The sequence below is a fragment of the Lasioglossum baleicum genome, unplaced genomic scaffold (assembly GCF_051020765.1).
Source record: "Lasioglossum baleicum unplaced genomic scaffold, iyLasBale1 scaffold0037, whole genome shotgun sequence".
Classification (NCBI taxonomy): Eukaryota; Metazoa; Arthropoda; class Insecta; order Hymenoptera; family Halictidae; genus Lasioglossum; species Lasioglossum baleicum.
This window is the reverse complement of record NW_027469097.1, coordinates 584,969-657,057: the sequence shown is the minus strand read 5'-3', so window position 1 is coordinate 657,057 and position 72,089 is coordinate 584,969.

The window sequence follows — 72,089 nt, the reverse complement described above, 5'->3', positions numbered from 1 at the left end:
TTTACTCGTGTTCCTCATTTGACTCTGCTAATAACGTGATATGTGAAGCTACTGACGCAGCCGTTTGAATCTCAAAGCGGGAGGTAACGTTCTCGAAGGCTTGACAATCCATCTCCTAATTCATACATGAAATGACGGTGCCGTCGCTAAACTGTGTACTAATTTACTTCTCCGAACACGAAGTTATGCTCTCGACACATGGCGTTAGATTCACGAACGGTAAGGCCTTCGGTAAAAAGTTTGACCATATATCAATATGTTACGTTCCACATCGGTTTAACTGTATACCTTAATATCTATAGCCTGAAATATGGTATCTAATGCCAATGATGTAGGGCTGGTTTACTCTAGGAATACATTGTATGGTTCTAGGAATCACAGGTTGGGTGAAGCTATTGACTTAGCCGTTCGATTTCCAATGGAGGTTATAATGTTCTCGAACGGTTTTACCCACAGTGTTTTAATTCATGCATGAAATTAAGGTGCTTGTCACTAAAATGTATACTAATTTGTATCTCTGAGTACGAAATAATGTTCTACATACATCGGGTTGAGATCACGGAGGATATGTCTCCGTAAATCGTTTCATTTAATAGCAATTGGTAACGTTCTCAAACGGTTTGACACTTTACGCCTATATTAAAACTGTGAATTAAGATATCTATTGCCAATACTATTCAGCGGATTTACTCCCGGAATATATGGTTTGAATTTCGGAATCACAGTATGGGTGAAGGTATTGACTTTGCCAATCGACTACCAAAGAAGGTTCTGTCGTTCTCTAACGGATTGACACTCCATCTTCCATATAGTACATGAAATTGTGATTCCTGTCACTAAACTTTACAAAAATTTGATTCTCTGTACGCGAAGATGTGCTCTAGATACAGCGGCTTAATTTCTCGGATGGTAAGGCCTTCGGTAAGGGATTTTTCTGCAAACCAGCTGGTAACGTTCTCAAGCGGTTTCACTCCCCACTATAATATTCAGTCCGTCAATTAAGGTGTCTAGGGCCAAAACCGTTCCGCGGATTTGCTCCCGGAGTACCCGGTTTGACACTCTGAATCATGGGATAAGTGAAGAAATTGGCATAATCATTCGATTCACTAGGAAGGTGGTAACGCCCTGCAATCCTTCGACACACGATCTTCTTATTCATCCATGATATTAAGGTGCCCGTCACCAAAACGTGTAATAGTTTGCTTCTGCGAAAACGAAGTTATACTCTCGATACAGCTGTTCTTCTTCTCGGGAGGCAAGGCCTTCTGTCAAAGGTGTGTCTCTGTACCAATAAGTATCGTTCAACAACGGATTGATGCTCTACATTAATAATGTAGCCGAGAATAAACGTGTTCAGTGCCAATTTCGTACAGCATATTTACTCACGGGATATCTGGTTGACCTGATAGAACCACAGGATCGCTGATGCTAATGACTTAGAAGATCGACCCTCAAAGAAGCTGGTATGGTGATCGAACGGTTTGGTCCATGATCCCCTTATTCTCGCATGCAATTATCTTGCCTGTTACTAAGATACATACTAATTTGTCTTTCTGATCACGTAGTTATACTTTCGACACAGCGGGTTAGATTCGCGAAAAGTAAGGCCCTCGGTGTAATGTTTGACTCTCTACCAATAGGCAACCTTTTACAACGGTTTGAATCCGTACTTTGCCAGCAATATTGCCAATACTGTACAGGGCAACTACTCCCGGAATGCGTGGTTTGACTCTCCAAATCGCGGGATAGGTGAAGCTACTAACATAAGTGTGCGATTCTCTCCGAAGGTGGTAACGTTCTGGATAGGTTCTCCACTAAATCTGCTTCATTAATGATATTAAGGTGCCCGTCACAACAATGTAGACTGATTTGTATCTCCGAACATGAAGTTATACTCTCGATACAGCGGGTTAGTTTTTCGGAGTGTAACTCATTCTGTAAGAAGTTTGAACCTACACCTATGGGTAATGATCTACAACGGCATCACGGCCTGCTTCAATTTTCAATCCGTGAATTGAGGTATCTATTCCCAATTCTGTACAGTGCATTTACTCCCGGAATAACTGGTATCACTTTCGGAATATCAGGATATGTGAAGCTATTGACTCAGTCGTTCGACTATCATATAAGGATGTAACGATCTCGAACGGTTAGACACGCAGTCTCCTAATTCATATTTGAAAATAATGTATGCTTCTTCCATAATGTCTACTCAATTGTATGAGTGAGCACTAAGCATGAAGCTCGCAACAGCTGAAATTATTCTAGGTTTTTCTAGGTGTAGCGTTTCATGTGTTGTACATAAGGCCGAAATTTATGTACTATTCTCGGGTATTGTAATGAACTTGTTACTATTTTTCGTGGGCATAAATGTTTGGTAATCTACCCAGAATATAGCCGTGCTTCATTTCGATTTACATACATTTTCTTCTTTGCCGTATCGTACGGGTTGATTATTTCTACAAACTAATCCTATACTGGTGGTTTTACATAGTGTTCGCAATTGCTCGTTGTCCATTGTTATGTGTGCGGATGTTCGTATTAGCGCATATACGTGGTTGAAAATTGGGACCATGAATATTTCTCCTTATTTCGTGGTTACAGCGTAGTATTTTGCAACTTTCCATGGTTCTCTTTCTAATATTGGAGTTTTAATTAGGTATATCAAAGTGTCTTCTTTCGTTGCTAGAACTAATTCGCTAATTTCGATTATTGACTGAAATGATTGGGTATGGATGGTTCTATGAATTGATTATGGAAAGTTGTTTATTTCTCCATTGTACTTACAAATGTATCTATAGGTATGAATAGGTATGTCTATTATACCCTTTTCGTATTATGAACACAAGGTAAAAGTCATCGATTCTATTAACTAGGTCTGACAATATTATATGTATAAATAATAATGTATCAATTAAATGATGCTTATTTTCTATTTGTCCTATCCTAGTATCTCCCTGATTAATTCTATCTAATAAGTGTTGTGATGCTTCATCATGAATGAAACTTATGATCAATGATGCTTGGTTTTGTATTATTTGAGAGAATGTATTCGGTTTGTCATAGAGTTTGTCAAGATTTTCATTCACAAGTTTGAGGTCAGTTCCGTCCAATGATCCAAATAATGATTTAGATACTCTTCCTGTGACGTAGTCAGAGGTAAGTCCACTTTTAGGTCTAAGGTGTAGCAATATTCGTAGTTAGTCTAACTGTCGTTGGGGACTATTAACTTTTGTCATTATAGTTTGACAGTCTGAAGTTTCATAGCTTGTTTGTTGATGTTTGTAGTATTCTTTTAGGTTGCTTTGATGGTGTATATTTGTTCCATAGTGTCTGGTAATTCTTTTATAATAAATATTAGTGTAATTTTTGTTTCTGTGTGATATGAGTACACAGTTTTAAGTTCTTCCTTTATTATTTGGCTGTTGTCTACCTCTTGAATTATTAGGTCATTCCCTTTGATTAGTTCGATCTGGAGTAATATGGTTTGATTCTATACCCGTGTACTGTAACTTGTTTGTCATATATAAATATAACATAATTAGGGGTTATAACTTCAAATATCTCGTATGGTCCTAACCATTCCTGACTAGTTTATTAGCTTTACCATGAATATGCAAAATTACTAAGACTCCTTTCTTGTATATACTTTTGAGTTTCATATTACTATCTTGTGAAGCTTTGTATTTCGTTTCATTTTTTTCAGTTACAGTTTTTGCGTGTTCTATGTATTCTAGATATCTCTGTGTCCAAAGATCTGCCAAAATGTCTTTAGCTAAATTAGGGGTAATTGCTATAGTGGAAGGCAGATTGGCTCGTCTTCCAAACGTTAATTCAAAATGTGAGTAACCTGTTCCTGCATGAATCGTGGTGATGTAAGCTAGGCAATCGTTTTCTAGTTTTTCATTCCAATCATTTTGTTGTTGACCAATATTGGATCTCAGCATGTCCATTATCATTGAATGAGCTCTATCGAGACTACCATTTGACTGTGGGTGAGATCTGGTGGTTTTTATATGCTTTATGTTAAACAAGTTTTCAAATTCTGTAATTTATTTATATATGAAGTTCTGTCCATTGTCGGATAGTATGTTTTTTGGGGAGGAAAATAAGTATATGCAATGATCTACGAGGGAGTTGATTATTGATGGAGCTTGTTGGTCCCTTAATGGTATCAGTATTAGGCATTCTGTTAAACAATCTTGTATTTAGAATATAAACTGGTTTCCTGATTTATTTCTTGGTAATGGTCCAATTATGACGAGACCCATTTTGTCGTTTTCGGGCGTATTCGTGTTGATTGCCCTTGTTACTTTGATGGTCTGACAGGTTTTGCAGCTTCTTATGTATTCCGTTACATCATTTTCTAAGTTTTTCCAATAATATTTGCTTTTGATTAGTTCAATCGTGCGGTTTTCTCCTATATATTCTAATAGGTCGACGGATTGCTTTAGGATTTGCATGATTTCTTCTCGATTAAGTTCCTTTATACTTTCTGTTGCAAATTATAGATTCTTACCTTCATAATCATTCATTAAGATTCTAAATATTAGTTGCATATTGATCAACTCCAGTCCCTTGATGTCTTGACTGCCGAATTTTATATTCCACTGGCCTTGATGCAGACCCACCAGTGCATGTAATTTGAGTAACCAATCTTTTTCGTTAGATGGTCCTAGGAGGTCGTAAGGTACTTGGGTCCAATGTGGTTTGTTAGCTTCCAGTTAGATTGGGGTATTCTTGCTTGGTGATGCCATCCAATCTTCATACGCTTCGAGCAATTCATCATCATCATCTATGTTCGTCATGGTTGATGGACTTCCTTGTTCGTCTGGTAGGGAATCCTCTATTTCATATGGGTTTATTATTGGCATTTTGATGTTTACCTTTTCGTCTTTCACTACTCGCGCTGGAAATATTCGTCATAGTCCGTTTACTACTACGTTATCTTTTCCTTTCTTATATTCGATCTCAGAGTCATATCCTTCTATCCTCAATCTCCATGTCATTAGTCTCGATTAAGGATCCTTGATATTATGTAACCACTTCAATGCCTGATGATCCGTTTGTATTATGAAGTGCCTTCCGAATAAGTATTGATGTAACCATCTGATCGCCCAAACTATATCCTATAGCTCCTTTTCCGTGGTAGTATAATTTCTTTCTGCGGAATTCGGGGTACGTGAGATGAAATTGTATGTATGTCCGTCCTGTGAGAGAACAGTTCCGAACCCTTCGTTGGTGGCATCCATAGTCAGGCCAAATGTCTTGTTAAAACCCGGGTATTGTTGCATAGGTTGCTCGCATAGTTTATTTTTCAAAGTGCTAAATGCTGATTATTGTTCTTCTCTCCAATGAAAGGGAGATTCCTTTTGGGTCAAGATTGTTAGGTGTTACGCGATTTTGTCGAAGCTTTTAGTGAATTCACAATAGTATTTTACGTAGTATAGTATTATTTTAAGTTTTTTACTGATTCTCTCTTTCTGGGATTTGGTTTAATTCCATCTTTAGTGATAATATGTCCTATGTATTCGAGTTCGGGTTTCAGGAATTCACATTTACCTGGCTGTACCTTCAGTTCAACTTACGTCATTCTGTTAAATACTAATGCTAGGTTGCGATTCTGTTTCTCTACAGTATTTCCAAATATTACTATATCGCCTGAATATACAAAACAGTACATGTCAATCATTCCTCGTAATGCGTTGTCCATCATTCTTTGGAATTTGTCTGGCAAATTCTTTAGACCGAAAGACATTCTTTTGTAGTGAAAATATCCGTCCAGTCGTGCTGAAGGCAGTGTACTTTTCGTGGTTATTGTTCATAGGTGTTTGATGGAAGCCTCAAGATAGGTCCAACGCACTGGAGAATATGGCGTTTCCTAGGTGGGCATATATGTCATCGGCTTGCGGAAGTGGATATGCATCCTGATCGGTGATTTCATTTAACTTCCGAAAGTCAATCACTATTCTCCATTTTTGTTTGCCAGACGCAGTTTTCTGGGCACTACCTATAATGGTGCATTATGAGGTGAATCTGTATCTTCTATTATAACTTTGTCGAACATTTCTCTAATTTGGCTTTGGATCTCTCGTTTGTTGCATTTCGGAGATTTGTATGTTTTAATATTGACGGGTCTGTCTGTTTTTGCCAATATGTTGTGTTCGGTTAGTGTCGCACAGGGTAAAGGTTCATTGTCAGTTGAAAAGATGATATGAAAAAAGCATATAATTTTCTTAATCGGATCTCCTAAACCTTCTTCTATGTGATCGAGTATAACCTTGCTCAATTTTTCTGTGATTTTGGCATTATCTGTCTCTATTTCGCTGTGATTCTCAATTTGAATATCATGTTCACCATTATTAACACTATATCGACCGCCCATGATTGAAGCTGCAACTCACTAAGTACCGGCTTAGTGGCGTCCGCATTTACTCCCAGTACCGGCTAATTGTTCGCTACCTGTTGTGCTGTGCTTTTACCTTCTGTTTCAGAGGAATGTAATTATATTGATGTTTATACTTTAATTTGCTTTTATTTTATATAATAAATGGGCTTATAAACTAACAATCTTAAAATAAATTCAAGTTAATAGTAATTTAATTTTTTAATAATTCTGTAGAGTGCGTTATTTCTCTTAACAGTTACCCTTGTGTATCGGAATATTACAAAATTTACATAGCAAATATGTGCAACTTCGTATCCCTTTCGATGCACATACTCTCCATTGCTTTTAGGGTGCACTCCTTTTGCAACTAGTCACTATTCTTTTTGTCAAGAGCAACAACAATCCACTGTATGAAAACCGTCGATAGCAATTTCCGATTAATAGGCTACCGGACGATAATCGTTGGCAATCAGAAAGCCGAGTTATAGGCTAGCCGTCGATAAGCGCTGGCAATCAAAAAGCCGATTAATAGGCCAGCGGTCGATAAGGTGTTAAAGAAACAAACACGAACTGGTCCATCGTCGAGCATAACTACGTGGGTAACTGATCATCTGCTGGGGACTCTCTGGGTGGTCGGATTCGTCTGTAATTAAAAGACATCGTTATTAAGTTGGAGTAGCTTGTTACTGATTGTGTATTGATATTTTTCTTGAAAGGGCAATCCTATTATTCCGTCATTTATCAATGTGAAGTTGTCCTCTACTATTAGTAATTCGTGTGATAACAGTCTATCTTTTACCGATGTGTAGCTAGAGATTTTGTATTTCGTGGAACCTAATTGCATTATTTTATCGTGTTTTAATTTTATCGGGTTTCTGACCAATCCTCTTTTGATGAGATTGGCTCCTGCTCCGGTGTCAATGAGAAATCATCCTCGTCGGTGGGTTCCCGGGAATCGTGTTTCAGTGCATCGTAGCTCGCCTGGATTGTAGTGTAATCATCTAATCCCAGGTTGTTCACTCTTGACGGAATATTTCGTGTCTGGTCTCCATGAAAATTTGTGTTCTTTAATAGGTAGCACTATGACGCCTGACGTCATATTTTTGGCAATGTTCACGGCGTATCGGGTTTGTTATTAGTCTATTAGTCTCGGTGTATGCTTTGGGTCTCGGATTTCCTCTGTATGCTGGGTTTGGTCTTATCATGGGTCTTGATGATGATGGAAGTCTAGGTACATTCTGGTTTCCTTTTGATTCTTTAAGCAATGTTTCTGTGTTTCGTCCTTCTGGTTCGGCTTCAATGATTGATCCGGGATTGAAAGGAAGTACTATCTGGGCTATTTCCACACGCAGGTTGCAAATGAAGTGTCTCATAGCCTCATGTGTCTCCACCTCCAATGCTATGTTCATAGCAGTCGGGTTATAATGCGTATCTTGAATGGCGTACTCCAGTTCTCTTAGACTCTGACGAAAGCGATTTTCATAAGACAGCACGCTTTCGGTCTGTCCTTGCTTCGTCTGTTGCATCCTACACCGGCATGCGCTTATGGTGGTTGGTGTCGAAAGTTGTGATCATAATGCTTCGTATAAATCTTCGTAGGTATTTATCTGACAAAAACTGATGGCCTTCTTTGCTTGACCGAGTATTCTTTCTGCTATTATTCGTGCACTGTGTTTCTCATTGGTTGGTGTTCTGTAGGTAGGGCGGATGGGAATGGTTCGCTTGCTTCATACCCAGTTATGGCGGTCGATGCTGTTTCGTCGTCCGTGAGACTTGGTTCAGTCCGGAGTATGCTGTCCCGCGCGATGATCCCCATAGTGCTAGCGATTCCCAGTAATTCCGGTTGTTGGGCTTGGAACTCGGTTCTCTGCAAGTTCCCTGAAGGTGCTTCCATGGTTCGGTTTTCTGGCTCCGTTGAGAAAGTTTTTTCGTTGCACCTCAAGTCGATTTGCTGGTGTGACATATCCTATCCCGCAGGATAAAATATGTACCAATTTTGTCACGGTAGTATTAAAATAAGTATTAAAGGTATGTATTAAAATAAAATATAAACGGACGGGTCTTCAACCTTTGTGGAAAGGACCCCTTACTATAAGAAACTAGGTTTCTTATATTAATACATATTCCGTAAAATAAGTGTAATGCGGATATTGAATAGTTTCAAATATTTAACGTAAGTTTTCAGGATAGGTATACGAATGCAGAAACGTTCTGTTTGAGGTATGATGTAGATCTGCTATATTCGTTTGTGCTCGGTTTTGTATTATAATTTTCTGGCTGAGTAGGCGGTTTCTAGTCATGTGTTGTCTGGTTTTGGCTGATTTTGCTGCGGTTGCTCTCTGGGCGATGCGTCTGGTGATGCGTTGGATGGATTTTGGCTGGCGTCACAACGTCATCTTCTTAAGCTTATTGTTATTTTACATGATTGTCTGTGTGCGCACCTTCGCTTCCTGATCGACACGGCTGGAGTGATCTTGTAGTTGCGTACCGTAGATCGAAGCCTCACTTGTGGATGGTCTTCGTTAATTTCTTTAAACTTGACTGTGTACCGTAGTCAGTTTTTCCTAGTTTTCCATTCACTAAATACATACTGTAATTTACGGTCATGATATTTTGGATTTTTTTTTCAAAATTTCGAATTTTTCTGTTTAAAAACTGTACTCCTTTGGAATGTTGCCTTCGACTTAGAAGGGTGTATGATTATGACAATATTATGATAAATTCTTGGTTATTTTGTCCGATCGTCAGTATGCGTACCTACACTGACGGAGCAACACGTCTAGGCAGGTCTTGTGTTGCGTTCGATAGATCTGAGCCACACTACAGTATCATCTTAGTTTATTCCTTTAACCGTTATATTGTACCGTTCGAATTTCTACGCAGTTTTTTATTTATTTCAACATGCCATTATTTACTGTTTTGATGTGTTTCTATTTCTTCCAAAACTCCAATTGATAGTTTCAGAAATTATATTTCTTAGTAAAAGTGTATCTGGAAATAGTTCAGAGTACATTTATGACAATATTTTGTTAAATGTATTGTTATTTCATGCGGATGGCTGTATACGTTTCTACGCTGTCGGTGTGACACGACTGCAGAGGTCATGCAGTAGCGTTCGGCAGAACGGAGCGGCACTAATGGCTGGTCTTCGTTATCTTCTTTAACCATAATTTTATAGCGTATGCAATTTACTTCAATTATTCCATTTTTTTTTATACATACTGAAATGTAGTGTTATGACATTTTCGATTTTTTTTCATAATTTTCAAGTACTATTTAAAGAAATTGTATTTCCTAGTAAATGTGTCTTTGGAATTAGTTGAGTGTACGTTTATGACAATATTTTGTTACACTTATTCCTATCTTATATGATTGTCTGTATACGTATGTACGCTGTCGGTGTGAAACGACTGAAGAGATCATGTAGTAGCTTTCAGCAGAACGGAGCGGCACTACTGGATGGTCTTCTTTAATTTCTGTTACCTTAATTATGAACCGAATGCATTTTTTCCCAGTTTTCCATTTATTTATACACACTGTTATTTCTTGTTACGATATTACGCATCTCTTACGCAATTTTCAATTCTCAATTTAAAAAATTGTATTGCTTCGATAAAGTGTCTCTGGAATTAGTTGTGTGTACGCCTGTGACAATATTTTGATAAATTATTTGTTATTTTATATGATTGCCTCTATACGTACCTACGCCGCCGGAGCGACACTGCTCGAGTCGTCTTGTAGCTGCGTACTGCAGATCGGACCGGTGCTACTGGATTGTCGTCGTTTATTTCTATAACCTTGATTTTGTACCGAATGCATTTTTCCCCAGTGTTCCCTTTACTTATACATACCGTAGTTTACTATTTTGATACTTCCGATTTTCTTCATAATATCCAACTTTTAATTTCAATAATTCAATTAATTAGGAAAGGTGTCTTTGGAATTACATGCTTGTACTATGATGGCAATATTTTGTTGACTTTGTTGTTGTATTACATGATTGTCTGAACACGTACCTAAGCTTCCGGAGCGACACGACTGGAGTGGTCTTGTAGTTGCGTACGGCAGATCGGAGCCGCATACTGTATTGTTCTTGATTAAATTCTTTAACCATTATATTGTACAGTAAGCATTATTTCGCAGCTTTCTATTAAGTTCCACGTACTGTAATTGAGTGTATATGATATTTTCGATTTTCTGAATAATATCAAGTTTCTAATTTTTAAAAAATGTATCTTTTAGGATACGTGCCTTTAGAATTAGAAGAATGTGCTTACCTTCAAGAAGCCGCATACTGTATGGTCGTGGTCTATTTCTATTATCATAATATTCTACCGTATGCATTTTTCCCAAGTTTGCCATTCATTTATACATACTGTAATTTACTGTTAAGGTTTTTCCATATTGTTCATAATTATCAATTTTTAGTTTTAAAAAATTGTATTTCTTATTAAAAGTGTCTTCTTAATTAGTCTAGTGTACGTTTATGACAATATTATGACAAATTTATTGTTATTTTATATGATTGTCTGTACACATACCCACGCTGCCTGAAGGACACGACTTGCGAGGCCCTGCATTGGCGTACGGCGTGGTGGATAGGCACTACAGGATAGTCATCGTTAATTTCATTAACCGGAATTTTATGCTGTGAGCATTTTTCCCGCGTTTTCTGCTTATTAATACAAGCTCTAATTTACGACAATGATGTTTCCGATTTCTTCAAAACTTTCAATTTTTATGATCAAAAATTAAATTCTTTAGCAACATTGTCTTTTGAATTAGTTGAGTGTGGCAGCGTGGACAACCAAATGCAGCTAAACACGACAGAGAAACACGCAGAATCGGTAATCTTTTCAGGTGCTGCCTGCTTTACACAGAAAGGAGAGAAAGGTTTTTGATCGAAAAATGGCCTTTTGCGGTATCTGGGTGAAAGAACAAGTCGACATAGGCACAAACGGTAGCACCAGAACACCCAGAAACGGTGATATCTTCCTAAGCTGCCAAATTTACATAAAAATCATATTTTTGGTTGACAAGTCGACTTTTGCGGTAGCAACGTGAACAGTTAGATTGATGTAAACAAGACGGTAACGCCGAATCACAAGAATTGGGGACTCAGTCTAGAGCAGCCAACTTCACAGAAAAAAAATGTTTGTCCGGAAAATGAACATTTGCGGAATCATCGCGAACATGTTGATCGAGAAGAGCACGACGGAATTCGCCGAAAACCCCGCAATGGGATATTTTTACTCCAGCAGCCAAATTCCAAGAAAAAGAGGAATATTTTTCTGCGTAAAATGGCCTTTTGCGACCTCAGCGTCAGCAATTAGATCGAAATGATTTCGACGGTAGACCCAAAACACCCACAATAGGATATCTTTTACCGAGCTGCCTACTTTCCTAAAAAAAAAAGTAAGAATTTTTGTTTGAAAAATGGTCGTTTGCGGAAGCATCGTGATCAATTACATCGCGAAAACCACGAGGGCATCGCTGAAATACCCAGAATCGGTAATTTCTACGAGCTGCCCAATATACATATAAAAAAATATTAATTTTTGGTCGATAAGTGGTCTTTTGCGGTATTAGCGTGAACAACCTAATCAACTGGAACTCGACGATAACGCCGAAACATCCAGAATATGTAATTCTTCCACAGCTGCCAATTTTCCAGTGGTGGCATCACGGTGAACAATTAAATCTAAATAAGCGGGACGCTTACGTCCAAACATTCAGAACCGCTTATTTCTTCTCGGGCTGTCATATTTCCAAAAAAAGGCCAAATTATGTTTCTTTGAATAATAGTCTTTTCTGATGAGCAATTGGATCGAGAAAAAAACGAAAGTAATACCGAAACATACAGAATTAGTTAATTTTCCTCCAGCTGCCAATTTTACAGATATAAAGTTTGTTTGATAAAAGGAATTTTGCGGTATGATCGAAAGCAATTAGATCCATATAAACACGAGGGAAGCTCCAAAGGACTCAGAATCGGAAATTTTCTCTCAATCTGCCAAATTTCCAAAGAAAGCTAAACTTTTTTGTTCGCAAAATCGACTTTTGCAATATGAGCTTGAACAATTAGATCGAGATAAACACGGCGAAAACGCTGTAACACAGAGAATCGGCAATTTCCTTCGAGCTGCCAACCATAGAAAATAATAAAGTAATATCTTTCGTTTGAAATATGGACATTTTCGGTATCAGAGTGAGTAATTGAATCGTGATAAAGAAGACAGTAACGCCGAAGCACCAGGAATGGGTCATTCTTTCTCGAGGTGCCAACATTAAGAACGAAAGCAAAAAAGATTGTTGGTCGAATAATTGACATCTACGGTATCAGCGTGAACAATTACATCGAGGAAAACGCGACGTCAACGCGGAAGAATAGCTGACTTTTTCACGAGCTGCCAACTTTACCTACACGCAAATAGAAATTTTTGTTAAAAAAATGGACATTTGTGTTATCAGCGTCAACAATTACATCCAGATATGCAGGACGGTAACGCCTAAAGACCCAGAATCAGAGATACTTACTAAGAGATGCCAACTTTACATGCGCAAAAAATAAAAATTTTTGTTTGAATAAGGGACGTTTGCGGTAGCTGGGAGAGCATACAGATCGAGGAAAACACAACAGTAATGCCGAAATACCAAGAATCGGCAATTCCTTCTCGATATACTAACTGTACAACAAAAAGGAAATATTTTTGTTTGAAAGGTGGACTTCTATGGTTTCAGCGCGAATAAACAGATCGATAAAATCACGACAGTAATGCCGAGACACACAGAATCGGTGATATCTTCTCCAGGTGCCAACATTGCAAAGAATGATAAAAAAATTTTGTTCGAAATGTGGCCGTTTCGGGTAGCAGCGTGAAGAAACAAATCGAGATATACAGTACGATATCGCTGAAACACGCACAATCGATTATTCCTTCTCAAGCTGCCGATATTACAAAGCAAAACAAATTTTTTTGTATAAAAATTGACTTCTGCTCTAGTAACGAGAATAAACAGGTCGAGATAAAATCCACTGTAGCGACAAAACGCACAGAATCGGTGATTTTTTCTCGGGCTGCCAGCTTTAGGTAAGGAAGGAAGAAAAATTCTGTCGGAAGAATGTACGTTTGATGTATCACCAAGTAGAACTAGATACATGTATGCAAGACGGTAACGCCAAAGCATCAAGAATCGGTGATGTCTTCTCGAGCCGACAACTTCTCAAAATAAAGGATTTTCTTGGCTGAAGAATGGACTTCTGTGGAGGCAGCGTGAACAAGTAAACAGAGATCAACACGACGGTAACGCCAAAACACCCAGAATCGGTGATTTTTTCTTAAGCTGCCTCCTTTACACCGAAAAGGGACATATATTTTTGGTTGAATAATATACATTTGCTGCTTCAGCGTGACCAACTGGGTCGAGAGAAACTCGATTGTTGCGCCGAAATACAAAATCGGTGATTTAATCGATAATGGCTGATTTTCCAAAAAAGGAAACAAATTTTTGTTTGAAGAATCGCCATTCTTCGTATGTACGGTAACAGTTAGATCGAAATAAGGACGAGGGTGACGCAGAAACACGCTGAAACGGTTATTTTTCCTCGAACTGCCAACTTTACACACACACACAAACAAAAAATAAAAATTTGTGTCTGAGGAATGGACTTTTGCGGTATCAACGTGAACGATTGTATCGAGGTTGACACAACGGTTACCCCAAAGCAAGCAGAATCGGTAATTTTTACTCGAGATGCCTGTTATCTAAAAAGAATATATATTTTTGATGGAAAAATGGACTATTGTGGTAGCAGCGTGAACAATCAGATGGAGTTAAACACGACGTTAACGCCGGAAAACACAGAGTCGGTGACTTCTTCTCGAGTTGTCAACTGAACACAGTAAACGCAAATAAATCTTCTTCTTCGATAAATGGTCTTCTGCGTTATCTACGTGAACAATTAGATAGGGATACACATGACAGTTACGCCTAAACACGCTGAAACGTTGATTTTTTCTCGATCTGCCAACTTTTAAGAACAAATACGTATATCCTTGTTTGATAAATGGAATTTTGCTGTATCACCGAGTATAATTAGATCGCGATAAACACGACGGTAACACCGAGATATTTGGAATCTCATATTTTTGCCCCAAGCCTCCAACCTTCGAAAAGTAACGAAAAAAATTTTGTTTGAGGTTTGGCATTGTGCGGTATCTGCGTGAACAGTCAGATTGAGATATACACGACGTTAACACCGAATCACACAGAATCAGTCACTTTCTCACAAGCTGCCTAATTTACTTATAAACAAAATTTCTTTGGGGTGGAAAGTGTCCATTTGCGATAGCAACGTGAAAAATTAGATCGATATAAACAAGACAGTAATGCCAATACACTCAGAATCGGTTATTCTTTCGAATCACCCAGGATAGATTATTTTTTCTCGAGTTGCCAAATATACGAGAAAATATATCTGGTTGAGAAATCGACCTTTGAGGTAGTTGCGTGAAGAAACATATCAAGATAAACACAACGGTAACGCCGAAAAATCCGGTATCGGTTATTCTTTCTCGAGGTGCCAACATTTTAAGTAGGAAAAATTTTTGTTGAAAAAATGGACTTTTGGAGTATCAGCATGAAAAGCTGCGTAGGGAAACACAGGACGGTAACTCCGAATCACCCAGAATCGGTGTTTTTTCCCGATATGCCAACTTTCCAAAAAAGAAAATAAATTGTGATTGACAAATCGCCTTTCGCGATATTACCGTGGACAGTTAGATCTATATAATCACGACGGTAGCGCCGAAACACCCGGAATCAGTGATACTTTGTCGAGGCGCCAAATTGAAATGAAAATTTTTTTTATAGAACCATGATCTTTCGCGGTATCAGCTTGAACAACTACATCGAAATAAAGACGACGGCACCGCCGAAACCCACAGAATCGGTGATTTTTCCTCGAGGTGCGAAGCTTAAAGAGCAAAGCATTTTTGCTCAAAAATTGGATTCTTGCCGTAGCAGCTTGTCCAGTTAGTTTCGGTTGCGCCGAAACACCTATAATCGGTGATCTTCTCACGAGCCACCATCTTTAAAATAAAATGTTCTTGCTCGGAAAATGATCTTTGGCGGTATCCGCGTGAACAATTAGATAGAGATGCACGCAACGGTACCGCCGAATCATCCAGAACCGGTGATTCTTTTTCACGCTGCCGTCTTTACATAATGAAAAAAGAAATGTTTATTTGGAAAAAGATATTTTGCGGTATCAACTTGAGCAATTAGGTCGAGATAAACAGGACAGTAACGCCGAAACACCGAGAATCCGTCATTCCGTCGGGAGATGCCAACATTACAAATAAATATTTTTGGTTGAAAAATGGACTTATTGTGCGGCAGCGTGATCCAACAGATCTGATCTAAACACGACGGCAGCGCTGAAACACCAGAATCGGTGATGTTTTCTCCAGCTGCCAACTATAGAAAAAAAGACATTTTCTGTTCGAATAACGGCCTTTTGCGGTATCTGCCTAAACAACTAGGACGAGATATACACACTGGTTGGGCGGACAGAACCAAAATTGGTGATTTTTTCTCGTGGGGCGAACTTCATAAAAAAGATTTCGTTGAAAGAAATGGATTACTGCGTTACCAGGGTTAACAATTACGTGGGAACAAACACGACGGTAACGTGGAAACAGTCAGATTGGTGGCTTTTTCTCGAACTGCCTACTTCGCAACAAACAGAAAAACATTTTTGCTTGATGAATGTACTCTTCTGGTATCAGCGTGATCACCCAGATCGAAATAATCACGACAGTAGCTCTGAAAGTCACCAAACCGGTGATTTTTTCTGGAGCTGCCAAACTGTCGGAAAAAAATTTTTCGTTTATGAAACAGATTCTTGATGCGTCAGCATGAACAATTAGGTCGCAATTATCACGAAGCAAACGCCGAGACATCCAGAGTGGCGGATTTATCACGTGCTGCCAACTTCACAAACAGCAGGAAAATAATATTTGGAAAAATGGACTCTTGCGGTATCTGCATGAACAATTACAGAGAGATAAACACAAGGGTTACTCCGAAACACCCAGAATCGGTGATTTTTCCTCGGGCGGCCAGCTTTAGGTAAACAAAGAAAATAAATTTTGTTTCCAAATGGACTTTTGCCGTATCATCGTGGGCATTAGGTCGATATAAACACGACGGTAGTGCAAAAACACCCTGAATCGGTGATTTTTTTGCGAGCTGCCAATTCAACAAAAAACTGTTTTCGGTCTTAGAAACGGTCTTTTGCGGTATCTGCGTAAACAACTAGATCGAGATAAGCATGGCAGTATAGGCGAAACAAGCAGAATCGTTATTTTTCTTTCGAGCTACCAACTATACAAGAAAAAAAAAATATATCTTTGTTTGTCGAAAGGTCTTTTTCTGTTCGGGAATACTACCTCGTGCTGCCAACTTAAAAAAAAAAATAAATATTTTTGGTTGAAAAATGAACTTTTGCACGATCGAAACGCCGAGACAAGCACACTCCAGAATTCTTTTCGAGCTGACAACTTTCCAAAAAAGATGGAAATAATCTTTGTTTCAGAGAGGGTCGTTTGTGGTATCAGCGTGTACAGCTAGATCGAGAAAAACACGCCCGTATCGCCAGAATACCCAGAATAGGTGATGTTTCCTCGAGCTTCTAACTCTACCAAGAAAAAAAAACATTTTTGATCGAAATATAACCTTTTGTGGTCTCTGCGTGAAGAAACAGATCGATATAAAGACTACGTTTGCGGCGAAACACACGGAATGGGTGATTTTTTCTCGAGCTTCCAAATTTACACACAAAGAAATAATAATAATGATTTCAAAAATGGAGTTTTTCGGTTTCAGCCTGAACGCGCGGATCGTCAAATCACGTCAGCATCGCCGAAACACGCAGAATCACTGATTTTCTCTCGTGCTGCCAACTTTGCACACACAAAAAATAATAACTCTTAATCAATCTTGACCAAACAGACAATCACACAAAGTTACAACAAATTTAAGATGATATTGTCTTAAACGTACACTCAGCTAATTTCAATGATACCTTTACTGAAAGGTACAATTTTTTAAATTAGAAAAATAAAATGTTGTGAAAAATTGGAAATATCAGAACAATAAATTACAATATGTAAAAACAAATGGAAAGCTGGAAAAATGCATACGTTATAATATCAAGGTTATAGAAATTAAGGAACACTAACCAGTAGTGTGCGCAGCGATGTACCGTACGCCATTACAACGACGCTCCGTTCGTATAGCTCCCCTGCGCGATGCACATACGGTGACGAAAAGAGTGGAGTCGCTCCGTTGTACCGTGCGTAACTGGAAGTCAACTCCAGTTGCGAACCACCGGGGACGTAGGTAGGAACGTGTACAGAAGATAATATACAATAACAACAAGTTTAACGAAATCTTTCTGGAAAGATATAGTCATCCAAAAGATATAGTAATTCCAAGGACGATTTACTATAAACGTACAATTTTCTAAATTAAAAATTGGAAATTTTGTAAAAAAACTGAAAATATCACAAGAATAAATTACAGTACGTAGAAATAAATAGGAAAATAGGAAAAATCATTACGATCCAATGATAAGGTCAACGAAATTAAGAAAGACAATCCAGTAGTGCTGCTCCGATGTACCGTACGCAGCTACATCTCCACTCCCGACGCGTCGCTGCGTTGCGCCGGTGCACATACAGTGACGAACAGAGTCAAATCGCTCCATATACTGTACGCAATTTCAAGATCACTATGGTTGTGTCGCTTCGGCAGCGTAGGTAGGTACACATACAATCATATAACATAGAAACGAATTAAACAATATATTGTCATATACGCACGCTCAACTAATACTAGAGACACTTTTCTTGAGAAATACAATTTTTTTAATTTAGAGATTGATAATTCTGAAAAATCTCGAAAATGTCATAACAGTAAATAGCACCTTAATTTCGAGTATGAATAAGAAGATCGAGGGTCGATCCGTTCCAGAACGTTACCACCGTCTTTGAGTGTCGCACAGCTTAGTCATTAGCTTCACCTATCGTGTGATTCCGAGTGTCAAACCAGGTATTCCGGGTTAAATCCGCTGAACAGTATTGACAATGGACACCGTTATTCACGGTTTAAATATTAAGGTTAAGCGTCAAACCGCTTGACTGCATTACCAATTGATACAAAGTCGACGGTTTAACCGAGGACCGTACCCTCTGAAAACCTAACACGTTGTTTCGAGAGTATAACATTGGGTTGGGAGAAACAAACGAGTATTCATTGTAATGAGTGGCACCTTAGTTACAGTGTGAATAGGAAGTAAGGGAGTCAAAGCGTTTCAGATCGTTACGATCTTTTTTGATAGGCGCATATCATAGTCAATAGGATCATCTACCCTGCGATTCCGAGAGACAAACCAGGTATTCCGTGTGGAAATCCGCGAAACAGTACTGGAAAGAGAAACTTTACTACACGCTACTAATAATAAAGTTGGGAGTCAAACCGTTGAATGACGTTGCCAATTTATACAAAGTCAATTTCTTTACCGAATGCCTTAACCTCCCAGAATCTAACCCTCTTTACCGAGTGTCTCGCTTGGTGTTCACAGATACAAATTTATAGACACTTTAGCGACGAAAACCATAATTTCATATATGAATATCAAAATAGAGGGTCACACTGTTCAAGAACGATACAACCTGTTCCGAGAGTCGAACGGCTAAGTCAATGGTTTAGCAATATGTTTAACGAAATACTGTCATACACACGTACACTCAACTAACTCCAACAACACGTTTACTAAAAAACACAATTTTTGAAAGAAAATAATTCCAAGCTGTGAAAAGGATCGAAAATATCATGATAGTAAATTACAATATGTACAAATAAATCGTAGAATGGGAAAACATGCATACTGTTCAAAATCATGGTTAAAGCAGAGATTAACGAAGACGAGTTACTGGTGCCGCTCCGCTCGTCCGTACACTACTACAATTCCTCACCAGTCGTGTCGCTACTGCAGTATCAAATATCAATATTCTTACCAAGATAATGCCATAAACGTACACACAAATAATTCCAAAGGTACTTCTGCTAAGAAATACAGTTATATAAACTAGAAATATAAAATTATGTAAAAAAAATCCAAAATATCAGAACAGTAAATTTCAGTACGCATAGAAAAATGAAGGGTTTACTCAGAATATAATTGATGTTCTGCCTCTATATAATTGTTCACGCAGGTTCCGCAAAGGACCACTTTTCAATCAAGAAATATTGTTTTTTTGGGTGTAAGGTTGGCAGCTCGAGGAAAAGTCATGAATTCTGGATCCTGCAGCGTTACTGTTGCGTTTTTCTCGACGTAAATGTTCACGATGGTACAGAGAAAGTCCATTTTTCAAATAGGAATATATTTTTGTGAGGTTTGCAACTCGCGAAAGATGTACCGATTCTGGGAGTTTCGGCGCTCCCGTTGTGCTCATTTCGACCTAATCGCTCACGCTGGTACCGCAAAGGACCATATGTAAATCAAATTTTTTTTCTTCTTTTGGGGTAGTTGGCAACTCGTGGACAAATCTACGATTCTGGGTCTTTCGGCGCTACCGTTGTGTTTATCTGGACCTGTTTGTTCAAGATGGTGCCGCGGATGCCGACATAAAGAAAATTTATTCTCTTTAAGTTGCCACCTCTCGAAGAAATCACCGATCCCTGTTGTTCGGCGCTACCGTAGTGTTTATCGCCATCTAGTTGCTCTCGCTGCTACCGCTCATGTCCATATTTCAAACATAAATTTTTTTCGCATTCTGGAATGTTGGCAGCTCGTGAAAAAATGTCCGACTCTGGGTGGTTCGCCGCTCTCGTCGCTTTTTTCTCGGTGTAATACTTCACGCTGATGCCGCAAATGTCCATTTTCCAAACAAACATTTTTACTATACTTTCTAATGTTGTCAGCTTGAGAAAAAATGATCCATTCTGGGTGCTTCGGCGATACTGTCGTGTTTCTCTCCATCTAAATGTTCATGAAGATACCGCAAGTGGCCATTTTTAAATCAAATGCTTTTGTTTTCCTTTTGTGTGTAATGTAGGCCGCTCCAGGAACTATCACCGATTCTGAGTGTGCCGGCGCTACCGTCGACTTTACTTCCATCTATTTGCTCACTATAATATCGCATAAGTCAATTTCTCAACAAAAATTTTTAATCTTTAAACTTGGCACCTCAAGAATGAATCACCGATTCTGGGTGATTCGGTTCCACCGTGCACTGTATTTCGGTCTAATTGTTCACGCAGATACCGCAAATGTCCATTATTCAAACAAATATATATATATATATATATATATATATATATATATATATATATTTTGTAATCTCGGCGGCTGGTGAAACAATCACAGATTCTGCATGTCTCGGTGTTACCGTCGTGTTAATGTCGATGCAGTTGGTCGCTCGTATACAGCGAAAGTCTATTTCTCGACGAAAGTATTTTTCCTTATCGTAAAGTCGGCAGGAGGAGAAAGAATCACCGATTCTGTGTGTTTCTGTGTTACCGCGGTATACATTTCGATGTAATTGTTCGCGCTGATACCGCAATAGTCCATTTTTCAAACAAAAATTTGTCCTTCATAATGTCGGCACCTCGAGGAAATAGCCGCGTTTCTGGGTGTTTCGGCGATACCGACTAGTTTATACCGATCTAACTGTTTACGGCGATACCACAGAAGAACATTTTTCCAAAAAAAATTTTTTCATTTTTTTGGAAACCTGGAAACGCGAGGAAAAATCTCCGCTTCTAGATGCTTCAGTGTTCACGTCGTATTTATATGCTCACGCTGATACCGCAAAGTTCCACTTTTTAGATAAACCTGCTTCCTTTCTTGTGTGTAAACATGGCAGCACGAGAAACAATCACTGTTTTTGCGTATTTCGGCGCTACCGTCGTGTCATCTCGATTTGCTTATTCAAGCAGATACAGCAAAGGTTCATTTTTCGACGAAAAATATTTCTTTGTAAAGTTAGCAGTTCGCAAAGATATCGCCGATTATGAGTGTTTCAGCGTTACCGTCGTGTTTACTTCGATGTATTGTTCACGCTGGTACTGCAAAAGTTCATTTTTCAAGCAAAAATAATTTTTTCTCCGTAAAGTTGGCAACTCGAGATATAATTACCGACTCTGTGTCCTTCGGAGCTATCGTTGTGTTTATATCGAACTATTTGTTCTCGGTTGTACAGCAGGAGGCCATTATTCAAAGAAAAATTTCCATTCCTCTTGTTGGTAAGGCTGGAACCCCGCGAACAGATAACCAATTGTTTGTGTTTCGGCATTATATTCGTGGTTATCACGATATAACTGTTTACGCTGGTACCGCAGAAGTCCATTTACAGATCATGACGGAATTGTTCTTTTTTTGTAAAGTTGGCAGCACGAGAAAAAGTCACCGATTTTGGTCATATTGGCGCTACCCCCGTATTTATCTTCATCTAATTGCTCACACTCATATGGCAAAAGACCAATTTTGTAACAAATTTTTTCCTGAAGTTGCAAGCGCAAGAAGAAATAACCGGTTCTGGATTCTGCGACGTTACCCTTCTGTTTATCTGGATCTATCAGCTCACGCTGCTTCGGCAAAAGTCCATCCTACGTCATAACAAATTCTTTTTCATATATCTTGCAGCTCAAGGAAAAATATTCGACTCTGGGTGTTTCGAAGTTATCGTTGTGTTTTCCTTGGTATAATTGTTCACGCATATACCACAGTAGTCCACTTCCCATGTTGCGTACGGAATATCAGAGCGGCACTCCAGTATGTCTTTCGTTAAATTCTTTAACCATAATATTGTACCATATGCATTTGTTCCCAGTATTTATTTATTTATACATAACGCAATTTAATGTTACGACATTTTCGATGTTTTTTAAAATCTTCAATTTTTGGTTTAGAGAATTGTATTTCTTATTAAAAGTGTCGTTGGAATTATATGGGTGTACGCTTATCACGTTATTCTGTAGAATTTTTTTGTCGTATTATTTAATTGTCTGTACGCGTGTTAAACTTATTGCTATTTTATATGATTGTCTGCTGATATACCTACGGTTCCGTAGTGACAAGACTGGAGTGGTTTTGTATTTCAGATCGGTAGATCTGATCGGCACTGCTACTTGGTCTGCCGTTAATTTCTTTAACCTTCATATTGTAACGTATGCACTCTTACGCAGTTTTCTATTTACTTATATATACTGTACTTTACTGTTATGATATTTTTTTTTTTTTAATTTCCAATTTTTAGTATAAAAAATTGTAGCTTCCTGCAAAAGTGCCTTTGGAATTACATAAGTATGACTTTATAGAAATAGTTCGGTGAACTTGTTGTTATTTCATATGACTGTCAGCATAAGACCCTACGCCGCCGGAGCAACACGGCTGGCGAAGGCTTGTATTTGTATGCGGCAAATCGGGGTGGCACAACTCAACGTTCTTTGTTAACTTCTTTATCTGTAGTTTTCTACCGTGAGCGTTCGAACGCTGTTTTCTATTCATTTCTACATACTGTAATTCACTGTTATGATATTCCCGATTATTTTCTCAAAATTTCAAATTTTTAGTTTCAAAGGACAGGGCGAGTCTAACTTTATGGAAATATTTTGTTAAATCTGTTTATATTTTATTTGATTATCTGCATGCGTACCTGCGCTGCCGGAGCGGCACGACAGGCGTGGTTTTGTTGTTGCATACGGCAAATCCGAGCGGCATACTGGATCGTCTTTGTTAATTTCTTTTACCATGATTTCGTATGGTATTCATTTTTTCCCAGTCATCCATTTGCCTATGCATACTGTAATTTGGTATTAAAATATATCCGATTTTATTCAAAATTTTCAATTTTTAGATGAAAAAATTGTATTTTTTAGCTAAAGTTTCTTTGGAATTAGTTGCGTGTACGGTTATATAATATTTTGTTATACTCACTGTTACTTTATAGGAGGGTCTGTATACGTACCAACGCCTCCGGAGCAACACTACTGAACAGGAATTGCAGTTGCCTTCGGCATGTCGGAGGAGCACTGCTGGATGGTCTTCGTCAATTTCTTTATCTCTGCATTGGTACCGAATGTATATCTTCCCAGTCTTCAATTTATTTATACGTGCTGCAATTTCCTCTTCCCATATCTCCGATTTCTTTCATAATTTTCAATTATTATTATAAGAAATTGCATTTCTTAATAAAGGTGTCTTTGTAATTAGTTGAGTGTACGTTCGTGTCACATATTTGTTACTTATTGTTATTTTATATGATTCACTGTGTACGTACCTACGCTGCCGGAGCAACACGACTAGCGAGGTCCCGTAATTACGAACCGCAGATGAAAGCGTCACTACTGGATAGTCTTCCATAATTTCTTGGACCATTATTTTGTACTGAATGCATTCTTTCTCAGTCTTCTATTTATCTACAAATGCTGCAATTTACTGTATGATATTTTCGACTTTTCTGAAAATTTTCTATGTATGAGTTTAAAAATCGTATTTCGTAGTAAAATTGTCTTTGGAATTATTTGAGTGTACGTTCATGACATTACTTGGTTATACTTATTGTCATTTTATCTAATTATCTGTTTATGTACCGACGATGCTTGAGCTACGCCACTGGCATAGTCTTGCAGTTTCGTACCTCAGATCGGTGAGGCGCTACTGGATGGACTTCGCAAATTTCTTTAACCATGATTTTGTACCATATGCACTTTTTGCCCCGTTTTTTATTGATTTGTACAAACTGCAATTAGCTAATATGATATTTCCGTTTTTTTTTTTTTTTGTTTTTTTTTCATAATTTTCAGTTTTTAATTTCCAAAACTGAATTTTTTTAGTAGTGGTGTCTGCTGGATTAGTTGAGTTTACGTTTAGGAGAATATTCTGTTGAATTTGTTGTCGTATTATATGATTGTCTGTATGCGTACCTACGCTTCCGGAGCCACACGGCTGAAGTGGACTGGTAGTTGTGTACGGCAAAGCGGAGCCGCACTACTGGTTGGTCTTTAACAATTTCTATAAAATTGATATCTAACCGTATGCATTCTGCGCAGTTTTCTATTTATTTCCACATTTTGTAATTTACAGTTATGATAGTGTAGATTTCTTTCAAAGAACCAATTTTTAATTTCAAAATTGTATTTTGTTGTAGAAGTGTCTTCGGAATTATCCGTGTGTACGCTTATGGCAATATTATGTTAAATTCCTTGACAGTTTATATGATTGTCAGTATACGTACCTATGCTGAACGGAACGACACGACTGGGGAAGTTTTGTAGTTGCGATCGGCAGATCGGAGCGTCCTAACTGTATAGTCATCGTTAATTCCTTCATCCTTCATTTTGTCCCGTATGCATTTTCCCCGTGTTTTCTATAGAAATATACGTACCATAATTAACTGTTACATTATCAATTTTATACAAATTATTCAATTCTCAGTTTATAAAATTGTAGTTCTAAGTGAATGTGTCATTGTTATCTGTTGGGGGTACGTTTGTGACGATATTTTGTTAAATTTGTATAAGTGGCTTTTGATTTAGATAAGTCTGCCTTTATGCCAATATTTTGTTTAATTTCGAGTTGTATTATATGATTGTCTGAATACAAACCTACACATCCAGAGCGACACGTCTGGAGTGGACCTGAAGTGGCATAGGGCATATGGGCGCGGCACTGGTGTTTGATCTTCGTTAATTTCTCTAACTTTGATATTGTACCGCATGCCTTTTTTCCCAGTTTTCCATTTATTTATACATACTCTAATTTACTGTTATGATATTTTCCATTTTTTACGAAATTATAAATTTTTAGGTTAAAAGATTCTATTTCATTGTAAAAGTGTCTTTGGAATTAGTTGAGTTATCGTTTACGACAATATCTTCATAAACTTATAGTCCTTTCATATGATTGACTGTATACGTAATTACGTTGTTGCAGCGACACGATTGGAAACTTCTTGTTGTAACGCACGGAAGGACGAAGCGACACGACTGGATTGTCTTCGATAATGTTTTTATCCTTGATTTTGTACCGCATACATTTTTTCCAGTCTTCCATGGCTTTGTACTAACTGTAACATACTGTTGTGAAATTACCGATCATTTTCAAAATTCCCAATTTTTACTTTCATGCGTTATATTTTCCGGGAGCAGTGTCATTGCAATTTGTTAAGTGTAAGTTTATACTGATATTTTGTTGAACTCGTTGTTGTATTATCTGATAATGTAGCTGCGACGGGACTGGAGTGGTCCTGTAGTTGCGATTGATAGGTCGGTGCGACACTAATGTATGGCCTTTGCCAATTTCTATAACCTTAATGTTGTGCCGTATGCATTCTTTCACAATTGTCACATTATTTCTACTTACAGGTACGTACTGTAGTGAAATCTTCGATTCTTTTTATAACTCCCATTCTTTAATCTAAGAAAATGTATTTCATTGTAAATGTGTCTTTTGAATTAGTTAGGTCTTAAACTTAGTGTTATATTATACGACTGTGTGTATTTGAACCTACGCTTCTGGATCGACACGACTGGCGCGACCATGTGGTTGCATTCGGTAGATCGGTGCGACAGTGTCGTATGTTCGTTGTCACATTCATTAACCACGATATTGCAACGTTTGCATTCATTCGCAGCTTTCTATTTATTTCTAGATTCAATAACTTACAGTTTTGATATTTTCGGTTTTTTTTTTTTAATTTTCAAACTTCATTTTAAATAATTGTAATTCATAGCAAAAGAGTCTTTGGTGTTAATTGAGTGCACCTATTTGGCGATATTTTGTTAAACTTATTGCTTTTTTATGTGATTTCCTGTATCCGTACCTACGCCGTTTGAGGGACAGAACTGGCGATGACTTGTAGTAGCCTACGGCATTACGGAGCGGCACTACTTGGTGGTCTTCGTTAATTCCTATAACGTTTATATTACACCGTATGCATTTTTCCCTCATTTCCGATCATTTATGCATACTGTAATCTTCTGTTATGATATTTTCGATCTTTTCCAAATTTTCAATTCCTGCCATAAACGATTGTCTTCCTTAGTAGATGTGTCATTAGAATTAGTTGAGTGTGCGTTTATGACAATGTTTTGTTAAATCCACTGTTATATTACATGATTGTCTGTATACGTACCAACGCTTCCAGTGCGACACGCCTGTTATGACCTCGTAGTCGTATTCGGTAGATCGGAGCGATACTACAGCATGATCTACGTTAACTTCTTTACCTTGGGTACTATACTGTAGAGACTTTTTTGCAGCCTTCCTTGTATTTTAGCGTAATGTAATTTTCTGATATGGTATATTAAGTGTTTCTCAAAATTTTCAATTTTTAGTTTAAACTATTATATTTCATAGTATCAGTGTCTTTGGCATTAGATGAGAGTACGTTTATATCAATAATTTGTGAAACTTATTCTTTTTTTATACGATGGTCTGTATACGTATCTGTGCTTCCAGAACGTCACGGATGGAGTGGTCTTGCCGTTGCATTCGATTGAGCTAAGCGACAATACTCTATGGACTGTTAGCTTCCTCATCCTTAATATTGTACCGTAAGAATTCTATTGCAGTTTTCTACTTATTTGTACATGCAGTGATGTAATGTTATAACATCATCGATTGTTCAAAATATTCAATTGTTAGTTTAAAAAATTGTATTTCGCAGTAAAAGTTCCTTTTGAATCAGTTGAGACTACGTTTATGACAATATCATCTTGAATTTGATGCTGTGCTCTATGATTGTCTGCGTACATACAGACGCTTCCGGAGCGACACGAATAAAGTGGTCTTGTAGTGGCGTCAGGTAGGTTGAAGCGACTCGACTGTATGGTCGTCTTCAATTTCATTAACCGCAATATTGTACCGTTAGCATTCTATTGCAGTCTCCAATTTATTTCTATATACTGTAACTTACTGTTACGACTTATTCGATTCTCTTCAGAATTGTCAAATTTCTAATTAGGAAAATTTTATCTTTTACCAAAAGTGTTATGTGAATCAGGTGATATTACGTATATGACAATATTTTGTTAAGCTTGTTGATATTTCATACGATTTTCTGTATACGTACCTACGCTTCCGGTGGGACACGCCTGTAGTGGTCTTGCAGTTGCGCTCAGTAGATCGGGGCGACATTACTGTCTGGTCTATGTTAATTTCATAAACCATGATATTGTACCGTATGCATTCTGTCGCAGTTTTCTATTTATTTCTACACCCTGGAATTTACTAGTATGATATTTTCAATTTTCTTCCAAATTTTCAATTTTGATTTCAAAGAACTGTATTTCTTAGGAAAAGTGTCATTGGAATTAGTTGAGTGTACGTTTATGACAATATTTTGTTATTCTTATTGTTATTTTATATGATTGTCGGTATAAGTCCCTACGCTGTCATTTCTACACGACTGGCGACATCTGGTAGTTTCGTACGGCAATTCGGCGCGGCATACGGCATGTTCTTCTATAATTTCTTTAACTTTAATATGATTCCGAAAGAATTCTTTCGCAGTTTTATTTTTATTCCAAAATACGGTCACTTAGGGATATGGTATATTCGGTTTTCATCAAAAATTTCGGTTTCTTGTTTAAATAATTGTATTTCATAGTAGAAGTTCTTTTGGTATTAGATGTGCTTACGTTGGCTGCATTATTTTCTTAAACTTGTTGTTATTTTATATGATTGTCTGCATACGTACCTACGCTGCCGGAACAACACGACAGACGAGGGTTTGTAGTGGCGAACGGCATACCGGAGCGGCAGATTGTATGGTCCTCGTTAATTTCTTCAACCATAATATTGTACCGTATTCATTTCTTCCCAGTTGTCCATTTCTTTGTACATACTGTAACTTACACATACGATATTTCCCACTTTTTTTCATAATTTTCAATTTTTTGTTAAAAGAATTGTATTTCTTAGAGAAATTGTCTTTGGAGTTATTTGGATGTACGTTTGTGACACTATTTTGATAGTCGCGTTGTTATTTTATATGATTGTCTGTATATATACCTACACTTCAGCAGCGGCACTCCTGGAGCGGGCATGTAGTTACGTACGGTAGAACGGAGCGAGAATACTATATAGTCTAGGGTAATTCCACTAGCCTTGATATTATTCTATATGCACTCTTTCGCAGTTTCCTATTTATTTCGACATAGTGTAATTTACTGTTATTGTATTTTCGATTCCTTTCCAATTTTCAAATTTTTAACATCAAAAATTGTATTATATAGTAAAAGTGTTCTTGGAAATAGTTGAGTGCACGCTTATGAGCAGATTTCGATAAATTTTTTGTTATTTTATATAATAGCCTGTAAATGTCCTTACGTTGCCGGAGTAACACGGCTGCACTGAACTTGTAGGTGCGTACGGCAGATCGAAGCGGAAAACGGGATGGTCTTCGTTAATTTCTGTAAACAAGATTTTACACCGCATGAAATTTCTTTACCAATTTTTCCATTTATTTATACATACTGCGATTAACTGCACTTATATTTTAGATTTTTCTCATAATTTCCAATTCGTAATTTGGAAAATTGAATTTTTTGAAAAGCGCCGTTGGATTTATTTGAGTGTATATCTATGACAGTATCTTCTAAAACACATTGTTATTTTATATAACTGCCTTTATACGAACCTACGCTTCCGGACAGACACGACTGTCGTGGTCTTGTAGTTGCGTTCGGCAGATTGGAGCAACCGTACTGTATTGACGTCGTTAATTTCCTTAACCTTGATTATGATCCGTATGCATTTTTCTCAGACCTCTATTTATTTATGCATACTGTAATTTACTGTTATGATAAATCCTATTTTTCTCAAACATTCCAAGTCTTAAATTAAAAAAGTGTACGTCCTATAAAGAGTGCCCGTGGAATTAGTTCAGTGTATTTTTATGACAATATTTTGTTAAATTCATTGATATTTTATATGAAATTCGGTATACATACCAACAATGCCGACGTGACAGAACTGAAGTGGTCTTGCAGTTGTTTTCGGGAGATCGGAGCGACATCAGAGTATGGTTTTTGTTAATTTCATTAACATTAATATTGTACCGAATGCACTTTTCTCAGATTTTGATTTATATATACATACTGTAATTTACTGTTTCGATGTTACCGATTCTTTTCGAAATTTTCATTTTTTGGTTTAAAAAATTGTATTTCATAGTAAACGTTTCTTCGGAGTTAGTTGTGTACACGCATGAGACACTGTTTTGTTATACTTATTGTTCTTCTATGTGATTGCCTGAATGCGCCCCTACGCTTCCGGAGCGACACGTCTGGAGTTGTTTTCGCAGTTGCGCATTCCACGTCGGGGCGGCAGACTGTACGGGCTTCTTCAATTTATTTAACCATGATATCGTACCGTGTGCATTCTTTAGCAGTTTTCTGTTTATTTACTAATATTGTAATTTACTTTTATGATTTATGGTATTTTCGATTTTCTTCAAATATACCATTTATTAACTTCAAAAATTGTATTTTTTGGGAAAAGGGTCTTTGGAATTAATTTTATGGCAACATTTTGTTAAATTCTTTGTTGTTTTATGTGATTGTCTCAATATGAACCGACGCTGCCGGATCGACACGCCTGGCGGGGCCTTGTAATTGTGTACGTCTGAACTGAACGGAATTCTGGCCGGACTTCTTTAATTTCTTCAACCTTGATTTTGTACCTAATGCACTTTATTACAGTTTTCCATTTATATTTGAATACCGTAATATACTGCTATGACAGTTTCGATTTGTTTCAACCCATTCGGTTCCGAGTATAAGAAATTGTATTTCCATGTAAAAGTGTCCTTTGAATTATTTGAACATACGTTTATGTCAATATTATATTAAGCTTGATGTTATTTTATGTGATTGTCTGTATACATGCCAAGGATGCCATAGCAACACGGCTGGCGAGGTCTGGTAGTAGCATCCAGTTGATCGATGCGGCACAACTGGATGGTCTTCGTTATTTTCTTTCACTATATTGTTGTACCGTATGCATTTTTCCCAGTCTTCTACTTATTTACAGATACAATAACTTACTATTCTGATATTTTGCATTCTTTTTCGAAATTATCAATCCTTAATTTGATAAATTGAATTTCTCAGTAAAAGTGCCTTTGGAATAAGTTGTGTATACGGCTATGACATTATTTTGTTAATCTTACTGTTATATTATATATTGACCGTATAGACACCCACTCTGCCGGAGCGAAACTACTGAGGAAGACTTGTTGTTGCGTACTGTATGATTTTCGTTAATTTCTGTAACCATGATACTGCACTGTAAGCGTTCCGTGGCAGTAATCTATATAATTCTACACACTGTAATCTACAGTTACGATATTTCCGATTTTCCTCGAAATTATTAGTCTTTAGTTTGATGGAAATGTATTTCTTAGTTAAAGTGCCTTTGGAATTAGTTCAGTGCACACTCATGACGTTACATCGTTAAACTAAATGTTAGTTTATATGATTGCCGGTATGCGGACGTAAGCTTCCGGAGCGACACGGCTGGAGTGGTCTTGTAGTTGCGTACGGCAGATCGGAGCGCCATTCTGTATGGCATTCGATAACTTCATTCACCATAATATTGTACCGTAAGCACTCTTTCACAGTTTTCTATTTATTTCTACATACTGTAACTTACTGCTGAGATATTTTCTATGTTTTTTCTAATTTTCAGTTTATTGTTTAAAAAATTGTATTTCTCAGTAAAAGTGACATTGGAACTAGTTGACCGAGCGTTTATGAAATTATTTCGTTAAACTTGCTGTTATTCTTTACGATTGTTTGTCTATGTACCACCGCTTCCGGAGCGACACGGTTGGATTCGTCTTGTCGTTTCGTGCGATAGATCGGAACGACATGACAGTACGGTCTCCGTAAATTTCATTAACCACTATATTGTACCGTCTGCATTTCTATGCAGTTTTTCATTTATTTGTTGATACTGTAATTGGCAGTTACGATATTTTCGATTTTTTGTTCAACATTCTGAATATTTCTTTTATGAAATTGTATTTCTGAGTAAAAGTGTCTATGGAATTAGTTATGTGTACGTTTATGAAAATATTGTGTTACTTTCTATGTTATTTTATATGCTGCACTGTATTCGTACCTGCAATTCTGGTGCGACAGGGCTGGAGCGGTCCTGCAGTTGTGTTCGGGAGATCGGAGCGACACCACAGTATGGTTTTAGTAAATTTAATTAACATTCATATTGTACTGATTGCATTCTTCCCCAGCTTTCCATTTATAGATACTTACTGCAATTTACTGTTATGATGTTTTTGATTTTCATCAATGTTTCCCATTGTTAACATCAGATATTGTATTTCCTATTAATAGTGTCATTGAAATCAGTTATGTGTACCTTTATGGCAATATTTTGCGTGACTTGTTATTGTCTTATATGATTGTCTGTAGGCGTACCTGCGCTCCCGGAGCGACACAACTGTCAAGGACTTGTAGTCGACGATGGCAAACGGAGCGGTACTACTGGATGGTCATTGTTAATTTCTTTGACCTTGATTATGTAGCGATTGCAATTTACCCCAGCTTTCCATTTATTTATACATACTGTAATTGGCTGTTATGATTTTTCGAATATATTCAAAATATCCTATTTTTAATGTAAGAAATTGTATTTCCTAGTATAACTGCCTTTGGAAATAGTTGAGTGTGCGTTTATGACAATATTTTGTCATTCTTGTCGTTATTTTATACGATTCTACGTATACGTACCTACGCTGCCAGAACTACAGGACAGGCGTTGTTTTGTAGCTGCCTACGGCAGATCGGAGGGGCACTACTGGATAGTGTTCCACAATTTTGTCATCCTTGACTTTTTATCGTATAAATTTTTTCCCAATCTTGCATTTGATTATACATATTGTAATGTACGGTTATGGTATTGTCGATTTAATGCAAAATTCACAATTTTTATTTTAACAAATTTGATATCTTGGCAAATGATTCTTTTGAATGAGTTGAGATCAGGTTTGTGACAATATTTTGTTTAACTTGTCGTTATCTTAGATGATTGTCTGTATACGCTCGTTCGCAGCCGGAGGGGCACGACTGGCGAGGTCTTGTATTTGGGTTCGGTACATCGGAGCGGCACACAAAATTTTCAACTTTTAAATTCAAAAATTTTATTTGTTGGTAGAAGTGCTTCTGAATCAGGTGAGATTACGTGTATGACAATATTTCATAATGCTTGTTGGTATTTTATATAATTGTCTGCATAAGTACCTACGCTGTCGGAGCGAGAGGGATAAGTGGTCCTGTGGTTGCGTTCGGTATTTCGCAGCGTCACTGCTGTATGGTTTCGGTTAATTCCTTAACCTTGATTGTGTACCATATACAATCTGTCGCAGCTTTCTATTTATTTCTACATACTGTAATACATGGTTATGGTACTATCGTTTTTGCAAAAGTTTTCTATTTTTAGTACAGAGAGTTTAGTATATAGAATATCTTACTCAGCGTGCCTTTTGAATTGGTTGAGTGTACGTTTATAACAGTGTGACGCTAGCCAAAATCCAGCCAACACATGACCGGTCGCATCACCCAGGCAGCAACCGTAGCAAAACCAGCCAAAGCTAGACAACACATGACGAGAAACCGCTTACTCAATCAGAAAATTATAGTATAAAAACCGAGCACAAACGAATAATGCAGTTCTATATTATACCTGAATAGGAACTTTTCTACATTTGTATACCTATCCTGAAAACTTACATTATATGGTTTAAACTACTCAATATCTGTATTACACTTACTCTACGGGATAAGCATTATTACACGAAACCTAGTTTCTTCTAGAAGGGGGCTCTTCCACCAAAGTTGAAGACCCGCCCGTTTATATTTTATTTTAATACTTGGCACGTATTTCCCCGTGACAAAATTGGTGTATATTTTATTTCTATACTTGCAACATATTTCCCCGTGACAACAGCACTATGGTAAACATATTGATATTTTATACGATTGTCTGTATACGTAACTACGGTTGGAATGGTGTTGCAGTTGCGTTCGGTACATCGGAGCGACCCTACCTGCTATATGGTCTTCGGTAATTTCCTTAATCATAATACTGAACCGTATGGATCTCTTCCCAGTCTCCCATTTCTTATACATACTGTATATTGCGGTTATGCTATTCTTGATTTCTTCATAATTTCCAGTTTTTAATTAATAAATTTGTACTTCATAGTAAAAGTGTCATTTCAATTAGATAAGCCTACGTTTATGCCAATATTGTGTTTAATTTTCTGTTGTAATATATGATTGACAGAATACAAACCTACGCTTCTAGTTCGACACGATTGGGCGTAGATGCATACGGCAGATCTGAAAGACTCTACTGTATGATTTACGTTAATTTCTCTAACCATGTTATTTTCTTTCCTGTCTTCCATTTACTTGTAAATATTGTAATTTACTGATATGATATTTTCCATTCTTTAGATAATCATCAATTTTTTGTTTAAAGGACTGTATTCCTTAGTAAAAGTGCCTTTGGAATTAAATGAGTGTACACTTATGACACTATTTTGTTAAACACATTGTTATTTTATACGATTGTCTGTATACGTGCCTACGCCGCCGGGGAGACACAACTGGCGAAGTCTAGTAGTTGCGTACGGCAGATCGGACGGACATACTGGATGATATTGAATAATTTCTTGAATCATTATATTGCACCGTATGCATTCTTTCGCAGGTGTCCATTTGTTTATTATACTGTAATTTACTCGTATGGTATTTTCGATTTCTATCAAAATTCACAAATTATATTTTAAAACATTGTTTCCTAGTAATGTTGCCGTTGGAATTAGTTGATTTTACGTTTATAACATTACTTTGTTAAAATTCTTGATATTTTATATGTCTGACTGAACATGTACCAACGCCGCCAGAACAAAAACGACTGTCGATGTCTTATATTAGCGTACGGCAGATCCGAGCTGCATACTGCATGGTCTTCGTTAATTTCATTAAGCATAATATTGTACCGTGTGCATTCCTTCTCAGTTTTCTATTGATTTACAGATACTGTAATATACTACTTTGATATTTTCGATGTTCATCGGAGTTTTCAACTGTTATTTGAAAAAATGTTATTTCTTAGTAAAAGTGACTTTCAAATTTGTTGATTATACGTTCAGGACAATATTATGTTATGTTCCTTGTTATGTTGTATGATTGTCTGTATACGTATTTGCGCATCCGGCGGTACACGACTGGCGTTGTCATGTAACTGCTTTCGGATGATGGGGACGACAATACTCTATGCTCTTTGTCTATTTCCATAAGCTGGTTATTCTACCGCAACAATTCTTTCGCAGTTTTGTATTTATTTCTACATGCAGTAATTTACTGTTTATAAATTTTCGATTCTGTTCATAATTTCCAATTTTGATATTCAAATATTGTATTCTTCAGAAAGGTGTCTTTGGAATAAGTTCAGTAATGGTTTATGACAATATCTTGGTAAACTTATAGTTCCCATATGTGATTGTCTGTATGTATACGTACCTACGCTGACGGAACATCGCTTCTGGTGTGGACTTGCAGATGCGTTCGCTACATCGGAGCGACTCTACTGTATGATCTTCGCTAATTTCTAGAACCTTGATGCTGTATCGTATGCATTTTTTCCAGTCGTCCACTTGAATGTACGTACTGTAATTTACTGTAATGATATTTCCGATTTTTTTTTTTCAAAATTATCAATTTTTATCTTATATAACTGTATTCCCTAGTAAATGTATCTTCGGACTTAGTTGAGTGTATAATTATGACATTATTTTGTTGAACTTATTGTTATTTTGTATCATTGTATGTGTTCGTACCTACGCTGCCATGTGCCGCACAACTACAGTGGTCTTGTAGTTGCCTTCGTTAGATCGGAACGGCATTACCGGATGGCCTTTGGAAACATCTATAACCTTGATTTTGTACCTTATGTATTTTTTCACAGTCAACCATTTATTTATACAAACTGCAATGGAATGCTATGACAATTTCGATTTGTTTTCAAAATTACCGATTTTTAATTTGAAAGATTGTATTACTTTGTAAAAGTTGAGCTTACGTTTATGACAATATTATGTTAAACTTACTGTAATTTTATACTTATTTTCTGTATACGCACATACTCCTCCGCAGCGACGCGGCTGGAGTGGACTTGTTGTTGCGTACGGTATCTTGGTGCGACATGACTATATCCGTCAACGTATGCGCATTTTCGCCACGGGGCGACACGACGGAAATGGACTTGTAACTGCGTAAGGTACCTCGGAGCGACAATGCTGGAATGGTTTCATTAATTTTAATAGCCTAGATATTTTATCGTATGCATTTTTGTTTTATTTTCCATTTGTTTCTACATACTGTAATTTATTCTTATGACATTTTCGATTTAGTACAAAATGTCCTATTTTTAATTTCAAAAATTGCACTTGATATTGTACCGTATGCATTTCTTCCCAGTCGTCCGTATATTTGTACATACTGTAATTTAGCAAGTTGACTCTGGCCTGACTCACCGGTGGCCGATGCTTGTCTGTTCCCTGCGGCGGCATGAACCACCAGTGGTCCATGTTAGATTGTTCCGTGGGGCGTCATTGCACATTATACATTAACATTTCTACCTTGTAATCAAACATTTAGCACAAAATACATAACTTATAGTTTAATTAATACATTAAATATAAAAAAATATAAAGACTAATGTTACCAATGCAATTTTTTAAAACATTTTAAACAAAGTCTCGGCTTATCCGAGCAACTGCTACAAAAGGTCATTACTGTTTTTGTTTTGTTTGTGGCGTACTGTGTAGATGTTAATTTTGTTAAGCGTTTGTAGCAATCTTTACATCTTTTCCTCATCTTCCTCGCGGGTTCTTGGAGTGAAATTAATGAATGTTTTTTTCCGTCTACTTCCTATTAGCTCTTCACTAGAGGGATTCTCAATACCCTTCAATACATAACCAATAATTTTCTCTATAAATTATATACTTGGTAACGCTCGGTTCCCCACTGCTTTGGGATGTACCATGCATTTACTAAACAGGTCCCGAATATTAGCTCCATGACAACTTTTCTATACCATTTTAGCGTTTTCCGTAAACATTTACAATTGGAACACATTTCATCCGATATATCAACTCCCTTCTTCGCACTATTGGAAGAAGAAACGGTGCCTGATTTTAATTTATCATCTTTGCCACGAAAAATGGCGCAATTGTGAGATCTTGAAGTGGTTAACATACAGAGGGGTCTTTTGTCTGTCCACTTTAAAAATCTCACGCCGCTACGATTTTCAGGAGATATAATGTCACCCCGTTTCTGTTTCTGCTTTGCCTGTGGCGGTATCGCAAATATATGTTTTCTCTTGTGAGAAGATCTTCGGCTCAAGGAATACTTGTATAAAAGCTGTCGGTAAATAAAATCCGGCCCTTGAATAATATATCTCGTATCAATGTCATGACTACATCATAAGAATGTGCTTTTCGAATTCTCGTTTCATTTTTTCCGGAATAAATATGCACATTATATGTATATCCGCCCGGACAGCAGAGGTTCTACAGTTTTATTCCGTGCTTGTGCTGCTTACCTGGTATATATTGTCGAACGCTAAGGCGTCCTTACCACACTTTCATCAATTACTATATTTTTCTGGGTTTTACTGCATCTTGGAATGCACGAAGAATTTAATCGCCTACATTTCGGATTTTGTGTAACCGGTCCTCGGTTCTAGCCGTAGCATTATCAGACAAGTACAAGTACTTCAATATAGCTAAGAATTGATCGCGTTTCATTGCTTTCATTATACGAGCATTCGCATACAACGCGTTTTTGGACCAACATAGTCGAATTTCAGGTTCTTGCACTACACCCATAACAAGCACGATACCAATAAAGGTATTTAATTCACTCTTTGTGATGGGGGCTCATGCTTGTTGATGTTGTCTCCTGCCATATGCTGCATGCGCTATGCATTGGACAGCGTATCTATTCTTCTCCTCGACGATGATCTCCATTATCTCGTCCATGAAGAATAATTTATATAATGCAACTGGATTGTCGCCGTCCGTCTCCATGATCAGTAGCTCTTCTTCTCCTGAATAATCTTTCTCTGAAGCAAATTTTTCGGCTATTTCCCGCCATTCTGCATCATCATATTGATCCCCAACACCAGACTCCGAATCTTCTTCCTCCGTGGTATCCCTATCTGTTGCCGTGACCGATGATGATAATGAATGTACTCTATTTCTTCGTCCCTTTCGCATGTCTCCTGATACAGATTCATCAGACGAATAACTGAATTCCATATCCATTGTATCTAATATTTAGATGGGCAAAAATGAAAAATGAAAAATGTTATCCGCCTTTTTGGTAGGAAAGAAACTTTTTACTATCTATATACTTACTGGAAAAAATGTGACTCGGCAAACTTTCAGAACTCTGCTGACCTCGCGCCTCATAAAAACTTCGCACAACCCAGAATACACACAACGCACACTAACTAAACTCTTCGTCACTTGCCGTCAACTCTAAACTCTCCGTAAACCACGTGTCGCGGTCTAAACTCTCAATAATCATCCCCAGTTACTAGGTCACACATTATACAAGTAGTGTCAGCTGGGTAGTGTTCGTTCCCTCAGAAGTCACTGATTTCCCTCATTACGTGTGGGCGGTCCTAAACGTCCAGTGGGCCGCCAAAGGCCCAGAGGCTGGTCAAAGTTCGCATACCTCAAGCTCACCCCTAGGCCCGCGATCGGCCAAGGGAAAGGGAATTACTTTGGAAAATCGCACAATGGTGCTCGGCCACTTATCCCGGCAATATATCCATCTTTGGTGATCCTGAAAACTCTAGTGCGGAAACCCAGATACCCCTTGCATGTTACAAGTTGCCAGGGCGCCTGGAAATTGTCAGTCGGGGGTTCGACGAAATTGCCGCTCGCACTCAACATAATATTCCCATAAAACTTACATTACGTCCTAGAACTATTTTCGTCGTGTACGACAATCGGTCGCTGTGTTGCTAGAGAATTCTTGCGCTTGAAAGGGTCCTATTACTTTTGTTCTAAACTTCTCGTGGTCCGAAACACGAGAAGCTAAAACCCTACTTGACCGAAATTAGGCTCCGGCACCGATAACTTGGCTGACAATGAGTCAGTGGGAGGGCCAGGTGCTCTACACTCGTGGACTTTCCCTTGCGACGGGTCCTAAATACCGAGTGTCCTCAAAAATGGAAAATTCTCCGGTCACCGCGCTTGGGTGACATAAAATTTATATATATTACGTGCCTAAAGTATAGGCACTTCACCGTGTGGGAGAGGGTTCTCACCACCACGCCCTCGCGTGAGAGGACTCATCCTCCTGAAGATGTACCATACAAAGGTCAAAGGAACGCCCTTGGTCCCAAAACTCGAATAAGGGTCGATATCCCCTGTTTGGCCATCTCCACAGTTGTTCTAAACGCATCATGGAAAATCGTGAAGAGAGTATAGAACTTCCATTTAAACGGTAAAAGAAAGACTTCGAAACGTCCAAGAGTCAAGGTGGAAGTTACTTTCCTCCTAATGTGCAAGTGGGCATTAGGGCGCAAGCAATGAACAGTATAATTTGGTGCCGCGCCGCCCCGTGGAACGGACAGCTAGTTGAGGCGCGTCGCACAGAACAGTCATCGAATATCCGCTCCGCGTCAACGTGTTAATGTTATGACATTTACGATTTTGTTTCAAAATTTCCAATTTATAATTTCAAGAATTGCATCCAAGGATTAGTGTCTTTGGAATTCGTTGATTGTACATTTATGACGTTATTTTTTTAAATTTATTGTTATTCTATATGATTCTAAGTTAACGTACCTACGCTGCCAGAGCGACACGACTGGCGAGGTCTTGCTTTCGCGTACTGCATATAGGAGGAGCATACTGGATGGTCGTCATTAATTTCTTTATCCCTGATTTTGTACTGTATGCATTTTATTCAAGCTTTCGATTTATTTGTACAAACTATAACTTACTATCATTATGTATTACATCTTTTTACCTAATCATCAATTTTTGGTTTAGAAGATTGTATTTCAAAGTATTGGCGTCTTTGGAATGAGTTGAGCTGACGTTTGTTACATTTTATTGCTAATCGTATTGTTATTTTATACGATTGTCTGTATACGTATCTCTGCTTCCGGAGCGACACGGCAGGAGTGGCCATGTAGTTGTGTTCGGTAGATCGGAGCAACACTACTGTATGATCTTCGTTAACATCTGTAACCCCGATATTATGGCGTATGCATGTTGCCCCGTTTTCCATTTATTAATACATTCTGCAATTTACTGATTTGATGTATGCGATTTTGTATCAAAATTTACAATTTTGGCTACAAAAAATTGTAGCTATATTATTAGTGCCATTGATATCATTTGAGTCTACGTTTATCGCTATATTTTTCTAAACTTATTGTTGTATTATATGATTGTCAATATTCATACCTACCCTATCGGAGCGACACGACTGGTGAAGTCGTGTAGTTGCTTACGGCAGAAAGGAACGGCGCGACTAGATGGTATTCGATAATGTCTTTATCCTTATTCTGTGGCGTTTGCATTTACCCGGTTTTTGATTTATTTAAACATGCTGTAATTTACTGTGATGATATTTCCCATTTTTTAGATGGTTATCAATTTTAAGTTTACAAGATTGTATTTCATCGTAAAAGTGTCTTTGGAATTAGTTCAGTGTACGTGGGTGTCATAATTCTGTTTAACATATTCTTATTTTATGCGATTGTCTGTATACGTATATAAGCTGCCTGAGCAGCACGACTGTCTACTCCTTCTAGTTGCGTACAGCAGATCGGAACCCGCACTACTGAGTGGTCTTCGTAAACTTCTTTATCACTGATATAGTACTGTAGGCAAACTTCCGCCGTCTTCAATTTATTTATACGTAGTGTAATTTACTATTCTGACACTGTGTTTATTTTTTCAGAATTTCAAACCTTTTAGTTCAAAATAGTATCTCACATGAAAAGTGCCATTGGAATTATTTGAGTGTATGTTTATGACGTTACTTTGTTAAACTTACTGTTATTTTATGTCGGCCCGCATATGTTCCTGCGCTGCCGGAGCAACACGACTCTCCAGATCTTCCAGTTGCTTACGGCAGATCGGAGCGACACTGCTCTATGGTCTTTATTAATTTTTTTGACCTCAATATACTACCGTATGCATTTCTCTCCACTGATCCATTTATTTACAAGTACTGCAATTTACGGTCATGGCATTTTGGTTATTATCCAGAATATCAAATTTATAATTTCAAAAATGTATGTTATATGAAAAGTGCAAGTGGAATCATTTGAGTATACGTTTATGACACTATATTGCGAAATTCATTGTTGTTTTATATGATTGTCTCCATGTGTATCTACGCTCACGGAGCGACACGACTGAAGCCGTGTTGCATTTACGGTCGATAGATTGGAGCGACACTACTGTATGATCCTCGTAAATATCTTTAACCATGATATTGCACCTTATGCACTATGTAGTAGGTTTCCATTTATTTCTCAATTCTGTCAATTACTGGTATGATATTTTCGACTATTTTTTCAAAATTATCAATATTTAAAATAAAAATTCTATGTTCTTATAAAATTGTCTTTCGAATTAGTTGAGCTTATGTTAATGACAATATTTTCTTCAACATATTGTTATTTTATATGATTCTCTGTATTCGTACTTACGCTTCCGGAACGATACGTCTGGAGTGGTATTGCAGTTGCGTATGGCAGATCGATGCCGCATAATGGATGGTATTTATCAATTTCTATAACCATAACATTGTATCGTACACATTCTTCCGCAGTTTTCTATTCATTTCTTCATACTGCAATTTACTGTTATGTCATTTTCGGTTTTCATCAACGGTTCCAACTTCTAACTCCAGAAACAGTATTTCATAGCAAAAGTGTCTTCCGAATTATTCGATTGTACGTTTTTGACAATATCTTTTTTAATTTTTTGTTGTATTACATGATTGCCTGTACGTGCACCTACGCTGCTGATGCGAGGGGCATGGCTTGGTCATGTAGTTGTGTACGGCAGATCGGTGCGGCAATACTGGATGGACGCCGTTTATTTCTTTAACCCTTATATTGTACCGCATGAATTTTTTCGAAGTTTTTCATTTATTTCTACATACTGTTATTTACAGTTGTGCTATTTTCGATAATATTCTATATTTTCAATTTTTATTTTAAAAAACTGTACTTCTTAGGAAAAGAGACTCTGGAATTAGTTCAGTGTACACGTATGATATTATTTTGTATGATTGTCTGTATACGTACCTACGCTATTTGATCGACACGACTGGCGAGGTCTTGTAGTTGTGTACTGTAGATCGAAGCGGCACTACCGTATGGTCTATGGTAATTCCTTTACCCTTAACATTGATACGTAAGCGTTCTTTAGCAGTTTTATATTTATTTCCACATACTGTAATTTAGTGTCGTTATATCTGCAATTTTTTTTCGGAGTTATCAATTTTTGGTTTCTAAAACTGTATTTCTTAGTAAACGTGCCATTGCAGTTAGTTAAGTGTACGATTGTGATAATATATTGATAAGCAGATTGTTATTTTATATGATTGCCTGTATACGAACTTACGCTGCCAGAGAGACGCGACTGGCGATGTCTTGGAGTTTCGTGCGACAAATCGATGAGGAGTACTGGATGGTCTCTGGTAATTCCTTTACCCTTAATATTGCAGCGTATGTATTCTTACGCAGCTTCCTTTTTATTTTAACATGCTGTAATTTACAGGTATGATATTTTCGATTTTTTTTTTTTTTTTTTTGAAATTCGTATTGTTAGTGTAAAATATTGTATTTTTAGTAAAAGTGTCTTTGGAATTAGTTGTGTGTACGTTTATGATAATATTTTGTTAAGTTCTTGGGTATTTTATAGGATTGTCTCTACACGTATCTGCGCTTCCGGATCGGCACGGCAACTGTGGTCTTGTAGTAGCGTTCATTAGATCGGTGCGACACTGTTGTATGTTCTTTATATATATTTTTCACCTTAATATTGTACAATAATAATTCATTCATAGTCATATATTAAATTTCATATGCTGTAATTTACTGTTATGGTATGCTCGATTTTTGAAAATTATAAATTTTTGGTTTGAGATTTGTAATTCGTAGTAAACGTGTCTTTGGAAATAGTTGAGTGTACGTATATGACAATATTCTGTCAAGCTTGTCGTTACTTTATATGGTTGTCTATATGCGTACTAACGCGACCGGTGCGACACGGCTGCAGTTGTTTTGTAGTTGCATTCTTACATACTGTAATTTGCAGTTACGATATACTGGATTTGTTTCGAAATTTTTAATTTTTAGTATAAAGAATCGTATTTCTCCATAATGGTGCCTCTGGAATTATATGAGTGCACGTATATGACATTATTTTAATGTCTATTTTATTGCTATTCCATATGAATGTCACCAAATGTATCTACACCATTGGGGCGACACTATTGGCGAGGCATTGTAGTTGCATACGCCAAACGGTGCGGCCTACTGAATGGTCTTTGATATTGTCCTGAAACTTGATTTTGAAACGTATGCATACTGTCGCAGTGTTTTATTTATTCCTACATACTGTAGTTTACTGTTATAATATTTGCGAGTTTTCTCAAAATTTTCAATTTGTGTTGTAAAAAATAGAATTTCTTTGCAAAATTGTCATTGGTGTTAGTTGAGTGTATGTATATCACATTACTATGTGAAACTTATTGTCGATTTATATGATTCTCTCAATATGTTCCTACGCAGCGTTGCGAATCCACAGGTGAGGTCATGTAATTGCGTACGGAAAATCTGAGCTGCAGTACTAAATGGTCTTCGTTAGTTTGTTTATCCTTGATTTTGTACCGTATGTATTTTCTCCCGGTCTATATTAAGGTTATTCAAATAAACAATGACCATCCAGTAGTGACGCTACGATCTGCAGTAGGCAACTGTAAGACATCGCCAGTCGTGTCGCTCCTGCAGCATTGGTACGAATGCAGGCGATCATATAAAATAACAAAGAATTTAACGTTACATTGTCACAAGCGTATGAACAAATAATTCCATTGCCAGTTTCACCAGGAAATTCAATTTTTGAAATTAAAAACTGGAAATTTCGAAGAAAATCGAAATTATCGTAAAAGTAAGTTGCAGTATGATGAAATGAATTGAAAACTGAGAAAGAATGCGCATGGTACAATGTTATGATTAAGGAAGTTAACGATGTACACGCAATATGCCTCGGTACGCAACTACGAGTTCTCGCCAGTCGTGTTGCTCGGGCAGCGTGGGCACGTATACAGGCAAGAACATAAAATAAAATAAATTTAACAAATTAATGCTATAAATGTAAGCTCAACTAATTCAGAAGACACTTTTTCTAGGAAATACAATCTTTTGGTCTAAAAACTGTAAATTTCGAATAAAAATCGAATATATCATAATAGTTATTTACAGTTGGTGCAAATAATACTACTATATGATAATACTACATTGTCAGCCTGTTCGAATAGATTCGAAGCGCAGCTAGGCATACGGTGTCGAGCAGAGTCGTGTCGCTACGATCTACCACACTTAAATGCAAGTTTACTCCTGACGTGTGGCTCTGGTAGCGTAAGCTCGTGGGCAGACAATCATATAATACAACAGCAGATTCGTAAAAATATTGTCTGAAAGGTACCCTCAGCAAATCCCAACGGCACTTCTAATAGGAAGTACAATTTTATAATTTGAAAATTGAAAATTTTGAAACAAATCCAAGATATCATAACTGTAAATTGCAGTGTGTTTAAATAAATACAATAATGCTAAAGAATGCTTAGGGTTGAATATTAAAAGTAAAGGAATTAGTATACACCACACAGTAGAGTCACTCCGATCGTCCGCACGCACTAATAAGACCACGCCAGTAGTGTCGAACCGGCAGCGTAGGTACGTATACTGACAGTCGTATAAAATAAAAATATGATTACAACCTAATATTATAATCGTGCACGCTACTAATTCCAATAGCACTTTCACCGAGAATACAATTTTTTAAATTAAAAATTGAAAATCTTGAAAAAATATCAAAGATGTAAAAACAGTGTGTTACAGTATGTAGAAATAAGTAGAAAACTGCGGAAGATTGCAAACGGTACAATATCAAGGTCAACGAAATTAATAAAGATCATACAGCAGTGTCGCTCCGCGATCTATTAAAGACAACTACAGGATTGCTCCAGCCGTGTCGCTCCGGAAGCCTGGATACGCATGGGGGCAATCGTATAATATAACCATGAATTTAACAAAATGTTGGCTCAAACGTACACTCAACTAATTCGATGGCACTTTTCTTAAAAAATTTGTTTTTAAAACTAAAAGATGGAAATTTTGAAAAAAGTAGAAAATAAAAACCGTAAATTGCAGTATGCACGAATCAATAGAAGAGGGCGAAAGAATGCATACGGCACAATATCAAGGTTCTAGAAATTTACGCAGATCATAAAGTGGGGCCCGATTATATCTGCAGTTCGCACCTACAAGGCATCGCCAGTTGGGTTGCTCCGGCAGTGTACGTACGTATTCAGAAAGTCATGTAAAAGAACAATAGACTAACAAAATAAAGTTATATGCGAACACTAATCTAAGTCCAAAGAAGTTTTTCCTAAGAAGTGCAATTTTTTAAATTAAAAATAGGAAATTTTGTAAAAAATCGAAAATAACATAAAAATAAATTACAGTATGAGGAAATACGCAGAAAAATGGGAGAAATGCATACGTTACACTGTCGAGATTAATGAAATCAACGAAAACCATTCAGTATTGTCGCTCCGATTTAATGTATACAACTGCAACACTACCCTAGTCATTTCGACCCGGCAGCGTAGAAAGGTATACAGAATATCATAAAATAACAATGAATTTAACAAGATATTGGCATAATCGTATACTCAACTAACTACAAAGTCGCTTTTACTAAAAAATGCAATATTTAAAACTACAAATTTGAAATTTCGAAAAAAAATCAAAAGTATCGTAACAGTAAGATACAGTATGTAGAAACAAATAGAAAATAAAACAAAAATGCATACGATAAAATATCAAGACTAATGAAATTAACGTAACCATTCCAGTATTGTCGCTCCGAGGTACCGTACGCAGCTGCAAGTCCATTTCGGTCGTGCTGCCCCGTTGCGTCAATGCGCATACGCTGACGTACATATTCAAGTCCCTCCGCGATACCGTACGCAACAACAAGCCCACTCCAGCTGCGTCGCTCCGCAGGAGTAGGTGCGTATACAAAAAATAAATATAAAATGACAGTAAGTTTAACATAATATTGCCATAAACGTAAGCTCAACTATTCTAATAGTCACTTTTACTAAGTAACACAATCTTTCAAATTAAATATCGGAAAATATTGAAACAAATCGAAATTGTCATAGCACTATATTGCAGTTCGTCTAAATAAATGCTTTACTGTCAAAAACTACATACGGTACAAAATCACGGTTACAGAGGTTAAAAAAGACCATCCAGTAATGCCCGTCCGATCTACCGAAAGCAGATACAAGACCACTGCAGTTGTGCGGCAACTAGACACTTTTACTAAGGCATACAGTTATATAAACTAAAAATTGACAATTTTGAAAAAAATCGGAAATATCATTACAGTTAATTACGGTACGAGGGAATGAATAGAAAACAGAGAAAGAATGCATACCGCTCAATATTATGCTAATGGAAACTAACGAAGGCCATACGTAAGGTACGTAAATGGACTGTAATATAAAGTAGCAATTAGTTCAACAAAATAATGTCATTACCGCGCACACAACTAATAGGAAAGGTACTTTTAAAATAAAATAGAATCTTTTAAACTAAGAATTGATAATTATGTAAAAAATGGTATATATCATAACAGTCAATTACAGTATGTATAAATAAATTGGAAACTGGGAAAAAGAATGCGGTACAAAATAAAGGTGAAAGAAGTTAACAAAGACCGTCCAGTATGCCCCTCCAATCTGACCTCCGCAACCTCAGCACCTCAACAGTCGCGTCGCTCCTGCACCGTAAGTACGTATACAGACAATAATATACAATAACTATAAGAATTACAAAATAATATCATAATGGTATAATCAAATAATTCCATTGTCACTTTTACTAAGGAATACAATTTTTTTCGAAAAAATTCGAAAATATCATAAGAGTAAAGTACAGGATACATAAATAAATGGAGAAAAATGCTTACGGTACAATATCAGGGTCAAAAGAAGCTGACGATGTCCGTCCAGTAGTGCAACTCCGAACTGCCGTACGTAACTACAAGACCACTTCAGCCGTGTCGCTCCAGAAGCGTAGGTACATATACACAAAATCGTATAAAATAACATCGAGCTTAACAAAATATTGATATAAGCCTAAACTCACTTAATTCAAAAGGATATATTACTAGGAATTATAATTTCTTAAATTAAAAATGGAAAATTTTGAACATAGTCGAAATGATCATGTCAGTATACAACAGTATGAATAATTAAATGTAAGTCTGGGAAAAAATGAATGGGGTACAATATCAAGTTTAGAGATGTTAACGAAGGTCATACGTAAGTGTCTCTTCGATCTACCGAACGCAACAGCAAGACCACTCCAGTCGTGTCGCTTCGCAAGCGTCGGTACGTATACAGACAATCATATAAGAAAACAATATGTTTAACAAAATCATGTCACAAGCGTACATTCGAATAATTTCAATGACACTTTTACTAGGAAATAAAATTTCATTCATAAAATTTGAAAGTTTACAGACGAATCGAAAATGTCGGAGCAGTAAGTTTCAGAATGTGTAAATAAATGCAAAACTGGGGCAGAATGCATGCGGTGCACGGGCGAGGTGAATGAAATTAAAGAAGACAATCCAGTACGCCACTTCGATATGCCGTAGGTAAATGCAAGACCTCGCCAGTCCTATCCAAGCGACAGCGCAGGTACTGATACAGACAGTTATATAGAAAAACAATAAATTTAAACAGATAATTTCATTATCGTACCCTCAATAACTCCGAAGACACTTTCTCTAAGAAATACAATCTATTAAACTAAAAATTGAATATTATGTAAAAACTGGGTAATATCATAACAGTATATTACAGTATCTATAAATAAATAGGAAAACTGGGAAAAATACATACGGTACAAAATTAAGGTTAAAGAACTTAACTAAGACCATTCAGTATGCCGCTCCGTGTGCAGTATGCAACTACACCACCTGGTCAGTAGTGTGGCTCCAACAGCGTAGGTACGTTTGGTGGCGATCATGTAAAATAACAATATGCTTAACAAAGTGAAGACATGAACGTGCACTCATAGAATTCTGAAGACACTACTTCAAAATAATACAATTTTTTGAAATAAAAGTTGGGAACTTTGAAGAAAATCGAAAATATGGTAACAGTAAATGATAGTATTTATATATAAATCGAAGACTGAGAAAGAATGCATACGGTACAAAATTATGGTAAAAGAAATTAACGCAGGCCATACAGTATGCCACTCCGATTTGTCGTACGCAACTATAAGACCACTCCAGCCGTGTCGTTCTGGCAGCGTAGGTACGCTTACATACAATCATATAAGGTATATGTGCTTTTAACAAAGTATTGTCATAAACATGTACTGAACTAATTCCATGGACACTTTCACTAAGAAATACAATTTTTTAAATTAAGAATTGAGAATATCGATAAAAATGGAAAATATGAGGGCAGTAAATTACAGTGGGCATAAATAGACGGGGGACTGGGAAACGTGCATATGGTTCAAGGTCATTGTTATCGAAATTATCCAGGTCCATGTAGTAGTACTGCTCCGCCGTGCCGCACGCAACTATAGGACTTCGCCAGTCGTGTCGCTCAGGCAGTGTAGGAACAATGGTGTCAAATAACAATATGTTTCTAAAAATATTGTCATAAACGTACACTTAACTAATTCCAATGACGCGTTTACTGAGAAATACTGTTTTTTAAACTCAAAATTCAAAATTTTGAAAAAATTTAATCATCATAGCATTACGCAACAATATGTATTATGAAATGGAAACCTGGGAAGACTTGCATACGGTATAAAATCAAGGTTAATGAAATTAACAGACACCATCCATTACTGTAGCTCCGATCTAACGAACGCAACTGCAACACCACACCGTCGTGTCGCTCCGGAGGAGTATGTACGTATGCAGAAAATAAATGTAAAATAACAAGGAATTTAACAAAATACTGTCATACACGTACACTCAACTATTTCCAAAGGCTCTTTTCCCATAAACACAGTTTCTGAAACTAAAAATTGGATATTTTGAAGAAAAAACGAAAATATCGTAACAGCAAACTACAGTATGTAGAAATAAATAGAAAACTTGAAATAGTGCATACAGTACGAAATGAAGGTTAAAGAAATTATAAAGGGCCAACCAGTATGCCGCTCCTATCAGGCGTAGCAACAACAAGGGCCCGCCTACCGTGTCGAAACTTCAGCGCGGGCACGTATACAGATAATCATATGGAATAACTATGTCATTAACAAAAGATAGCCATATATGTGCACTCACATAATGCCTAAGAAACACAATTTTTTAAACTACAGATTGAATACATTGAAAAAAAATCGAAAATATCAGAATGGTAAATTGCAGTATGTATAAATAAATGGGAGGCTAGGAAAACATGCAGTCCGTATTAATCATGGTCAACGAAATTAACGAAGACCATCCAGTAGTGCTACACTGCCCAGCGGCACGCACCTGCAAGACCTCGACAGTCGTGTCGCTCCGGATTCGTAGGCACATATACAGACAATCATATATAATAACAATGAGTTTAACATGATATTTTCCTAAACTTACACTCAATTAATTCTACAGATACTTTTACTAAGAACTTCAATTTTTGAAATAATGAAATAGAAATCATGAAAAAGAACGGAAAAAGAAAAAAATTAGAATTTAATAAACCTGATTTGATATTTCCCTTTTTTGGGTAATTTTTGTATGTCCTACACATGTATGTACGAGCACTTGTCCCCATTCCGTGATCACAACAGAAGATTTCACAAACCTAATCCGTCCGGTATATGTCAGGACAATCCATGCACCGAATTTAATGTATTTATTATTGGCATTTAATAATTGTATGCAGTTACTTTCTTTCTTCGATTAATTTCTGCATGACCAATACATGTGTGTCCGAGGCCCTTACCCACAGGGCCCGAGAATGCAAAACGAGGCACGCCACCTACCGGCACATTGTACTTATTTATTGTTAGCAGTTAATAAATTTATTTGTTAAAAATACGACTCCTGATGAGTCGGTAGTCAAACCGTTTGTCAGCGTCACCACCTCCCTTGAGAGCCGATCCGCTATGTCATTAACTTCTCCTACCTTCTTATTCAGAGGGTCAAGCCAGGAATTCCGGTAGTAAATCCACTGGACAGTATTGCCAACAGACACCTTAATTCTTGGTACGAATATTGATGTCAGAGTCAGACCATTCGAGTACTTTATAATCTGTAATATAGTCGATACTTTTACCGGAGACCTTAAGTACCGAGAACATAAATCGGTGTATCGAGACTACAACTGAATGTTCGTGGAAACAAATAAATGGACAGGTAAGCAGACGGACACATAAATTATTTCATGTATGAATATGAAGGTCGAGATTCAAGCCATTCGATAACGTTACCACCTTTTTTCTTCCAGTCGAAAATCTGTCCAAATCAGATTATTACAGTCGTTTACATCAGGTATACACTTATTCGATGCATTACGTATTTCGGAAAGCAGTTTCGTTTTCTCCCTATAGAGATTCTAATTGCAATGTGTTGTTCGGGAGGTAACTTCGTTTTCTCCCGACGGAGGACCCAATTGTATTAGATTGTTCTGGGCGTAATTTCGACCTTGCCCGACAGAGGACCTAACTGTATTATATTGTTCGGAAAATGATTTCGTTTATTCCCGACGAAGGACCTAATTGTATCATTTTGCTCGGAAAGTAATTTTGTTTCCGCCGAGCAGAGGTTGTAAGCTTATCCATTCTCAGCCATCTTAAAAACTAAACCTATGAATGAAAAAAAATTTCTATCAGAACAAACCAACAGTATCACGTATTCTGACACTGAAAAATTGAAATTTTCCGCTTAATGCGCGCTTAGCAAGTGAGTGTCGCGTTCGACATAGCAACAAATAGTTACATAAATATGAGATACTCACTTCGCATTACCACCATTGGTACGTACATGCCGGCAGAGAGCGGGGAAGCGTTAAAAATTGTGTCTCTGACAGCGAATTTCTATCGAAATCCGTTCGTTTCTGGCGCATGCATCAAGTACACACTTATTCATAGCATCATCCATTTCTGACTGAATTTTCGTTTTTATCCCGTTAGAGGGTCTATCTGTATAATGTTGATCGGAGGTAATTTCGTTCTCCGCGATGGATGGATTAAGAGTATTTTATTGTTCCCAACGAAATTTCGTTTTTTTTTTCTTTTTTTTTTTTTTTCTCTTCTCGGACAGGGGATCTTATTGCATTTGGTTGATCGGAAAGTATATACGTTTCTTCGGTAGGGAGGATATAAACGTATTTCCATACAACCAACCTCAAAATTGGGAAGCACGAAATATAATCAAGAAAACGATTATATTTCCTGAATAACTCAGTAATGCCGGGCATTATGACGCTGAAACGCTACTGGTTTTCCCTGGATTCATGATTCGTAAGCGCAAAGCGCAGTCGCGACGGGAATCAAATGTCACGTAAATGTGCGACACTTACGTTGATATCGCAGCATTTGCACGTACCTGCGCGCATAGATCGCGCAAACAATTAAGATCGTTCCTTTGACGGCGATGTTCAGTGCATATCAGTTTATTTCAGTCGTTCGTATCAAATGTAGAGTCATTCATTATATAAGATTTCTCGGAATTGAACTTCGATTTTTTCCGATACAATACTCAATTGAATTAGGTTGTCCGGGAAGTAATTCCGTTCCTTCTAATCAGCGGAACACAATGCATTGCTTTACAGACAAATTCAAGGTTAAGCTGCATGAATGAGAAAACAATATTACTTTCTTAACAAGGAAATTGTTATCCGTATTATGATGCCAAAACGCTGAAGTAGCAAATTTACTCGTACTTCGCAAGTGAATCGCGCGTCTGCGGTGGGAGTCATAAGTCACGTATATATGAGATACTCACGTCGATTTCACAACCGTGGAAAATATTTGCGTGCATATAAATGAGAAACTGTAAAGATCGTTTCGCTGACTATGAATTTCAGTCCAAACCAAACCAAACCAAATTTCAGTCACTTGAATCAAACGCACACGCATAAATTATATAATTTTGTTCAGAAAGTAATTTCGTTTTTTCCCCATGCAGATAGTAATTGTATTAGATTGTGCGGAAAGTACTTTCTATTTTTCCCGGAAGAGGACCTAACTGTATTTGGTTGCTCGGACGGACATTTCGTTCTCTCCGAGCTGAGGACGTAAATAATGTATTTTATGGCAGATCACTTCGCAATTAAGCCGCATGGAAGGAAGACGAAGTTGCTTTCCGATCAACCAATAATTAGGCGTATTAATGACTCTGAACCGTTGAAATTTCACAGCTGAATTATTTATCGCATGTAAATTGTGAGTTTGCATTGGGATCGAAGTGACACGTAAATATGCGATGCACGCTTCGATTTCGTATCAAAGGAACATATTTGCGCGCACACAGCAGGGAAACTAATCGCTTTTGCGTGAAATCATTTGATTCTTCTCTTCTTTCAACACACGGGGTAAATATTTCTTATCCTAGTATTAAATTATATTCCGGGCCATCACGAAGGCCATCTTCAGGCACGGGCTCAGATTGCTGAATTGAGTCGCTGCATAGCGGCGATTTCACTTCGTATCGTTCACTTATGGTTTCAGAGCGTCATGAACCACAATTACAGCGCTCTGATGCGCACTTTGCAATACCCATGCACGCACTTCACTTATCCCCTCACTAGTAATACAACATATTCGCCTCTGAAACTCGGATCCGCGGAACACCACGAAACAGGTCCGCACTTCTCGAAGTCGCACGAGGGAATGTACCGAAGCCTAGCCAAAACCTAATCTGGGCCATAGTACGCAGGCCGACCAACCCGCATATTTAATTTGTTTACAACTGGAATGTAATAATTCTGTTTAGTATTTCCCACCTTTTTTATAAATTTTTTCACTCCCGCATCGTGTATGTCCAAGAACCTACACAAGACCCGAGCACCTAACCGTAACCTGCCCAAAACCCAACACGCCCGTTACAAGGCAGACAATTCCACTCGCTCATTTAATGCACTTGTCATTCTCAGATACGATTCATCAATTTCCTGTTTTCGCTTAATTGATGTATGTCCGAAAGTTGTATGTCCGAGGACCACATCCGAACTCGAAAACATAACCCAAACTCGAGAACACAATCGAAGAATGCTGAAAAACAAACACGCGCGTTACAAAGCAGGCCAATGCACGGGATGATTTATTGTGTTTATTATTAGCATTTGATTTAGGGTATGGGTATTAAAGTTGAGCGTCAATCCGTTGCAGAACGTTACCAATTGGCATAAAGGCAAACGTTTTACCGAAGACCTTGCCATCCGAGAATCTGACCCGCTGTATCGCGAGTCTTACTTCGCGTCTAGGGAAACAAATTACTATACATTTTAGGGACGAGCGCCTTAGTTTCATGTTTCAATTAGAAAATCGATGGTCAAACAGTTCGAGGACGTTACTACTACCATTGAGAACCGCACAGCTAAGTCAATAGCTTCGATTGTCTTGTGATTCCGAGAGTCAAACTAGGTATGCCGAGAGTCAATCCACTGTGTAGTATTACCAATGGGCACCATAATTGACGGTTTGAATATTATCCTGGAGCGTCAAACCGTTTGAGAACGATATAAATTGGAATAAAGTCAATCACTTTACCGAAGACCTTACCATCCGGGAATTGATCATGCTGTGTAGAGTGTCTTACTTTGTGCTCACGGTAACAATTTAGTAGACATTTGACCTGACGGACACATTATTTTCACATCTGAATAGAAAAATCGAGAGCCAATAAGTTCGAGGACGATACCACCTTTTTTTAGGGTCGCGCAGCTGTGTCAACAGCTTCACCAACGCTGTAATTCCGAGAGTCAAAGCAGGTACCTCCGGAAATAGGTACCTCTGCACAGAATTTGCAATGGACACCTTAATTCACGGTTTGAATATTAAAGTATGGCGTCAAACCGTTTGAAAATGTTACCACATTTTTTAAGTTGTTTTATTACAGTTTGTAGAAGTAAATAAAAAAACGGGTGAGAAATGCGTACGCTAAAATATCATGATCAATGAAATTAATGAAGGCCGTGCAGTAGTGTCGCTACGACGTACCATACCCAACTACAAGTCCACTACATTCGTGTCGTTCTGGAGCGTAGCTACGTATGCAGGTAATCATTTACAATAACACCAAATATAGCTAAATTTTGTCACAAACGTACACTCAACTAACTCAAAAGACACTTTTACTATGGAACACAAATTTTTAAGGCATGAACTCTAAATATTGATATAAATTAAAAATATTACATTGGTGAATTACAGTATGTATATCTAAATGGAAACTGGGCGAGAATGTATACGGTTCAAAATCATGTATAAAGAAATAAACGAAGACCATCCAGTATGCCGCCCGGTTCTGCCGTACGCTACGACATGGCCCCGCCTGTCGTGTCACTCTGGCAGTGTGTGTACGTATACATACAATCATATAACGTAACAAGCTTAACAAGATTCTGTCATAAACGTAATCTCAACTACTTCAAAAGACACTCTTCCTAAAAGGTAGAGATTTTGAAATTCCCATATTGGAAGCATTGACAACAATCGAAGATAGGGTAACAATACACTACATCATGTACAAATAAGTATGAAACTGAGAAAGATTGGAAGCGGTGCAGTATCAATTAACGACGACCATACAGAAGCGTCGATCCGATATATAGCACGCAACTACAAGGCCACCCCAGCCGTGTCTCTCTGGATTCGTAGGTACTTATGCAGAGTATCAAATAGAATAAAAACAAATTTATGAAAATATTTCCATAAAGGTATGCCAATCTAATTCCAAAGACACTTTTATTGAAAAGTACCGTTTTAAAAATTAGTAATAGGGAATCTAGTAAGAAATCGTAAAATTAGATAAATAAGTTGCAGTGCGTCAAAATAAATAGGAAACTGCGAAATAATGCATACGGTACAATATTAAGTTTATAGAAGTTAACAAATACTGTACAGCAGTGTCGCACTGATCTACCTTACGCAACTACAAGACCACTCCTGTCGTGTCGCACCGCAAGCGTATCCACAGACAATCACATAAGATATCAAGAAATTTATCAAAATATTGAAATAAGCGTACACTCCACTAACTCCAAAAACACTTTCATTTAGATATACAATTTTTTAAAATAAATATTAAAAATTTCAACAAAAAAAAAGAAAAACGAGAATATCAGAACACTAAACTACATTATTTGAAATCCAATAGGAAATTGCGGAACAATGCATACCGCACAATGTTGAGGTTAAAGAAATTAACGAGGATCGTCCAGTAGTGCCGCTCTGATCTGCCGTACGCAACTACACGACATCGCTACTCGTGTCACTCAGATAGTCTATGTACGTATACAGACCATCATATGAAATAAAAAGAAGTTTAACACGATACTGTCATAAATGTACACTCAACTTATTCCATACACGCTTTTCCTAATAAATAAAAATTTCGAAATTAAAAACTGGAAATTACGAAGAAAATGGCCAATAGCATATCCGAAAGTTACAGTATGCAGAAATAAATGGAAGAATGGAAAAAAGCAATCATCAGAAAATCATGGTTCTGGAAATTAACGAAGAATATCCAGTAGTGTCGCACCAATGTACCGAAGGAAACTACAAGGACAATCCAGTTGTGTCGCTTCCGTAGTATGTGTACGTATACAGTCAATTATATAAAATAACAAAGAGTCTAACAATATAATACCATAAACGTACACTCAACTAACTCCAAGGACACCTTTGCTAAGGAATATAGTTTTCTAAACTAAAAATTGAAAATTTTGAAAGAAATTGAACGTATCATAACTGTAAATTACAGTATGTGCAAGCGAATGGGAGGTACTGAGAGAATGCATTCCGTACAAAATCATATTTAACACGTTAAGTGCCCAACCTGAATTGCCGTTCCGTTCGTGCCCTGACGCGACCGACACTGCTGACGGACGAGCCGAATTATCTGCTCGAGGAACGGAGTTTTCTACCGAGGGCCTTCCTCTCCCTCGCCTTGGGAAAGTGTCAGACATTTTCCTCCTATTGCTATAAATTCCTCTTTGTATTCACATACTGAGTTTTCTTGAAATCCTCACACTTTGCCCGATGGTAAGAAAACGAAACGCGAGGCTAAACAATGCCTGGACGTCTAACGAATCCTCAGTCGCACAGAAGTCGGAGTTCAGTTTCATTCATCATAGTAGATCCACCAATTTTCTTGTTCGCCACAAATTCGATGTTTCGTACTGTCCAAAATATATTGAGTGGGTCAGAAAATGGTACATCGAGCACATTAATTTTTCCGCCTAGAAATCGTCGACGCCGTGCTTTGCTTTCATCCGAAGATGATATATTATTAGACAATGTGCATATACACAACGATATAGCACAAGATCAAGAATGGTTTGATCCAAGAGGGAACCAACCGAACATCACAACCTTTACGAGTATGTACGGTCATGACACAAGTAACATTTAATTACAGAAATGTGTCAATATAGAAGACTTCTATGCGCTGTTAGTCACTGATGAATTGCTCGAACAAATAAGTGAACAGACGAATATATTCGCTACACAAAAACAATCTACGGTTACATGGAAGCGTATACATCGATGGGACCCTACGAATAACGAAGAAATCAAGCGCCTCTTTGGGCTCGTTATTTGGGTGGTACTTGTAAAATATCCAGGTATAAGTTTATACATGTCATTGGATCCTGTATATTCTCATCTGTTCCCTTACAAAATAATGAGCAGGAATCGTTTCCAAATACCTTTACGAATGCTGCATTTCAGAATCAGTGATACATCCGATTTTACCAGTCGGTTACAGAAAATACAGCCAATTTTAGTTGAGCCGAGTAAAAATTTTAAAAAGTATTACAATCCATCAGAAGCAGTCTGTGTTGACGAATCCATGAAACTGTTTCGTGGACGGACTGTATTTCGGCAATTTATAAAGCAGAAAAGGAATAAATGCGGCATAAAGATTATCAAACTCTGCTGCGGACTTGGATATACATACAACTTCTGTATCTACAGTGGCAATGTACCAGATGAAGTGAACACAACACCGTCAAGTACTGTAATAAATTTGTGCCAAGACATATTTAACAAAGGCCACACAGTATGAGCGGACATTTGGTACACAAGTGTAAATTTAGCAAAGCAACTACTAGAACGGAATACGCATTTGTTGGGCACTCTCCGAAATAATCGTAAAGGCATTACGAATAATGTAGTGGCCAAGAAACTGAAACGGCGAGAGTGTTTTGCACAGAAAAGTCGAGAAGGATTCACGATTAAAAATGGGAAGAAAAACGTGTTGTTTTGATACTGTCAACTAAATATTCCTCAGAAATGGAACCTGTTCGCACCAGAAGACACCTCACCAACAAACCAAAAATAGTAATTGATTATAACGCGGGAAAAAATCGATCGACCATTCTGATCAAATGATCGCATGCATCAATCCATTGCGAATATCAATGAAGTGGTACTGGAAATTAGGGTTTGAAATTCTGTTGAACACTGCGAATGTAATCTCCTTTTTTCTGTGTCAAGAAACAACTGGCTAGAAATTATCTATTACAGAATTTCGCAGAAAGCTGGTCCAGACACTAACGCAGAGTAACGGCGAAGAAACTGACAGCAGAGCAAAACCTCGGTATCATTTGTCGTAAAAGGATGGCATTGCACAAAAATTCGGAGATACTGCGCCCAAGGTTACGCTAATAATTCACGAATAATAGGCTCAAAGGTGGCAAAAAATTTTACGCGAGAAGTTAGCACCTTTTGCAAAGAATGTAAACACAAATTTACCATGTTTTAATAAAATATATTAATTTGTTTTAAATATTATATTCTCCTTTCCTATACAAAGACGGAAGAAAAACCGATGTCGCCTAAACAAAATATCTAGACTAACATCTGTGCGTAAAGACAATCATATAAAATAACTATAAGTTTAATATGATATTGTATTAAACTTACACTCACCTAGTTATAAAGATACTTTTACTAAGAACTATAATTTCTAAAATAATGAAATAGAAATCATGAAGAAGAACGAAAGAGGAAAAAAATTAGAATTTAATAAACCTGATTTGATATTTCCCTTTTTTTTGTAATTTTTGTATATCCTACACATGTATGTACGTGCACCTGTCCACACCCCGAGAACCCAACAGAAGCTTTCACAAACCTAATCCGACGTGAACATGTCAGGCCAATCCATCCATGTATTTCATATATTTATTATTAGCATTTAATAATTGTATGTAGTTATTTGTACTCTTCGATTAATTTCTGCATGACCAACACATGTGTGTCTGAGGCCCTTTCCCAAACAAGAGAGTACAACCGACTAAGCCCTCCAGTAGCGAGGCAGGCCATCTACCCGCACATTTTATGTATTTATTGATAGCAGTTAATAATTTCATTTTGGTAAGAATACGACTCCTGATGAGTCGGTAGTCAAACAGTTTGTCAGCGTCACCACCTCTCATGAGAACCGAACCGCTATGTCTGTATCTTCATCTACCTTGTTATTCAGAGGGGCAAACCAGGAACTCCGGTACACAAACCACAGAATAGTACTGCCAATAGACACCTTAATTCACGGTACCAATATTGATGCCGCAGTCAGACCCTGCGAGAAGTTTATACCCTGTTCAATAGTCGATACTTTTACCGGAGACCTTAAGTACCGAGAACATAACACGCTGTATCCAGACTACAACTGAATGTTCGTGGAAACAAATAAGTGGACTGCAGACGAACGCTTAGATTATTTCCTGTATGAATAGGAAGATCTAGAATCAAACCGCTCGAGAACGTTACCTCCTTCTTTGAGAGTCGAACCACTAACACAATAGCATCACCTATACTGCTACACCGAGAGTCAGACCAGGAAATGCGAGCGATAATCCCCAATATTGTATTGCGAATAGACACTGCAATTCATGGTATGAATATTAATATCGCAACTTTCGTGGGGAATATCTGCTCAAGTCCGGCATCTTCTATTGTCAACATAAAATATGCACCAATTCATTGTATTGTATTTTTCGGTAAGTATTTTCGTACTCTCGTCTATCATCGATAGAGGACATAATTGAATTAGGTTGTACGGAAAGTAATTACAATTTTTCCTGGCAGAGGACCCTATTGAAGGCATCTTTACACTTAATCCGCATGAAGAAAGGTGATGAAATTACTTTCCGCACAACCACATCGAAAACATGTATTCTGACGCCGAAGCGCTAAAATTCGTGGTTTGAGTCATGTATCGCATGTGAATTGCAAGTAAATCGCGAGTTGGCGATGGGAATCAGAAGTCACGTAAATAGGAGATTCCTACGTTCATATTGCATCATTGGAATGTATGTGCCCGTATACATCGGGGAAACTGTAATGATCGTCACTATGGTAATGAATTTCCGTCCAAATCAGATTATTACAGTCGTTTACATTATGTATACACTCATTCATTGTGTTACGTATTTCGTAAAGCAGTTTCGTTTTCTCCCCATAGAGATTCTAATTGCAATATGTTGTTCGAAAGGTAATTTTGTTTTTTCCCGACGGAGGTCCCAATTGTATTAGGTTGTTCGAAGCGTAACTTCGAGTTTGCCCGATAGAGGCCGTAATTATAATTGGACATTCCGGAAGTAATTCCGTTATTTCTGAACAGCGGAAAACAATGCATTGCTTCACAGTCAAATTCGAGGTTAAGCTGCATGAATGAAAAAACAATATTACTTTCCTAACAAAAAAATGTTGCCTGTATTCTTACACTGAAACCCTGAAGTAGCTAGCTTTATTCGTGCTTCGCAAGTGAATCGCGTTTCTGCGGTGGGAGTCATAAATCACATATATATGAGATACTCGCGTCGATTTCACAACCATCGAACATATTTGCGTGCACGTAAGTGATAAACTATGAAGAACGTAACGCTGACTGTGAATTTCTGTCCAAACCCATTATTTCAGTTACTTGCATGAAACGCACACTCATAAATTTTATTACCTTGATCCGAAGGTAATTTCGTTTTTTCCCATGGATGTAATAATTGTATTAGATATTGCGGAAAGTACTTTCATCTTCCCCGGAAGAGGACCTAACTATGGTTCATCGGAAGGTCATTTCATTCTCTCCGTGCTGACGTCGTAAATATATTCCACGGCACAACACTTCGCAATTAAGCCGCGAGAACGGAAAACGAAGTTGCTTTCCATTGAACCAATAATTATACGTGTTACGACTGTGAGACGCTGAAATTTCACGGCTGAATAATGTATGGCATGTGAATTGCGGGTTTGCATTGGGATCGAAATGTCACGTAAATATGCGATATGCGCTTTGATTTCATATCATAGGAACATATTTGCACGCACACAGAAGGGAAACTATGCGCTTTTGCGGGAAATATTTTGATTTTTCGCTTCTGTCATTACACGTGGTATACATTCCTCATAGTAGTATTAAACTGTATTCCGGGCTGTCACCCAGTACGTCTCCCGGCACGGGCTCTCTTTGTATAAGTGAGGCATTGCATAGCGGAGATTTCACTTCGTATCGTTCACTTAAGATTTCAGACGGACGTGAACCACGATTATAGCGCTATGATAAGCACTGTTACACCCACGCACGCACTTCACTCACTACGTCACTCGAAATACAACATATTCGCCACTGAGTCTCGGATGTGCGGAGCACCGCGAAACACGTCCGCACATCTCGGAGTCGCACGTGGGAATGTACCGAAGCCTAACCTAAACCTAATCTGGGCCTTAGAACGCAGGACAACCCACCCGCCTATTTATTGTGTCTATAACTGGAATATAATAATTCTGTTTAGTTTTTTCGCATCTTTTTGCCAATTTCTTTTCTTTTCCGCATAGTGTATGTCCAAGAACCTAGTCAAAACCCGAGAACCTAACCGTATCCTGCCCAAAAGCCATCACGCCCGTTCCAAGGCAAACAATTCCACTCGCCCATTTAATGTACTTGTCATTCTCAGATTCGATTTATCAATTTCCTGTTTCCGATTAAGTGTTGCATGTCCGAAATTTGTATGTCTGAGGACCACACTCGATCCCGAAGACCTAACCCAAACTCGAGAACACAATCGAACTATGCTGAAAAAAAACGGGGGCGTTACAATGCAGGCCAATGCGCACTATGATTTATTGTATTTATTGTTAGCATTTAATAATTACATTTAGTCATTTTCTATATCTCCAAGAGTCAAGCCCTTCCGGCCCTTTACCATTTAGTAAAGGGTGAAAATGCATACCGAGAGCCCCTACATTCCGAGAAACTAATCCGCATTTCCTAGAGTCGAACATAATGTTTCGGGCATCTGTCAGGTGCACATTGTAGACAATGGGCAATTTAATTTAATCAAATCATTCTAGAACGTTACCACCTTCTTTGAGAGTTGAATATCTATGTCAATAGCTTTACCTATCCTGTGATTCCGAGAGGCAAAGCAGGTTCACCGGGAGTCAATCCACTGTGGAATGGAGCTTAATGGCAATATTAAGGTGGGGCGTCAAACAGTTTGAGTACGATACAAGTTGGAATAAAGTCGAACGCTTTACCGAAGACCTTTCCATCCGTGTAAACATGGACTACCATCATGGATAAAGAAATTATCGAAAACCATCAACTATGCCCCTCTGATCTGTCGTACGCAACTACAAGTCTTCGCCAGTTCTGCCGATCCGACAGCATAGGTACGTATAGATACAATCTTCTGTAATAGCAACAGGCATAAGAAAGTATTGTCATAAACGCACACTCACGTACTTCCAATGATACTTTTACAAAGTAATTAATTAATGGTATTAATAATTAATACCATTTATTAAAATAAAAAATTATAGTTAAAGAAAAATCGGAAATATCATAAAAGTGAATTTTAGTACGGGTAAATAAATGGAAAACTGGGTAAAATGCATACGTTACAAAATCAAGATCAATGAAATTATGGAAGGGCACCCACTACTGCCGCTCCTTTCTGGCGTACGCAACTAGAAGGCCTCGCCAGTCGTGTCGCGCTTGAAGCGTAGGCACATGTGGAGACAATCACATGAAGTAGGAAGGAATTAAATAAAATTTTCTTATAAATGGATACTCAACTGACTCCAAACGCTCTCTCCTTAAAGAGTACTCATTTTAAAAACAAAAGTGGTAAATTTGAAGAAAATCGAATATCTCATAACAATAGATTACAGTATGAATAGATAAATGGATGACTGAGAAAAAATGCATACAGTACAATATGAAGGTTAATCAAGCTGACGAACATCATACAGTAGTGTCGTTCCGATCTACCATACTCAACTACAACACGACTGCAGTGGCGTGCCACCGGCAGCGAAGGTACATATGGAGACAATCATATATAATAACAAAGAATTTTAAAAGGTACTGCTATAAACGAACACTAAACCAATTGCATGGGCACTTTTACTGAGCAATACAATTTTGAAAATTAAAACGCGATAATTTTGAAGAAATGGAAAATGTCACAACTGTAAGTTGGAGTAGGTAGATATAAATAGAAGGCCGGGAAAGAATGCATTCGGTATAATATTATGGTTAATGAAATTAAGGAAGATCATACAGTAGCGACGCTCCGATCTACAGGAGGCACATACAAGACCACTCTAGTCTCATCGCCCCGACAGCGTTGGTTCGTGCACCCACAATCAGGTACAGTAACCATAAATAGAACAAAATAATGTCATAAACGTACACTCAACTAATTCCATAGCCACTTCCAATGAGAAATACAATTTTTTGAAAAACGAAGATATCTTAAGAGTAAATTACAGTATGCAAAAATAATTGGATAACTGGGAAGAATAAATACGGTACAAAATCAGGGTTAATTTAATTAACGAAGACAATCGAGTAGTTCCCTCCGATCGGCAGAAAGCAACTAGAAGACCATGCAGTCGTGTCGCCCATGGTAGCGTAGCTGCATATAGAGACAATCACATAAAATAACAGCAAGCTTAACAAAATACTGTAATAAACGTAAGCTCAACTAATCCATAAGTGGCTTTTACCAATAAATAGAATATTAAAATTAGAAATTAGAAATTTTAAAGAAAATCTAATGTATATTAATAGTTAATTAGAGTATGTATAACAAAATTAAAAAAAAATAGAAAACTGTGGGATACGGCCTTTCGGATGTGAATATTAAAGAAATTAAAAAAGAACATCCAGTAGCGCCGCTCCGGTCGGCCGGAAGCAACTGGCAGACAACTCCTGTCGTGTCGCTCAGGAAGCGTAGGTACGTATACAGAAATTCATATAATGTAACAATAGATTTAACAAAATAATGTTATGAAGCCAGCCAAAATCCAGCCAAAGCATCACCGTGTGATGCCAGCCAAAATCCAGCAAAGCATCACTGTGTGACGCCAGCCAAAATCCAGCCAACGCATCACCGTGTGACGCCAGCCCATATCCAGCCAACGCATCACAGGAAACCGCCCAGGTAAGAACCGTAGCAAAATTAGCCAAAACCAGCCAACACATCACCAGAAACCGCTTACTCATCCACAAAAATATAATACGAAATCCGAGCACAAACGAATAAATCAGTTCTACATTATATCTCAAACAGAACGATTCATCATTCGTATACCTGTCCTGAAGACCTACGATAAATATTTGAAACTATTCAATATCTGTATTACACGTATTATACCAAATAAGTATTAATATAAGAAACCTAGTTTCTTCTTGAAAGGGGACGTATTTCCCGTGACAACGTCATAAACGTACACTCAACTAATTCCGACTACACTTTTACTAAGAATTACAGATCCTTAAACTAGAAATTTATAATTTTGAAGAAATGGAACATGCCATAACAAGTAAATAATAGTATATGTAAGTAAATAGATGACTGTGAAAGAATGTGTACGGTATAATATTAAGGTTAAAAACACAATAAAAGACCATATAGCGGTGTGGCTCCGTGCACCGAACGCAGCTACAAGACCACACCAGTCGTTTCACTCCGGGACCGTAGGTACGTATAGGGATAATTATATAAAATGACATAGAACTAAACAGGTTATTGCCGGAATCGTACACTCAACTAATTCCAAGCATACTTTTACCAATAATTGCTATATTTAAAATTAAAGATAGGAAATATTGATAAGAATTGGATATATCACAGCAATAAATTACCATATGTAGTGTTAAACAGAAAAGTGAACAAAATGCAGGCGTTACAAAACCACGATTAAAGAAATTAACGAGGACCAGCCAGTATTGTCGCTCCGATCTGCCGAACGCAACTGCAAGTCCACTCTTGATGTGTCGCTCCGGATGCGAAGGTACGTGTACACACAATCATATAAAACAATAGTGATTTTAACAAAATATTGTCATACATGTCCACACATCAAATTCCAATGACACCTTTCGTCAAACATACGTGTATGCAGAAATAAATAGAAAACAGCGAAAGAATGCACACGGCTCAAAATCATGATTTATGAAATTAAAGAAGACCATCCTGTAGTGTCTCCCGGTTTGCCGTACGCAACTACGAGATCTCGCCAGTCGAGTCGCTTAAACAGCGTAGGTACGAATAGAGACAAACATATAAAGTAACAATTTGTTTTACAGGATAGTGAAATGAACGCTCACTCCGCAAATTCCACAGCCACTTTTTCAGAGAAATAAAATTTATTGAACTACGAATTGAAAATTTTGAAAAAAATTGAAAATATCAAAACAGTAAATTACAATATTTATAAATAGATTGGAACCTGCGAAAGAATACATGCAGTAAAATATTATGGTTCGAGGAATTAACGATGACCATCCAGGAGTGCCTCTTTGATCGTGTGTACGCAACTACAGGATCCGGTCAGCTGTGTCGTTCCGGCAGCATGGGTACGTATACGGACTATCACATAAAGTAACAATGGATTTATCAAAATATTGTGACAAACGAACACTCAGCTTATTAAATAGGCACATTAAATATGTAATTCAATTTTTGATACTAAAAATTGGAAATATGGAAAATATCGGTAATATAATAAGAATATATTGCAGTATGTACCAATGAATGGATGAAGGGAAGAAATGCATACTTGAATAAAATCAAGGTTATAGAAATTAACGAAGACCATTCAATATCTCCGCTCCGATGTACCGAACAGAACTACGAAACCACTCCAGTCGTGCCGCTCCGGCAGCGTAGGTACGTTCATAGACAATCAAATAAAATACCATAGAGTCCAAAATTATATTGTCGTGAACGTACACCCTCCTAATTCAAAGGCATCTTTACTAAAAATACATTTGTTTAAACTAGAAATTGGAAATTTTGAAAAAAAATCGAAAATATCATAACTGTAAATTGCATTCTTTATAAATAAAGAGAAAACAGGAAAGCATACATACGAGGCAACATTAACTTTAATGAAGTTAACGCGGACCATCCAGTATTGCCGCTCCGGTCTGCCGTACGCAAGCACAATGCCCCGCCAGTAGTGCGGCTCCGATAGCGCATGCACGTATACTCACACTCATATAGAATAGCCATAACCATAACAAAATTATGTCACAATCACATACTCACCTAATTCCGAAGCCACTTTTACTAAGGAATATAATTTTTTAATAAAAGAATTGAAAATTTCGGAGAAAATCGAAAATATCACAACAGTAAATTACTGTATTTATCAATAAATGGAAACTGCGAAAGAATGCATACGCTACAAGATCAAGGTGAAAGAAATTAACGAAGACCATCCAGTATGCCGCGTCAATCTGCAGTACGCAGCTGCATGACCACGACAGTGGTGTCGCTCCGACAGCGTAAATGCGAATACAGACAGTCTTATAATACAAAAACAAATTGAACAAAGTATTGTCGCAAATGTACAGTCGACTAATACCAAAGGCACATTTACCAAAAAATACAATTTTTTAACATCAAAATTGAAAATTTGGAATAAATATCGAAAATATGATAACAGTACCATTCGGTGTCTATAAATAAATGGAATACTGGGTAGAGGAGCATGCGGTACAAAATCAATGTCAATGAAATTAACGTAGTCCGTCCAGTATGCCGCTCCGATCTGCCCTACGCAACTACAAGTCCACTCCGGTCGTATCGCACCGGAGCGCTGATGCGGATGCGGTCAAGTTCCGAATCGCGATAATCTGATTTACCGTAATCAACGACTACCCCACTCCAGTAGTGTCGCTCCAGACGCGTAGGATCGTAGAGAAACAATCATATAAAATAACAACATTTTTTACAGAGTATGATCGTAGTGGTACATCCAACAATTCCAAAGATGCCTGTAATAAAAACGCAGTTTTTAGAATTAGTATATAAAAATCGAGAAAAAAAGCGAAGAAATCACAGCAATAAACAGCAATATGTGGAAATAAAGAGGAACCTGGAAGAAAATACGTATGGTACAAAATCAAGGATAAAGAAATTAACGTAGACCTCCCATTAGCGTTGCTCCAATGTACCATACGCAACTACAAATCTACTCCAGTCATGTCGCTTCGGCAACGTAGATACCTATGTAGGAAATCATATAAAATGACAATAAGTTTGTCATAATATTTTCATAAACGTACACACGTCTTATTGAAAAGACACTTTTACAGACAAATACAATTTTTTTAAACTAAAAATTGATAACTGTGAAAAAAGTGGAAAATACCTTAACAGTAAATTACAGTATGTATAAATAAATGGAAAACTTGGAAAAAACACACGGCACAATATTATGGTTATGGAAATAAACGATAACCATGCAGTAGTGTATAATACGATCGCTCGACAGCAAGTTTAACACCACCGCGGACGTGTCGCCCAGGAAGTATATGTACGTATGCATTCAATCATACGAAATACCAAAGGATTCTACATAATATAGTCATAATCGTGCACACAACAAATTCCAAATGCGCTTTGCTCGGAACTAAAGTTTTTTTATGATAAAAATGGAAAATTTCGAGAAAAATCGGAAACACCATGACGGTCAATTACAGCATGTATTAATAAACTTACAAGTAGGGAAAACTGCACAGGGATCAAAATCATGGTTAAAGAAATTCTCGAGGACCATCCGGTATGTCGATCCGACATACCAATGGACACCTTAATTCACGGTTTGAATATTAAATATAGAGCGTCAATCCGTTTGCGAACGTTACCAAATGCTATGAAGTCAAAGTTTTGCCGAAGACCTTAGGATCCGTGAACCCAGCCTCCTGTATCGAGAGAATACCCGCGTTTTCAGAGGAACGAATTATTATACATTTTCGAGACGGCACCTCAGTTTCACGTATGAATATCAAAGTCGAGAGTCTAACGGTTAGAGAACATTAGCATCGTTTTATAGAGTTGTACTGCTATTTTAATGGCTTCACCTGACCTGATATTCGGAGAGTCAGACCATGAATTCCGAGAGCCTATCCGTAGTTTAGTATTGGCAACAGACACCTTAATTCACAGTATAAATAGCAATCTACAGAGTCATACCGTTATGGAATGTTACATACTGCAATATAGTCAAACTTATCACCGGGTACCTTACCCTCCGAGAACCTAACCCGCTGCAGCAAGTGCCTTGCTTAGTATTCAAGGAAAAAACTAGTAGACACTTTAGCAGACGGGCACCTTATTTTCATGTATGAATGGAAAGATCGAGAGTCAGACAGTCCTACAACGTTCCCGGCTTCTTTGAGTGTCGAACTTGCAAAGCCAGTAGCTGCACTTATCCCCTGATCCCGAGGGACAGACCAGGTATTCCTGGAGTCTATGCGCTGTACACTATTTTGAACGCACACCTTAATTCACGGTTTGTTTGTTAAAGGAGAGCGTCAAACCGTTCGAGAGGGTTACCAATTTGTATAAGGTCAAACGTTTTATCGAAGTCCTTACCTTCGGAGAACAAAACCAGCTGCAGGGACTGTCGTCCTGCATGGTCACAGAAGCAAATTACTATTCATTCCAGTCAGAGGCACCTTAACTTCATGCATGAATTAGTAGATCGAGTGACAAATTGTTCGATGACGTTCTCACCTTCTTTGCAAGACGCACACCTAAGTCAATAGTTTCACCTATCGTGTGCCTGCGGGAGTCAGACCACGTATTCTAGGAGTAAACACGCTGAGTAATATTGGCATCAGACACCTCAATTCACGGCATGGATAGTATGGTTGAGAGTCAAACCGTCGGCGGTCATTACCAATTGGTATAAAGACGTTATATTTAACCTTACATTCCTATACCTTACATTCCGAGAACGCAAGCCGCCGTAGCGATTTTCTTTCCTCGGGTTCACAGGCAGGAACTAGTAGACATTTTTGGAGACAGACACCGTATTTTCGTGTATGAAAAGAGTAATCGAGTGCAAACTATTTCAGAACGTTATCACCTTCTTTGACAATCGCACATCTAAGACAATAGCTTCACGAATTCTGTGAATCCGAGAGCCACACCAGGCAAATCAGGAGTAAATCCACTCTGCTGTAATGGGAATGGACACCTTATTTCGCAGTTTGTAAATAAAGTAGAGCGTCCAGCCGTTTGAGAACGTTACAAATTTGTGTAACATCATACTCCATACCGGATACCTTACCTTTCGGAAAAATAAACTGCTGAATCGTGGGTATAACTTTGTGGGCAGAGATATAAATTTGTATACATTTAAGCAGACGCGTACCTCAATTTTTTGTATGAATAAGAAGACCGCGTGTCAAACCCCACGAGTTCGTTGCCACCTTCTCTGAGAGACGAACAGCTAAGTTAATAGCTACACCTATTCTGTCATATCGAAAGTCAGAACAGGTATTCCGGGAGCAAATGCGCTGAACAGTTTTGTCACTGGTCACCTTAATCAACGGTTTGAATGTTAAAGTGGAGGGTCAAACCATCGGAGAACATTACCAGTTTATGTAAAGTCAAATTATTTACCGAATAACTTACCTACCTTGAACCTAACCCGCGGTATCAAGTGCATAACTTCGTGTACATGGAAGCAAATTTGTTTACATTTTAGTGACGGCACCCTTAATTTCAAGTGTGAATTAAATGATCATGGGTTAAACAGTTCGAGAACAATACCTTCGTTCCTTGTGCGTCGGACGGCCAAGTCAATAGCTTCACTTATCCAGAGATTCCGATAGTCAAACCAGGCGTTCCGTGAGTAAATCCGCTGTACAGTATCGGCATTAAAACCCTACTTCCCGGTATAAATAATAGGTTGGGGAAAAAGAAATCCATTATTTTTACGTGAACTTCAAGACTTTATTTAACATGTTTTGCATTGTCCGATTTAGGTCAAATATGCACCATTTTGTTCTATAATTTGTTGCCATTTTAACGGTAGCTTCATTATGCCTCTCTCATAAAAGTCTTGGTCCTTATTAGCGAAAAACTCCAGCAATTGATTTTCACACTCTTCCATTGATGCCAATTTCTTATCACTAAAAAAGTTTTGCAATGCAAGAAAAAGATGGTAATCGCTTGGTGCGAGGTCCGGACTGTATGGTGGATGCATCAAAACTTCCCAACCAAGCTCCCGGAGTTTCTGACGAGTCACTATAGAAGTGTGTGGCCTGGCGTTGTCCTGATGGAACACGACACCTCTTCTGTTGGCCAATTCTGGCCGTTTCTGGTCAATTGCTCGCTTCTGACGGTCCAGTTGTTGACAATAGATGTCTGAATTTAATGTTTGGCCATATGGAAGCAACTCGTAATAAATGATTCCTTTCCAATCCCACCAAACGCAAAGCAGAACCTTCCTGGCCGTTAGTCCCGGTTTGGCCACCGTCTGAGCTGCTTCACCGCGCTGTGACCACGATCGCTTTCGCATAATGTTGTCGTATGTGACCCATTTCTCATCCCCAGTCACCATCCGTTTAAGAAATGGGTTGATTTCATTACGTTTGGCCAAGGCTTCGCAGATGGAAATTCGATCCATCATGTTTTTTGGTGTTAATTGGTGTGGCACCCAAACATCAAGCTTTTTTTTAAACCCAGCTTTGTGCAAATGGTTTAAAACTGTTTTGTGGTCGATCTTTAACTCCTGGGCGATGCTACGACTACTAACATGCCGGTCCACTTCGATGATTTCAGTGACTTTCTCGACATTTTCGACGACGGGCCTGCCTGTGCGAGGGGCATCCTTAACGTCAAAAATACCCGAACGGAATCGACGAAACCAAAATTGCGCGTAATTAGCTGTTACAGTATCGGGACCATAAACACTATTCACATTTTCAGCCGCCTGACTTGCATTTTCGCCCTTATCAAAGAAAAACTGTAAAATGTACCGAATTTTCTCTTTGTTGACTTCCATCTTTAACGCCGTGTAACTCAGAACTGAATGGACAAAACAAAAAACTGCAAACGAATTCTTTTAGTGCGAACTGTTACCTTGACAACGAGCATAAATTTGAAATTGTTTGATCGATAATTTACGAGATATCGATCACTACAGCCATCTACCGAAAAAATAATGGATTTCTTTTTCCCCAACCTAATATTAACGTACAGAGTCACATAGTTGTACAACATTACCTGTCGATATAGAGGCTAATTTTTCACCGAAGGCCGTACCTTCCGAGAAGCTAATACGCTGTATCGAGAGTATAACATTGTCCTCAGCGACGCAAAATATTATAAACTTCAGTGACGGGAAAATTAATTTTATCTGTGAATCAGCAGATCGAGGGACAAACTTTTCATGAACGTGACCACCTTCTTTGGAAGTCGCACGGCTAACACAATATCTTCACCTATCCTGGGATGCCGAGACTCAAACCAGGCATTCTAGGAATACACACGCTGTACAGCATTGACAATAGACATCGAAATTCGCAGCATGAGTATTAGAGTAGGGAGTCAGACCGGCGGAGAACAGTACCAATTGTTCCAAAGTCATCCTATTTACGGAATAAATAACCTTCCAAGAACATAACCCGCAGAAGCGAGTGCCACGCTTAGTGCTCACGGAAGAAAATTATTGGACATTATTGCAGAAGCACACATTATTTTCATGGATGAACAGAATAATCGAGGATCAAACCATTCGAGCACGGTACCACCTTCTTTGAGAATCGAAAGGCTAGGTCAATAGCTCCACCTATCCTCTTGTTCCGAGAATCAGATCAGATAATACGGGAGTAAATTCGCTGAGTAGTAGTGGCAATTGACACCTCAATTCACAGTATGAATATTAATTTAGGTAGTCAAACCGTCGGAGAAAATTACCAATTCGAATAAAGTCATTTCTTTTACCGAATACCCAACCTTAGGAGAACCTGACCCGCTCTAGCGCGTGTCATGCTTAATGTTAACAGACGTAAATTAATAGAAACCTTAGCAGAGGGCCACGTTATTTTCGTGCATTTGTCGCAAAATAGAGAGTCAAACCGAATGAGGACGTTACCACCTTCATTCAGGATCTAATGGCTAAGTCAACTGCTACAACTCTCCTGTGACTCCGAGAGTCAAACCAGGTACTCCAGGAGTAAATACTTTTTTCATTATTGGCAATAGACACCATAATTATGGTATGAATATTAAAGTAGATGGCCAAACCGTTGTAGAACGTTACCTATTGCTATAGAGTCAAACATCTTACCGAAACTCTTACATTCGGAGAAAGTAACCCGCTGTATCGAGAGTACAACTTCGTGTTCAGAGAACAAATGAGTATAAATTTCAGTGCCGGGCAACATAAATTCATGTATGACTAAGAAGGTCGGGTGTCAAACCGTTCGAGAACGTTTCCACGTACTTTGAGATTCGAACAGATAATTCAATAGCTACACCTACCCAGTGATTCCAAGTTTCAATCCTGGGACTCCAGGAGTAAATCCGCTGTACACTATTGGCAATGGATACCTTAATTCAGGGTTTGTGTATTAAAGTAGAGTGTGAAACCGTTTGAGAACGTTACCAGGTGATATAAAGTCAAACGTTAAACCAAAGACCTTACCCTCCGTTACTCTAATCCGCTGTCACGACAGTATTAATTCGAGATCAGAGTTAAAAATTAGTATTAATTTTAAAGCCGGAAACTTAA